Consider the following 72,089-nt stretch of genomic DNA (forward strand, 5'->3'; position numbering starts at 1 on the left):
ATATATTATATTTCTTATTATATTAAACCTGTAGAGTTGTAGAACCGAACCGGTTTCCACTGAGTCAGTTCTTGATTTATCATAAAACTAGATCAATTTGATCTGTGAATACCTCTTTTAGGTTGTGTCTGATTTATGAATTTAGACACAAATTTAAAAAGAAAAATAAAAAAAGTAAGTAAAATATAAGTACATTTCACTTATGTTGCACAAATCTTTTTTATTTTCTTTTTTAAATCTCTCTTTAAATTTATGAACCAAACCAGCCTTACTTTTCGGTAAGGTATTCTGGTTGAGAAAGGGCTCAGGCTCGTCAAGAGGAAATGGATGACTAATTGGGCGCATCGGAAGTGGGCTACCTAATTTGTCACTGATATGAAGGGGTCCTATTGGGCTACCTAATATATATCTAGTTACTAAGAAAAGGCCCATTCTATCTTTGATTTTGCTGCATACCTATTTGTCAGCCCATATGCTTTGTGCCTGGTCCTGATCCAGGCTCAGAGTGACTGCACAGAACATAGCCCAAAACCATCTAGTATGCTATTTCCAACCATATACGATCAATTTTTAAACAAAGTGATTCTATTTAGGGTTGGGCCGGAGGCTGTTGTCATGGTCCGTGAGGTTCATTACGGAAATTATTTTAATAATTTAAATTATTTATTTTGTCAAGTCATGTGTGTTTATCACCCATAAAAAAAAAAGAACTTAATTCGATATTTGTAATCTATTCATTTTATTGTATTTATCTTCAAAAAATAACCTGTCAGTATGTTTTTAAAAATAAATCATGTATTTTTTTTTGTTACAAATGCCATAAATGAATGGGCAACCAATATAGGATCAATCTTATTTGTTTATTTATTTATGAATTATAAATAAACTGTACGGTTCCAAATAAAACCCTCCAACCCATACGATGGATTGGAGAGAAGCCACATCCTTCTATTTATACTCTTAAAATCCTCTTCACACTCACTTTGTGGGAACACAAATATGTAGATGTGAGAGAGGTGGGTATGAAGAGAAATTCAATAGGTGTAAGCAGCACCCTTTGAAATGAATCTAAGCTCATCCAAAAATTACATTTTTTTGTTTCTATTCACCAGCTTGATCTCTTATTTGATTGTCAAGTTCAATTTCCTTATGAATTCTTTAACTATTTGTTCTATATCAAAGTGGGTGATAAACAAGTTTAATATCATTAAAATTTGATATATTAACTTTTTTTTTTTGGATTACTATTACTTAAATATTACCCAAAATTCACTGGAAATTTATTGTGGTTTGGCTCCAAGAATCAACCCGAACAATTGTGTGGGGAGCACAATCCACCAACTACTCGAGACAACCCTTATGGTGTGTTTGGTTGAGGGATTTGGAGAGGGATTTGGAAAGAAAAATGAAAAAGGTAGGTGAAATGTGAATAAAATATGTATATATGTCACATAGTTTCACACACATTTTCCCTTTCCCTTTCTAAATCCCTCCTCAAATCCTTCAACCAAACACAACATTAGAGTTAGATTGAAATATTTTGAATACGAGCAACGGTAGTAGGCATTTTACCTATCTAAATATTATTATAAAGTATATATTTTATTTTGCCTATCAACTGTTTTATGTTTTTACTCCAACCATGCTCTTTATTTTAGCTATTTATCCAAACACTATTAATTTTATAGAATGCCACGTCAACAACAAAGATGGAGGGAAATGATCCTAATGATTGAATACATTTTGCCTAGCGTTGAAGGCTAGCTACATGTAGCTAGTGAATATGAGTTGAGCCAAAATGCCTAATCATATGCCTAGTGCATTGGAATTGAAAAAAGTGAATCACACTAGGCATTTATGCCTAGTGCATTGGAGATGCTCTTAAATACAACCAAAAGCCGATAGAAAAGGCACACACACAATATATATATATATATATATATATTGGAAAGAAGAATAAAATATAAAATTGCAATGCAATGTTTTTAAATAAATTAATAACATGGTCTACTAGGAACACATTGCAGAGGGCCTGCATCAGAGGTTAAAATGGGAACAAAGGATCCTTGAGCAGCGGTAAACAGCTGAGACGCGGAGTAAAGAGGGGCACAGCTTCCATATCCAGATGGAACAAAATAAGCTCCATTCTCAAATACATCCTTTGAAGACCTCCATTTCCAATTCTTCCATCCTCCATTGGTCTCTCTCTTTGTAACCTATTATTAAACAACAAATCAACCGATACTAATTAATCACACAACAATATAAAAGCTAAAACTTTGAAAAGTAACAAATTAAGTTGAGTTGAATTGTACCTCTTTAGCATAAGGATCATTTGAAGCTACAAAATAGTTTCCTTCACTTAATATAGTCGGATCAGAGCTCCCCCCAATTGCATACGTTAGATATTCATCGTACCTATTGTTAGCGACATGCGCATAGCCATACCTGACCCTGTAAAAAAAAAAAAAAAAAATTTAATAAATTTTTTTAATACATTAGTTGTTGGAAACTAATTAGAGCAGAGAGAGCAAAGGTAGGAGGAGGAGTTGTGACACCTTGGCATCCTTTGAACAAGACCAGGGCCAAAGTGGTTAAAAACTACTGTGATTTTCATGATTCTGTCCGCACTGTAGCCGTCTTTATGTCCAAGCAACATCACCTGGAAGGAAGTTCAACCTAGTTAGAAAAACTCTTCTCTAGCCTGCTTTACCCAAGGATATTTCACTTACTTACTTATAAAGACATACATGAACATAATTCTTTTTCTACAAAGATTAATTTATCTGTTCATTTATTTATTTATTTATTTATTATTGCAATGCCAAATGTGTAGGGTGATTACATTGATCAATTATCAATGAAGGTATTATTGCATTCAGTGATCATGGAGGGAAATGTTGTGTGTTGTGTTCTTACTTTGTCATGTTGGGTGAAGTAGTTGTTAGAGACAGTAACAGCAGTAGAGGCATGAATGATATCAACAAGTCCATCTGTGCAACGAGCAAGATAACAGTGATCAATCCATATATTTGAAGACGCAAACACGCTAATCGCATCTCCATCCGATCCCAACCTATGACCAACGTGCTCAGCCGTGCTTCGAACCAGCCCAGGCTTCCCTGGTTTACAATCATGAATGCTAATCCCATGTATAATCACATGGCTCACACCTTCCACCGTAATACATGGTCCATTCGCTATCTCAACTTTCACACCTCTCCCATCAATGGTCTTGAAATTGTTAACCATAAGCTCATTCTTTAGAGTGAGAAACATGTCCCTTTCGAAAACTATCCAAAGTGGCTCTGATTGGATCACACCATATCGAAGCGTGCCTTGTTTTGGATTCACGGGGTCATCAGAGGGGTCGGTGACAACATAGGTTGTACCGTACTTCCCTCCCATGGCCCCGTTGCCAAAACCTATTGCACAGTCGGCTAAGGCTTGTCTGTCCCAAGCCCAATTAGGGTTCGATCGCCAACAAGAGTCTATGGTGTTCATGAGTTTCTTGTGTGGATATGGAAATCTTGGGAGATAGGTTAGTGTGGTTTCGTTGGGCTTGTGGTCTAGTTTGTGTGCTTGCAAGGTTGAAACACAAAAAAATAGAAGCAATGAGCGGAATAGGAAAGAGGTTGGGTATGCCATGGTTGGTTAGGTTGAGTTGAGGTGTGATGTTGGGAAATATTGAAGGGAAACACATAAATAGGAGATGACAAGGTGGTGCCCATGTTGGAGGACCTAAATCTGATTAAGTTAGTTGTTTGTTGAGAATTTTGGACATACACCTAAACGTGTTTGCACGAGCTATAAGTTTTTTTGTTTTTTTTTTCCTTCACAAGCTTTGACTTTTTGGAATCTTGATGTTGTCTCTAAAATTTGAGCATAGGGTTTAGGCAGGGTTTTGATTCACTTAATAATCATAGAATAATGATATACTACACAATAAAAAAAATAAAAAAAATAAACATAAAAATTGAACAAAATATTGTTAAAATAAAAAATTACTAAAATAACTGTTAATTGTAAAAATGTTACACTAATATTGTTCTAATAATTTTTTTTTAAGAGTACATTTTTTTTTTTTTTTGTTTTCTTTTCTAAAATGATGTGTTAATAGCATTTTTATAATTAAGTATCATCTGAACGAGTATTTTGTTTCCAATCGAAATATAAGCCCACAATGCAGCCAAATCATTTTGTTCAAGTTTTATTGATTATTTCATCTATTTATATAACACTACTCGGATTATATCATGCTAGGTACTTGAATGGTTTGTTAGCTTGTAGGTGTATTTTGTTAGCTTAGCTTTAGGGAGATCACGTAATCGGGGGTGGATTTTATTTGGGTGTGGATCTCTGAATCTGTATTTGTTCAACCATTAATATATTAATTCTTGGGTAATTAATACCAATCATTGTGTTTGATTTTAAGTTTCTGAATTCAGTTTCCTAAAAATTAAGTTTGGTAAGTCTTTCAAATTATAATTTCACAAATTGATTTGAGTGTGATGTTTGTTTTGAACTTTCAAATTATAATTCTACACCCATTTCTCAAAACTCAATTCAAAACATAATCATTATTTTTCAAAACTCATAACCAAACACATAATTCAAAACTCTTTTAAAAACTCAATTCAAATTAATTTTTTAATTTTTTAAATATTTAAATATTTTAAAAATATTTTAATTTTGTTAAGATTTTAAATATTTTAATATTTAAATATGTTACAATTTTTTTAATTTTTTTAATTTTTTAAATATTTTATTTTTTAAATATTACGATTTTAATTTTTTTAATTTTAAAATATTTTATAAAAATAAATTCAAACTCTATTTTATAAAAATATTTTTAAATATTTTAATTTTTTTGTTATGTATTTGGTTACAATTTGAGTGTAGAGTTGTGAAAGTAGTATGGAGTTTCGAATTATGTGTTTGGTTATGAGTTTTAAAAATAATTTCTTAATTGAGTTTTGTTTTATGTGTTTGGTTACGATTTGAGTGTAGAGTTGTTTTTAAATTTAAAATATATTTTATTTTTTTATTTTAAATATTTTATTTTATTTTATAGGAATATTTTTAATGTTTTAATTTTCATAAAAATATCTTAATATTTTAATTTTCGGAATATTTTTAATATTTTATTTTTCAGAATATTTTTAATATTTTAATTTTCTAAATAATTTTAAAATATTTTTAATATTTTTAATGTTTATATAGGCCTAAAAAATAAATTGATAGAAAAATTAATTGACATAGAAGTTATTTGAAAAAAATAAGTATTTGAAAAAAAAATTATTCAAAAAAATTACCTAAAAACAATTAATTAAAAAAAATCATTTTTTTTATTTGAGTATTTTAAAAATAGTTTGGTTATGACTGTTGATAAAAAATATGATTATTGAGTTATGAGTTGTGTGTTTGATTATCAATTATAGGTTGAATTAAGTTTTGAAAACTATTTTGAAAACTCATCACCAAACAAATTCTCTTATTTCACATGTCACATCAAACTTTTAAAACTCAATTCCACATACAATTCAAAACTCTATTAAAAAATCATAAACAAACAAATTTTCTACACTCAAATCATAATTCTACAACTCACAAACTCAAAATACAACTCATACTCTCAAATCATATTTACAAAACTCTACCAAACGCAACCTTATTTTTTGTTTTTTCGTGTTTTTTTTTTATATTTTTAGTGAATATTTTTAAAATTTTAAGCAATTTTTTTACATTTTTAGATGCATCTTACTTAGATGTATCTAATAATAAAATATTTGTGAAAAAATATTTTAAAGAATTAATAAATACATAAAAATAAAAATAAAATGTACTGAATTTTTGTATTTTTCTTTTTATATTTTTTGGTATTTAGTGATTTTTTAAAAGATTTTTTTCACAAATATTATATTTTTTAAGTATATTTATGTTACGTGTGTCTAAAAATTAAAAAAAATTGCTTAATATATTAAAAAGATTCATTGAAAAAAAAAATACAGAAAATAAAAAAATAGAATTTCTGAAAAGTGTTTTCTGGAAACCAAAACCAAACAAGTTAAATGATTCTTGAAGTTTTTCATTGGGTAAATTACGACATTAGTCCTTATACTTTGGTTCTTATATTATTTTGATCTTTATAATTTCAATTGACGTAATTTTGACTCTAAATTTTTTATTTTATTTTAATTTGGTTCAATTGATTAAAACTCTTAGAATTCTTTATATAAAAAAAAATACACATATAGCTGGCATGTGTTATATTTTTAAGAACAAAATTATAAAGTTACTCAATTCGGTGAGTTAATCTCAACTAATTCAGTGATTATTTTCAGTCAAAAACACTAATGACATTATTAATTGAATCAAATTGACACTAAATCTAAAATTAAGGGTCAAAATTGAGTGAATTGAAAATGTAAGGATCAAAATAATACAAGAAACAAAATGTAGAGACCACTGGTATAATTTTTCCATTCATTTGTACAAATTTAATGCCTGTAATTGATGATGCCTATAATTCTAATTGTGACACACTACAAAAAATCAAGGTTTTAGAGACCAAAATTTAGGGACCAAATATTTTTTTGTTGTGAAAAGTATCATTATTATATTTTTAGCAACGAAAATTGGATATTAGTGATAAATAATTATCCGTTTGAAACCGATTTTTTTGTCTAAAAAAATAAACTCTTTTAAGACCAAATTATTTTGTCCCTAAAAGTGTATTTATTAGTAATATTTTCAAAAATTTGTTGCTAAAAACCTTATGTTTTACTTTTTGGGATGACCCTTTAGCGACTATCCTCACGACGATAGAAATTGGTCCTTAAATGTCTTTTATAATTTTTCACTTTTAGAAACAAAAAAAAATTAAATCTCTAAAACTCATATATGTTATAGTGACATTTATCCTTTGCTTCTGATTTTTGTATTTAATAAATGCAATTGATGAATGGAACTAATTTCTTGGTTTTCATTGAGATCCCTGCAAGTGAACAGCAGAATTGGCTCCTGAATTAATCAGTCTAAGGAATGGTCATTTTCTTCCATCCCGTTCTACATCCGCATCCCCCGTTTTGCCCTGCCTCGCACGAAGTTTTCCTGCCCTGATTAAGAAGTGAGGTGGGGATGGGTTTGCTTTCCTTGCCTCGTTTCACCCAAATCCTGCCTCGATTATATTTATTACATATACATATACACACACACATATATATATATATATATATATATATATGTTACCAAGATGACTCACACACTACAAGAAAAAACACATTTGACGATTAAATTTTTAGTCGCCAAAAGTCAATTTTTAGTCGCCAAAAAGCAAGTCTTTAGCGACTAAAATTTGGTCGCCAATAGTCAATTATATTTTTTAAATTATACATTTGGCGACTAAATTTTTAGTCGCCAATAGTCAATTATATTTTTTTAAATTATACATTTACCGACTAAAAATATAGTTGCCAATACTTAAGGAATCGGCGACCAAACAGATTTAGTTGCCAAAAGCTCAGTCCAAAAAAAAAAAAAAAAAAATTACACCTTGCACTTGTGGAGATTCGAACCATTAACCTCCCACACTATAAACTTTATACAACACACTCCTTCCACTACGCCTCCATAACATCATATGATTATATATACAACATATATTATTTATATAGCACTTAGATCCGTATTAATATAAAAGTATATATATAAACATAATTATTTTTTATTGAACATAATTTATGTAAAAATAAATTTTTTAGTAGAAAAAAAAGGAGACCACTTTTGGCGATGTAGACACCCCATTTTTGACCGACGTTAAGATTCAGACGTCATCGATTGAGCGCTTGGTGATGGTGCATGTTGTGCTCGTTCTGAGGTTTTGGAGTTTCGGCTAAGAGCCTTACTCCCAAACCTCGGGACCCTTTTGTGCTTTGCCTCGGTTTACGAACCAAGTCTTGTTTTCTCTTCTCGAAAGGAGGGAGCGGTCTCGTAGACCATCTATCAGTGGTCGCAGGCTACGTTTCGTGGTCGTAGGCCACTGTTCCCGTTTGGAGACCAGTTTTCGATTTTTGGAGCCATCGGTCGTGCGCCTCGGTTCGGGACAACTTAACTTTCTTTGTTTGCTCCGGTTTTTGGCACACACCTTGTTTCCTCTCTCTAGAGGGACACTGTGGCCCGGGAGACCACCTTCGTGGTCGCTTGCCACTTTCAATGCTTAACAGTCAGTTTTCGGGGCACCCGGCTACGTGTTTTGGCCCCCGAACCCTGATTTTGCATCCGTCTTGGTTTATTTTTGGCATGGACCCTATTTTCATTGTTTGGAAGGTAGTACAAGGGTGGGAGACCACCTTTTCTTCTTGGAGACCACTTTTCCCCGCTGGCCGATTTTTCTTGTCAGGTAGCTGGTCTCCTTGACTTTTGAGCCACAATTGCTGGTCTCTCACCACACCACTAGCTTGCATTGAGTGTGGAGACCACCCTAGGAGATGGCCGACCACCATTCACTCACTTGACCCTTTTGTACTGGTTGGCCGACCAAGGGAAGTGGTCGGCTGACCACTTGAACTGGTCGGCCTGCCTCCCTCAGCTCTGTTTCTGTGAGTTGTTGCCAGCTGTGCCAGCTGGAAGGCACAGAATAGATCCTCCATACACGTGTATGGAGGATCTTCAAACTTGTTTTTTAGCTTCTTGAGAAGCTAAGGGCTTGTATCTCTATAAGAGAGACCCTCTCTTTCATTTGTAAAGGTTCAATTTTGTTTGAAGGCATACAACATATCTCTCCTTATGTCTCTTCATTTTAGGGTTCAAAAGGGTCTAGTTCTTGCCCCTTTACACACCATCTCCTAGCCTAACCCCTCCAAAACCAACCTAAGCTTCTTGGAGGCCTTTTTCAGAGGTTGAGGAGCTACATTTTTGGTCCAGAAGCTGCTGGAGTTGCTGAGCTACAAGGGTAACACCCTATTCCCTCTTTTGGTCTTTATTTTGCTTCATCTTTTAGCTATACTTGCAAGCATATTTGGGCTTTGTCATAAACTGAAAAAAGTCTTATTTTGAGGTCCTTAACATGTTTTTTTAAGACCATTTTTATGTTGGGGGTCATCTACCCCCTTTGCATGCTTCATTTCATCTTATTTTGAGCCATGCTTTAGGGCCTTTGCATTGACCTTTGTTTGGTCTCTTAGCCACTGAAATCCAGTGGATTTTTAGTGGCTAGCATGCTATTTTGAGCACCAAAATCAGAGAGGGGTGACCCTCTCACCCCTTGTCTTGTTTACTAGCATATTTGGCCTAACAAAGGAGCCCTTATTTGCATGCTTTCAAGACATGTTTCAGGCCATTTTTAGTGGGTTTTAGGACCTACATAGGCTCTGTCCAGAGCCCTTTTTTCCATTTTGGGTGTCCATCTTGCATGCGCAGAACAACGCTCTTTATAGCCTATCAAAGGAGCCTATCATTCTTGCATGAATAGACCATGTTTTAGTGGTTTTTTGGGCTTTATTTGGCATATCATACCTCTGGCTTTTGCTAGTTTGGTTACCTCTTGATTGCCTCACATGCTTGTAGTGCAAATCCTTTTTACTAGCTTACATTGCATGCTATTTTAGCCTTTGATTCTAGCACTTTTTGGCCATGGTTTAAACTGATTTTGTACATGTTTTGGACTGCCTTAGCTCTGTTTTTATGCCTCATAGTCGAATGATGCTTGCCATACATGGTTGTAGTTCAATACCCTTGCCTAGCTTTGAGTTTTGGAGCCCATTGCATGCTTATGTTGAGGTGTTTCCATGTTTCGGGACCATTGTGCATCATATTTCAGAGCTTACATGCATGCCATATTCCCATGTTTTTCACTCTTTAATTGCGTTTGAGAGTCGTGCTTGTATGCCTCGTTTTTGGACCATTACATGAGCTTCATTTCCATGCCTTTCGAGCCACCATTTTAGTCCATTTTCCCACTGTCTTGGACCTACCTATGATCTGTTTGGAGCTGGTTTGGCCATTTGTGCATTGCTTTGTGTACCTCTAGTGTAATGCGCTTCACTAGTTTCGGTATTCGGGCCATCCAGCATGCATTGTGTGAGGTGTGTGCATGATTCGGGACCATCTTGCATGTCATTTCAGAGCTGAAAAATGTATGATTGTATGCCATATTTCATCCCTTGCCATGCTTTGGTAGAGTGGCATTTGATGCCTTAAGTTCGGTCCCTTGCATTGGGCATGTTTGCATGAGTGCTCTTGCCTTTAATTTCATCATGTTTGGCCACTGATTTGAGTGTGGCTGAGGCCCATTCATTTTAGTTTAAGTCCATCTTGCATTGTGTATGCCATATAGTCCATGTTGTTGCATGATTGACCATTGCATTGTGTATGTCTCGATCATTTCATTGTTAGTCTGCATGTGTGCATTGCGTATGCCATATAGTTTTCATGTGCATTGAGTATGCCATTGATTATTTCATAGCATTGTGTATGCTAGTAGCATGTTTGCATATCATCATTTGCATGCTTACATCATTTAGTGGCATTATGTTTAGGTTGCATGTTAGAATTGCATTCATGCATGCCATGTGTATTGCATTGTGTTTGGAGTAGGGTTTAGTCCAGGCACGAGAAACGAGGGACGTTTCGTACTCCAAGTGACGAAACGTGTCTCGATTCTCGATCGCCGACACTCTGGATTACCCATGATGGAGTTTAGGCCTTGTTATGTTTATATGTGCATTCATTTTACATCGAGTCGTGCAATCCGACTCCTCGGCCATCATGCATCGAGATGCGTGATTGGTGGCACGAGGATCGAGGACTACACTCGCTAGAGCTTATGCAATGACGGGGAGAGTGGTCGTGCACACATATGTTGAAAATACTTTGCCATGCCCCTTTCTTGCTCTCTGTTACAGCAAACCGGAAACCAGCAGCAAAAACTGGTCAGTAATATCCCTACAACATGGCGGAGTTTCAGCCTTCTGGAGTTTTGAACAATGTTCTGGGATTAGTTGCAAATAGAGGCAAATCGGGGCATTGCAATGGATTTTCTGGCAAGGCGACTCGAGCATGCATGCATTCCTTGTCATTTAAGACCGAGTTGAGGCAGTCCATTTCATATGTTTTGCATGCTAGCTTATTTATTCTAGTTAATTTGTTAATTAATTAGGGTTGCGTAATAATTAACTGTAATTCGTTATTCATTCGGTTGTGTATTATTTATTCGGACTCTCCGAGGAGGGCAATGTTGTAATAAGTGTGCGTGTGTGTGATGTATGTCTTCCAACCCCACGTCTTTCTCCATTTTATTTACCAGCTTATGATGGTTAGTTTTAGGGCATGTTTAAATTAGCATCCTTATGCTCGTATGTTTGCATCCATTCATCTGTTTTGCATGCACCAGCCTCGGCGCATCATGCTAACTGCATTGTATTTCAATTCCAAGTTGAATACATGTTTCGATTGTTGCATCTCATATGCCATCTTAGAATAGCCGAGCCTATCGTAGTTGCATTTTTGCATGTGTTGCATTAGGCATTCTTAGTATAGTTAGGATTCATGCATGTTTTCTAATTAGCTTCTTTCTTTGGCTTGGAGTACTCGGTAAGTGTTTATGCTTTAGCATCCTTGCATGCGTGTGAGTGACTGCCATGATAGCATGCTTGCCATGAGGCTATGTGCTTATGTGATATAACTGCCTGAATGTCTGTGGGTGAAGGTTGGGTTGCTTGAGTTGGAATAATTCGTCAAAACCTGTGTTTTAGCCTACTTGCGAGTAGCAAACTTCAATCCATTTTCAAAACAAACGGATATGCGATGCTTTGTTTCAACTTAGGCAATCTAGTCTATACTTGTATGCTGTGCGCATCACGTAGCAATTCTAGGCTAATAAATCGGAATAAGAGCACATAATGTTTTCAAAACTTGATATCATGGTTAGTAGAGGCCGATCTTTGATCGGGCGAGCATGAGTGCTCACGAAGTGATCTTCTCCAATCGTACCCAAGTTCCCGAGCCGAGACAACTTTGGTGATGACGGACACGTGGCCTTAGGCACGAGTCAAGGTTTCCTAAATTCTCCCAAAATAAAATATTTAAGTGGCGACTCTGTATCTGGCAAAGCAGTCCATGTTTGGCACTTCTTTCTAAAAAGAAATCAGTTTTGCAAAATGATTTGCCGGATTTAGACTCTTTGGTGATTTATCAGTCTTGCATTGCACTTTGCGAGATCAGATTAAGAACCGTGACATTTGAGTCCGAACTGTAGTAAGCCCAAATGAACAAAACGGGATTCCCTCCCGGGACGTTCGGGGACATCTACAGCGACTAAAAATAATTTTAGTCGCCAATTCTATACTTTTGGCTACTAATTTTTTTTTAGTAGTTAAAAAAAAATTTCCCGCGCTAAAAATATCACTTTTGGCGACTAAACTTTTTTTTAGTCGCCAAAAAGCCTCACTTTCGGCTACTAAACATGTTTTTAATCGCTGAATGCTTCACTTTTGGCTACTAATTTTTTTAGTCACCAAAGGGCCTTACTTTTGGCTACTAAAATTTTTTTAGTCGGCAAAAGCCTTGCTTTTGGCGACGAAACAGATTTTTAGTCGCCGAATGCCTCACTTTTGGCTATTAAATTTTTTTTAGTTGCCAAAAGGCCTTACTTTTAGCTACTAAAATTTTTTTAGTCGCTAAAAGCCATATATCGGCGACCAAACAGATTTTTAGTAGCCAAAACCTATACTTTTGGCTACTAAATTTTTTTAGTCGCCAAAAATCTTTACTTTTGGCTATTAATGCATTTTTAGTCGCCAAATGCTATACTTTCAACGACGAAATGTGATTTTTTAGTCGCCAATAGTGCTTTTTGTTGTAGTGACACTACAACAAAATACACCTTTGACGACCAAAATTGACGACTAAAAAAAATTTAGTTGCCAAAAGTTGTGGAATTGGCGTCCAAAAATTTTTCTAGTCAGCAAAAGTATAATATTTAGCTACTAATTTTTTTTAGTCGGGGTGTATTGATTATTGGTGACTAAAAAAAAAATTTAGTCACTAAAAATACCAGAATTGGCGACAAAAAAAATATTTTAGTCGTCGTATATTGAGTTTTGGCTACTAAAACCATTTAGTCGCCGAATATAAAATAAAAAAATTATTTTTTATCTTTGGCAATCAAAAGTTTGGTCGCTAAAAACATATTTTCAGCGACAAAAAAATATTTTAGTCACCGTATATTGAGTTTTGGCTACTAAAACCATTTGGTCGCCGAATAGAAAATAAAAAATTATTTTTTATCTTTGGAAAACTTATTTTCAGCGACAAAAAAAAATTTTAGTCGCGAAAAAACTAAAATATTTGATGGGAGACATTTCAAATTTTGGAGGGATTTATAAAATTAATTGGCGACTGAAAATATTTAGTCGCTAATGGTGTAATATATATATATATATATATTTGGTTTCCAAACCACAAACCAGCGCCTCTCTCTGTCTCTCTCTCCGTTATTCCTCTGCCTTCCCTCTCTCAACGCAACTCCACCAGTCGCACCTCTGCCGCTTCCTCTCGTGGTCGTAGGCAACCAGAGCACCAATTCACCTAGATTTGCCTTATTTTCTCTCTCTAAAATCTCTTTATATTCATATATCTATCTATCCATCAAAGGCGAGACCGACGACGCGCCGAAGATTGTGACAGCGATGAATCAAGAGAAGGCGAGCAGTTGTTATCAGCGCATGTTTAGTGCCTTCGAATCACTACATCGGTGGATCAGTTACAGAGGATCGATGCGCAGCTCGTGCAATCGCAGCATGTGGTGGCCAAGTATTCGGGTCTTGGAAATGGTAATCAGCCTCTAGATGATAAGGACCTTGGTCAATTCATTGTGAGGCTCTTCACTTGGTTCATACTTGTATGTATATCTGTATAATTTCTCTTTATGTATATGATTATATATAGGCTTTGTTCAAATTTGATTTTTTTGTTATTGCAATATGATATGATTTGTCAAATTAGAACAATAGTTTGATGTTTGGTTTATCAACCCTGTGCTGTGCACAACTTCTTCTAATTATTTGTTGCTTCAAATTTTCAATGATTATAATACATGCTTAACAACTGTTTGTTGAAAAACTTTGCCCAATAATGAACCATAATTGAATCATAGATTTTGTTCCACTTTTTTTTTGGACGGGTTTATTATTATCATCAGAAACTATAATTTTTGTATAGAAACAGAGACAAGGAAAGGGGATTTATTTTCTTGCCTACTATCAGTTTGATAAAATGTCTCAATGAAGAGTATGAAAGGGGATTTATTTTTGTACAAAAACATAGATTGTGTTTGCAATTGGATAATAAAGTGTATGAATGAATATATAAGAATGCTTGAGATCAAAGTTTACTTTTATATTGATGGTAATGTGTTTTATATTGAAAAAAGAATTAGCAACTACAGGGACTTATACAATATGATTTGATATTTAATTCACATTGCCCCGATGGTGTTGTAAGGAATAGTGTAATAGAGACTCTCTGGTGTATGCAGCTTTCTTGAGTAATACTTCAGCATTTATTTATTTATATGGTGTGCGAACAATGCAAAGATAGAGATTTATAACCATTTGTAATTTGATAGCACAGAGTATGGTTATATGACTAGGATCTACAACTTTTGTTTTTGATCACTTATGCATATAGAAGAATACTTGTGGGCATTGGGGTGCAAATTTCCTATGGTTAATTAGGTTGCAAGTGAATAGATTTGTAGGTAGTGACATGTTTGAGAATGCTTGGAATTTGTGAGAGGAGGTTTGTGAATTTTTAATTGAACAACTGAAATTTGTTTATGCATGAAGTGAATTGCAGGGAGCTTCTAAGTACACCCCTTAGATATATTATGCACCGAAGTGAATTGCAGGGAGCTTCTAAATGCATTGAAATTATTAATTTCGCCCCATAAATTATGATTCATTTTCCCTCAATTGCTTTCAATATCTTCATTTTTGTGGTGTGGGTGTTGTTTAAAAAAAAAAAAAAAAAAATTATTGGGGATTTTTTGAGGTCGGGAAAACTCGATCCCCGTTAGGGGGCGGGGGTGATGGGTTCCCCGCTGGGGATTAGGGGTAAGAACGCGGACTTTTATGCCTTCGGGGATCGGGGACGGGGAGTGTAATCCCTGGCCCCGCCCTGTTGCCATTGCTATAGCCAGGCATGAGATTCAATTTGGAGATTGTATAAATTTTCAACAAAACAGAAACATTAAAATGATCTTGATGGGATTATATGCAGAGCATAATATATCTAAATTATTAATTTTAATTTTACAATTATTATAATTTGCAAAGTATAATATATTTAAATTATTAATTTTATAATTGTTATAATTTGAAATGTCAATTTTATTGAATAAGTACTAATGGTTAATTTATTTATTTTTTTATAGATTTCTTTTGCGTGGGCTATTGTGGATGTGTACGAAGAGCATTTGTTCTGTATATGGAAGACAATTATTTTGGAACAATCCTCTGTTTTGAAAATCTAGTGTTTTTGTATGTAATATTTAATTTAGATGGATTATACTTGGTTTGTACGGATTTATATGATATTTGGAATATGATGTTACAAGTTAAAGTTTTTGAATAGTTAATAATGAAATGGGTATTATTGATAATGGATTTAGATTATAATTGATGGATGCATTATTCTGTATACGTACAGGTTACAAGTTGCATTGATAATGAAATGCATATAATTTAGAAATTAATAAAAAATATTCAATTTGTGCATTTTAAAAAATTAATAAATAGAGCTTAAGCTTTTGGCAACTAAACATTTAGTAGCCAAAAAATAAAAAAGGAACTTATTGGCGACTAAACAGTTAGTAGCCAAAAAAGAAATGAAAGTTTTTGACAACTAAAAAATTGGTAGCCAAAAAGGAGTCACTTTTTTAGCGACTAAAAAATTGGTAGCTAAAAAACTGAAGATGGAAAATATTTTATTTTGGGCGACTAAATTTTTAGTCGCCAATTTGTGACTTTCGACAACTAAAAAGAAATTAGTCTCCAATACCTTTCCCGACAATCATCTCGCCACAAAGCTGGCGACCAAAAAATTTGGTCGGCAAAAATCTTCGACGACTAAAAAATGACTTTTAGCCACTAAAAATTTAGTCGCCAAAGCTATAATTTGTTGTAGTGTCAGCTGCTGATGTGTCATGCTGAGCGGGCTGCTAAGATATTCAAAGATTGCTGAAATAAAGTTGCTAGAGTATTTTTTAATAAGTCAAAATGTTTGAAAGCTTCAAAGTAGTTGTTGCTAGAAAATAGGGAACTAGAAGATAAACTCATGCATTCATAGGCTTGTAATGCTATTTCTTAGCAATTTGTTATGCATTTCTGTTATATTTCTCATGTATATAAAACACTTTTCAGTCAATAAAACACTTTTCAGTCAATAAAATAAATATGTCATTTTGGTAGCTCATTTATGTTCTTATATGTTTTTAATTTGTTACTGTTCTTGTGCAAAATAACAACATATTAGTATCAGAGTTCTTTTCTTAAGGGGCTTGTATGAGAAATCCTGAGAGTGATCTTCACCAAAACACCAAAATACATAAACACCTAACCTTTCTAAGCATTTCCTCAAATGCTTTCTCTTCAATAATACCACCAGTTTTCACTAATGAGAATTATCAAACATAGGCAGTAAGGATGACTGCTTATTTGCAAGTAGTTGATCTTTGGAAGGCAGGTAAAGCTGATTATGAAATTGTTCCATTGTCTGACAATCCCACTATACAAGAAATCAAGATTCACAAGGAGAGAACAACTACAAAATTGAAAGCCAAGTCCTACCTCCGTTCAGCAGTTTCTAAGGCTATTTTCACCAAGATCGTGACTTTGGAGTCAGCCAAAAACATCTGGGACTATCTCAGAACTGAGTCTCAACGCAATGACAAATCAAGGAGCATGCAAGTGATGAACGTAAGGAGGGAATTTGAGATACAAAGGATGAAGGAACCGGAGACCATAAAACAGTACTTTAACAGGCTGCTGAGCATAGTAAACAATGTAAGATAGCTTGGAGAAGACTTGTTTGATCAAAGGGTTGTTGAAAAAAATCCTAGTAACCATACCTGAAAGGTTTGAGTCCAAAATCTCCTCTCTTGAGAAATCTAAAGACTTAACAAGTGGCAAAATTTTTGAATGCTTCATAGGCACAGGAGCAGAGACAACTGATTGGGCAAGAAGAGTTTGTGGAGGGAGCTTTGCAGGCCAAGCTACAAATCCAGGATAGGAGCAAAGGCAAGAAAAAGAAGGACAACAAAGACAACTCAAGCAAATGTAATGCTAGAGCTAGAGATAACAACATTAAAGGAGGAACTTACCCTCAATGCCATCATTGCAAAAAGACAAATCATCCTCAATCTAAAAGTTGGTGAAGGCTTGACATCAACTACAGAAAGTGCAACAACCAATTACGCCACATAGAGAAGGTTTGTAGAAGTAAACAACAGCAAGATGGCGAAGCTAAAATGGTACCTGTTTGGTGCCTCTTGTTATGCAAACAAAAGCTCTAATGAACATTTGTTAGTTGATAGTGGCTGCACAAACAATATGACCTATGACAAAGAGCTCTTTAGAGAGCTAGATAGAACTAAAATTTCCAAAGTCAGGTTGAAAATTGTGAGTTCATTGAAGTAAGAGGCAAAGGGACAGTAGCAATTGAAAGTGTTTTAGATACAAAATTAATTACTGATGTTTTATATGTGCCTAAAATTGATCAAAATTTGCTAAGTGTTGGTCAACTACTGGAGAAAGGCTATAAACTATTGTTTGAAGACAAAAAGTGTATGATTAGAGATGCAGATCGCCACGAGGTGTGTACAATATAAATGAAAGGCAAGTGCTTCTCTCTGGATCCAATGAAGGAGGAGCAGACAATATATCAAGTCTCTATGAATACAAGAGAAATTTGGCACAAGAGATTGGGCCATTTTCAGTAGCACTCATACATATGCAGAAAAATCAGTTGGTACGAGGGTTAGCTCCACTAGAAGAGCATCTACTTGGTTGTAAGGCTTGTCAATATGGAAAAAAAAGTAGATTGCCATTTCCTAAAAAGGCCTGGAGGGCTTCACAGAAGCTGTAACTAATACATACTTATCTTGGAGGGCCTCAACGAACTCCATCATTAACAAGAATGTGTTGGATTTCTTCTTAAGATTTAAATCTGAGGTTGCAACTGTGTTATAGAAATTCAAAGCTTGGGTGAAAAACTAGAGTGGCTGCAAGATGCAAGTATTAAGATTAGATAATGGCAAGGAATACACCTTAGAACAGTTCATTTTTTTTTTTTTTTTTTGTGAAGAAGCTGGAATCGAGCACTAAGCTAACAGCTCCATACGCTCTAGAATAAAATGGAGCGAGTGAGAGAAAGAATAGAACACTCATGGAGATGACCAGATGTCTACTACATGAAAAAGGGCTGCTAAAAAAAATTTTAGGTAGAGGCTGCAAATACTGTTTTTTTTTTTTTTAACTTCCAATAAGGGCTTTGAAAGAAAAAAACACACCATTTGAGGCTTGGTATGGATACATACCTTCATTACATAACTTCAAAGTATTTGGTTGTCTGTGTTTTTCATATGTGCCTTAGGTGAAAAGAGACAAGCTTGATAAAAAAGCAGAATCCTATGTCTTTATTGGTTACAACAACATCTCTAAAGCTTACAAAGTTTTCTAACCTCAAACAGGGAAAATTCTGATAAATAGAGATGTTACTTTCATAGAGAATGAGTAGTGGAATTGGGATGATGGAGAAAAAGATCAAAATTAGAAGATTTGTAACCTTTTGAAGACAATGTTGATGACCCACCAGTCAGGGGAACAAGACTGCTTTTCTGATATTTATCAAAGAATGTTGCTGTAATGGAGCCTGCAGGATTTGAAGAAGTTGAAAAAGATTAGAAATGGATGGAAGCTATGACAGAGAAGATGAGAATGATAGAAAAGAATCACACTTGGGAGCTTATGGAAAAACCTCAAAATAAGAAGATTATAGGAGTCAAATGGGTGTTTAGAACCAAGTTAAATGTAGACGGATCAACTAGCAAGCATAAAATAAGGCTAGTGGTAAAGGGTTATGCTCAAATCTACGATGTTGATTTCTCTAAGACCTTTGCACTTGCGGCAAGGTTAGATATAATTAGGTTACTGCTAGCAATTGCAGCACAAAAAGGCTGGAAGGTGTATCAGCTAGATGTTAAATCAGCTTTTTTGAATAGTTTTTTTGCAGGAGGAAATATATGTAGAGCAGCTAGAGGGATTTGTTATGCAGGGGCATGAGGATAAGGTGTATTTACTAAAAAAAGACATTGTACGGTCTTAAACAGGCACCAAGGACCTGGTACAGTAGAATAGATAACTACTTATTAAGCCTAGGCTTTGTAAAAAGCCTGAGTGAATTTACTTTGTACATAAAGGAGGCTTCTGACTTAATTGTTGTGTCTGTTTGTGTTGATGATTTGCTTATAACAAGGAGCAATGACGAGCTTATAAGAAAAGATGCTTAAGGTGTTTGAGATGATAGATTTGGCCTTGATGTCCTATTTTTTGGGAATGGAAGTAAAGCGAAGGCAGCATGAAGTCTTTATCTACTAACAAAAGCATGCAAAGGAGATCCTCAAAAAAATTTACATGGAAGACTGTAAAGCTACATCAACTTTTATGAACCAGAAAGAAATATTTAGTAAGGATGATTGAGCTGATAAGGTTGATGAAGGTTTGTACAGGAGTTTGATTGGTTGCTTAATTTATCTTACAGCAACCCAACCTGATATAATACATGTTGTGAGTTTGTTTTTGAGATTTATGCATTGTGCAAGCGAGGTGCATTTCAAGCTGGAACGAGGATTCTGAGGTATATCAGAGGCACTATCAATTATGGCATAATGTTCACTCATTGTTCAGATTTTAAGTTTCATGGCTTCTCTGATGGTGATTGGGGAGGTTCTATTGATGATATGAGAAGTACACTGGTTTTTGTTTTAGTTTTGGATCATGCATGTTCTCCAAGCGTTCATGGAAGCAAGAGATTAATGCACAAAGTACTACTGAAGCTAAATATGTGCCTGCTACAGTAGCCGTAAACCAAGCTCTGTGGTTTAGGAACATGTTAACAAATCTGCATATGGAATAGGAGGAGTCCACACAAATCTTAGTTGATAACCAAGTTGCTATATTTATATCTAACAATCCATTTTTTCATGGGAAAACAAAGCATTTTAAGATTGTACTTTCCTTTCCTAGGGAAGTACATAACGAAGGAAAAGTACGGTTGCTCCATTGCAAAATAGAAAATCAAGTTGTTGATATTTTGACAAAAACACTTTCTAAAGTCAAGTTTGAATTCCTAAGAGAAAAATTAGGAATGAGCAGATCCAAGGAGGAGTGTTGAGAAGATGATTCAGTAGTTGCTGATGTGTTATGTAGAGTAGGCTGCTAAGATATTCAAATATTGCTGAAATGAAGTTGCAGGAGTATTTTTGAATAAGTCAAAATGTTTGAAAGCTTCAAAGTGGTTGTTGCAATAAAATAGAGAACTAGAAGATAAACTCCTGTATTCATGGGCTTGTAACGCTATTGCTTATCAATTTGTTAAGCATTTTTGTTATATTTCTCATGTATATAAAGCACTTTCTAATTAATAAAATAAACCGGTCATTTTGGCAGCTCATTTATGTTCTTATATGTTTCTAATTTGTTTTGTGCAAAATAATAACAATATAATATATATATATATAATTTATTTATTTTTCATTATAATAAAGTTAAAATACTAAAATATTATACTTGATATTAATTTTTATTCATCTATTTTCTATATTATGTAATATAATTCTCATTAAGTATAAATTATTGTTTGTAATATACTATATTATTTATAATTTTTATTAATATTTGGGGTACTTACGTGTAAGTTCTGATAAGTGAACTTATTATTTAATGGGTCTTATGAAAAAAAATTGACATAAAAAAAGTCACTAATTGTAAGTTTTAGCGATAATTTATAAAAATTATGACAAAAAGTCACTAATTGTCAATTTTTAACGACATATAAAAAATTGTCAAAATTTTTTTTTTTAATAATAATTTTACCAAGACTTATTTTCAATAAGACTTGATGGGAATTAAGTCCAACTATTAGGACCTATTGATAATCTACCCTTAATATTTTCATTTTTTAACTTACAAAATTAACTCGCCTCCCACCCCGCCCCTATCACCCCTAATTTGCCTCGCCCCAATATGATGCAGGACGGGGACATATTTTTACAAACTCGCTCTAAATCCGACCCATGACCATCCCTAAACCTAATAGACCAAAAAAACCAAGTTATAAAAAAATAAAATTGATGACACCGTCCCATTTTCCGCTAATTCAAAACTTTTATTCATTGCTCAATATGATATATGACAGTTTTTTATTATTTATTTATTTATTTATTTATTGTAAATTTGTTTAGTCATGTTCTTTCTCAACTTATATATTTTTTAATTATATTTCTTTTAAAAAATCTATAATGAATAATAAATAGTATTTCACAAGTGTAATGAAAATAATATTTTTAATTCTACTTTTAAATACATGTTCCACAAGTGTTTTGTCATTTTCTTTTGAATACATTCTCGATACTCTCAAAATGTACTTTTTCAATACATTTATAAAATAACCGACTGCATCTCAATAGCCTAATTGAACACAAACAGCATTCCAATTTTTTTTTAACAATTTAAATTTCTACGCTTTCAAAAAATCAGTGACAAGTTTATTTTATCTTTCTTTTCTTTTTATTATTCTTTTCAATAATAGTATAATACATTATTTATAAAACATTGAATTATGGTGAGCGAAACTTTATTCTTTATTTAGTAGAAGAATCACAATAGCCAAAGCCCTTGATAGAGCAATCAAGTGTAATACATGTTTCATAAAGCAATATACCCTAAACCCTAAACATTAATCATTATTTGGCACATGTATTAGAAGAATAACAATAGCCAAACCCCTTGATAGAGAAATCAATTGCCTTTATTTTCAAACATAATCTTGAATTCTACTTAACCAAATCACAAACATTCTTATTATGACTGCATAGTACTATTTGTTTGCTTTTGATAGGAGCAAAACAAACAAGTATAACTCTAAGAATAACTGCACAACCCATAAACACATGAGCCTCCATTGTTGCACTTCTTGTTGCATCGGCCACAATGCTTCTTATCGACAGATGGGTTCACACACTCTCCTTGGCAGCACATCTCTGAGTACACACACTTCTTCCCACACTTTCCACAGTTAAGTTTATCTGTCATCACATTAACACATTGTTTACCACAACAATCAGGGCCAGGACTACCCTCAGCTGCACAGACTCTAGGGTACTTGTTACATGTCGCCAAAGGAGCACGAGGACTATGGGAAAGAACACGATGATAAGTCCCTCGAAATGGCTCATTGCTTGCACTAGTTGGTGCTACAAGGGTGACAATAATGGTTATGGCTATCACTAGTAGCAAGATGAAAGAAACCCTTGGCAGCGCCATAATAGTGCAAGCTAGGGTTTATGTATGTGTTTGCGTGTTTATGTTTGTGTGGAGAGGGAGAGAAGGAGAGAGGTAGATGATGGATGGGAAGAAAGGGAAGATGATAAGGTATTTATAGAGAAAACTTGCATGAAATATTTGTGATGCATTGTTAATGGTAGTCCTTATCAATGGCTGCAAAGCTCTCCATGCAATTCAAGTGTATGGAAGTTAGGCTCCATATATAAGAATTTTCCACAGCACATGTGATGTGAAAAATGAGGAAGATGAAAATGGACCACAAATTTGTGGTTTACATGTACATGTGCAGTGATGGATTTTTGTAAGTGCACAATTAGTAGAATGAATAGTTGAAACTTCCCTATAAGAATTGATGGATTTTAGTTTGGGTTGTCATTGATTGTGTATCTTCTATGATTTAAGGAAAACAAGTTAAAGTTTTTCAATTAGATTAAATAGTATGAGTCCAAATAAACTTTGTTATCCATTAAGTATTTTCTTATATGAGACTATGGTATGGAAGTGTAGAGCTTTGTCTTGGATTCCTTGATTGAGGCTCAATAATTGTTTTGTTGTTTTAGGCCCATCTCCTCTCCTATTATAACTTTATTTTAATTGAAGTTTTATATAGGACAAATTACTCCAATAATCCTTGTAGTTTAGTATTTGTATCATCTTGGTTTTTGTAATTTTAATTGACTCAATTTTAATATTGAATTTATGATTTTGTCTCAATTTAATCCAATTGAATACAACTATTAACATTTTTAATGAAAAATGTGTATATAAAAGGCATTTGTCATAATTTTATGGGCAAAATTATAAGTTGGTACAACTCAGTGAGTTTACCTTAATTAATTCAGTGATCAATTTTTTGTCAAAAACATTAACAATATTATCTATAGGACCAAAAATTTAAAATAAATGGTCCAAATTAAGCCAATTAAAAGTGTAAGAATTAAAATGATATAAGAGATAAAATGTAGAAAATATTGGTGTAATTTTATCCTTCTGTGTATATATATATATATATATGTGTGTGTGTGTGTGTGTGTGTGATTGCAAGATCTGTCTCATTAAAAGACAAAGTAAAAAAAAATAGAGAAGGAAGGGTAATTGTCTGTGCCATGGTTTTTTTAACTCTCTTGGAAACCAAAATATGTGGAATCAAATGGAAAGTATTTAAATTTATTTTTTAATTATTTAACCATGCTTATATGATATTTTAATTTCTAGTATGTAGATTATATAATTTTACAATAAATACTTGTCCCATTTTACCCTTTTATCATTCAAGTTAATTGATTTTTAAATTGAACACTTCCAAAATTTTGCCAAACATCATACTCGTCTTGGGTGGTCTTGGGGGCAGGTCAAGTCCGAACCCAAGCCTATTTCGTTGATCTTTCTATTACCTCTTTGCAAGGGATGAAAAATTAAGTTTTTTTTTTTTAAATAAAAAAATTGTTATTTTCGTATGACTTACCCCGAGTAGAATAGATTTTCTGTACTAACATTTTTCCGAAAAATCAAACTTTATGAAAATATGCTCCCCCTTTGCGAAAGTCATAATAGTTTAACAAAAATGTTAGGGGCATAAAGTTGAAATACTGAAAGTACCCATAGGAAGTATATTGTGACTAGAATTTGTTTATGTATTAGCCCATGTCATATTGAAAATTAATTTGTTATACAATACATTTTTTATGTTTGATTTCTGTACATCTAGCATTTTTGATAGGTTAAATTTCTTTTTTTTTTTTTGGTGCAAAGTTCATCAGTACGTCTTCATGTATTGCATTTACTCTAATTAACGACCAAATAGGCCATTGAACTTGTCTGCTTGCCTTATTGGTTTATCATGTTTCATCCTTTAACATTAACAAAAGAGATTGGATTCTGCCTAGCCGGAGAGGTCTTGTTGGGCTTGTCTCGTGGTCTAATTTGTAGATCTATTCATTTTGTAAGTTTTATTGAGTAAAGTATCTATGCAAAAAAAATCAAGTTATTGGTATTGGCCCTGTTTGGTAGAACTGTGAGAAAATGCTTATAGCTTATACCTTAACAGCTTATACCTTATAACTATGAACATAAGCTGATTTCTAATTTATAAATTAAGCATCTCCTACTCCACTCAAAAAATAAGCTGATTTCTGACTTACAAAAAGCTATAAGTTGCATTGTTAAACTAAACCAAACACATCAAAATAGCTTAAATTAAGTTGAAAGTTAAAATAAGCAGCTTTTAAGCTGCACCAAACAGACACATTAATAGCTATATGATTAGATTACATTAGTCTTAAAAAAAATAAGATAAAAAAAGATAACAAGTATAATTTTGATAATATACCATTTATATTTGTTAGGACAAATGTTATTCACTTCTGTGAGTACTCGCTATTTGGCGTGAGCTATATAAGCCACCATTTTTTTTTTTCAAAATTATGTTCATTATTTTTAATTTTTTGGTCCATCTTGTGTAGATACACTACAAAAAATTAAAGTTTTGGAGACTAAAATTTAGGGATAAAATTATTTTTTAGAGACTAAATATTTTTGTTGCGAAAAGTGTCATTATTATATTTTTAGCAACGAAAATTCGACATTAGTGATGAATTATTATCTTTTTGGGACAAAATTTTTTGTCTCAAAAAATAAATTATTTTGAGACCAAATTATTTTGTTCTAAAAGTGTATTTGTTAGTGACATTTTCAAAATTTTGTTGCTAAAAGCCCTATTTTTGATTTTTCAGGACGACCTTTTAGCAACTATCTTCACGACGATAGAAATTGGTCCCTAAATGTCTTTTGCAACAAAACTTCACTTTTAGAGACCAAAAAATTTAATTTCTAAAATTCTTATATGTTGTAGTGATAAATTTAAAATAATAATAATAATAATAATAATAATAATAATAATAATAATAATAATAATTTGAAAATTTCTTTAAAAAAATTAAAAGCCAAAATAAGCAAAAAAAAGATCCACTATTGTAAGCTTATTTTTGTCTACTTTTGAACTTTTTTAAGAATTTTTTTTTTAAAAAAATTAAATTTTCAATTCGTCTTGTTAAACTAAATTTAGAAATCTAAAACTTTTTGAAAAATAATAATAAAAAATCAATAAAGACCAAAAAAAGTAAAAAAAAAAAAAAACCACCAAATAAGCAAATCCCAAACACCGTATTGATTTTTTTTTTAATAAATGATTTATTCAACAAACTCTATCACTTGAATGATTTAGATTACTAAGATAAGACCTGAAATGGGCCCACTAAATTAGATCCCTGGCTGGATATAATCCATTCCCTGCCTGAACTCAATTAACAGAAAATGAAAGTGAAAGGAAAAGGAAAATAAAATAGTTTGGAAAATATAAGTCCCACTATAATTTTTTTCTTGAAGGGAAACACTTTTCCCTCAAATACTTTCTTGTAGAATGTACACGATTATGTATCGTGAGAAAGTTTAAATTGTTTTATATATAATTTTTCTTATAAATTGAACAGTTAACAGAAAAGTATTTATTATTATTTTTTCTTTACTTTTCTTTTAATTCAATTTTTTTTCAAGAAACATTTTCTTGCATAATTTTCTTAAAACAACATCAGAGCAGATCAATCGTATAATATGCTAGTCTTACTCTCTAAGCTTAGCTAATCAAATCAAAGCCCTGCTTTTGCATTGTATAATTCTATACATACTAACTTTCTTATTCAAAGTACAAGAGATTAAATATTATTGGCTGTAAAAAAAAATAATCATGCTTAAACATCTAATAATATATGAACACGTAACTTTTTTAATAAAATTTTTAGTCCATGTAACATTACTAGGGTTACAAACGAGCCGACCCAAACCGAGTTTTAATATGTTTGGGCTTATTTATTAATATTTTAACGAGTTCAAATTCAAGTTTGAGCTCGAGCTCAATAAAAATTTAATGAACCAAATTCGTACCGAATTAGCTTAGGCTTGAGTTGGAGCTTGTTCACGAACCTTAACGAGTCCAAAAAAATAAATAAATTATAAATTCATACTTGCGAATGAAATTAAAGTTACAATTAAAATTTTGATTATACAATTATATATACAATATATATAAACATATTAAAAACAAAGTCAATATTTTACCAAAATAGTATTATCTACCACCACTATTATATAAATGTATTATCTATAGTTAGCTATTATTTACATTTATATTTTTTGAATATATAAAAAACATAGTTATCTTATTTTTTATACATATTTTTATATTATTTAATATATAAATAATAAATGTTAAACTAGTTAGCTAATGAGTCGAGTTTTAATCTGTTTGGACTTGTTTTATTAAAATTTTAATGAGCCCGAATTGAAACGTAAAAAAAAATTTAACAAACCAAATTCAAACGAGTTACCAAGCTAAACTCAAATTTATTTACGAACAATTCTATTCATTTTCAACCTTAAACATTACTAGTTTTGAATTGCATTGTCTAACAAACTGTTCAACTCATAGCAAGGGTGTTTCAAAATATCTACACGTATATTCTGAATTCAGTTAGGGAAGCACTATCACAATGAATTGCCATTATTAACAGCCTTGTGTTTAGGAGTGTTCAGAATTGCGTTCACGTCTCTGTTGCTTTTTGACTTTGCTTTTGGGTTGGGTTGGGTTGGGTTGGGTTAATAGGCATGTGGTTGGCTTGCCTAGGGTTTGGCTAATTTCCACCAATACTAATATTACTGAAAAATCTGGTTGATTCTTCTATTGAAAAATTGGACCCCACTTGTTGCCCCCCTTAATTCATTTGATCAAGTTTTCATGATTTTTGACAAACTTAATGGACCTTGGTGATCCATTTTCTAATCTATCTATCTGTGTATTATATAAGAGAGCGGAGTTTCTAACTCACACGTCTCGTGAAAATTTTAATATAAAATTTTATTCTTAATTTTTTAATTTTTTGATTTAAAAAAAAAAATTACTCCCGCCCACTATTCAATTTCAACATTTTCAAAATTTGAAAATTATAAACCCTACCACCACGGCATTCAATTTCAGTCTTTTTGACTTCTCCCCATACCACCTCACATTATATTTTTTTTACAATCTTCACTTATTTTTTCTACTGAAAGGACAAACCAAGATAGAGAGAAAGTTTGAGAGAGAGAGAGAGAGAGAGTTGGATAGAATATGGAAAAAAAAAAAAAAAAAAAGACTGACACATCCACATTCACAATTTTCACTCTAACACAATCTTTCAAAGCCTCTAGGTAATCTTTTCATTTATTTTTCAATGATTCTTTTTTTATTATTATTATTTATTATGAACAAAAATGTGATTGTGATTTTTTACACTCCATTTTGATCACAAGGTGATTGTATTTTTAAACTGATTGGGGTTTTTTAACTTACGCACTACAAGAAAATACACCTTTGGCGACTAAATTTTAGTCGCCAAATGTCAAAATTTCACTTTTCCCGACAAAAAAGTTTAGTCGCCCGTGTTGTCGCCAATAAATGGTCGCGAATGCCTTTGGCGACTAAAACACTGTTAGTCGCCAATATATATGTCTTCAGCGACTAAATATTTCGTCGCCAATAGTCAATTTCTGTATTGGAAATTATACCTTTGCCGACTAAACTTTTAGTCGCCAATAGTTCATTTTTATTTTATTATTAATACCTTTGGCGACCATTCACTTTAGTCGCTGAAAGTATTTTCAGAAAAAAAAAAATTTCGCCTCCGTTGCTCCCAACAGGTTTCGAACTTGCGACGTCCCTTTGCACACGCCAAACCCTTTGCACAAGGGCACTCCCTCCACTATGCCAGTACATCATCACATGATCATATATGCAATATATATTATTTATATACTATATTAACCGCAATTAATACAAAATAATATTGATAAATATAATTTTTTTAATTCAATATAATTTTTGTCAAAAAATAAATTATTTAATAAAAAAAAATTAGGCGACTTTTGGCGACTAAAACCATTTTTTAGTCGCTAATTGTATTATTTTGGGCTACTAATTATTTATTTGTCGCTAAAAAAACAAGTTCTCCATTAAAAATCAGCACTTTTGGCGACTAAACAGAAATTTCGTTGCCAAAACCACTACTTTCGGCGACTAAAATGGATTTTCGTCGGCAAAACCTCCACTTTCAGCGACTAAATTGCTTTTAGTCGGCAAAACTGCTATAATCAGCGACTAAACCTGTTTTTAGTCGCCAAAACCCTACCTTTTCGCTACTAAATTATTTTAGTCGCTAAAAACCGTGACTTTTGGCTACTAAACAAACTTTAGTCGCTGAAAACCGTATATTAGGCGACAAAACTTCCTTTTAGTCGCTAAAAACACGCTGTTCGGCGACTAAACCCTTTTAGTCGCTAAAAACCTGCTTTTCGGCGACTAATTCCATTTTAGTCGCCATTTCATGCACTTTCAGCGACGAATTTTTTTTTTTTAGTCGCCGTTTGTGTTTTTTGTTGTAGTGACGGTGTTCTTTAAAAAAAATGATTGTGTTTCTTAAATATTAATTAAAAAAATTTGTAATTAGGTTTTTAACTCACTGTATTTGTGATTGTGTTTTTTAACTATCAGTTGACTTGGGTTTTTAACTCATTGTATTTTTAACTCTCTTTATTTGTGATTGTATTTTTTAACTATCAACTGACTTCATTACTTTTCTTTTTCTTCTGAGCAAAAATGTGATTGTGTTTTTTTACACGTTTTGATTACATAGTGATTTTATTTTTTTAACTGATTGTGTTTTTTTACTCTCCATTTTGATCACATGATGAGAACAAAATTTATTTCGGTTGTGGCAATCTCTGTGTTTTTTGAAAAAATAACTAGATTATATTCATTAGATTCACATAAAGTACCCACTATTGATGATGATTATATTGTGTTTTGTTTAGCAAAAAAATAAATTATAATTTGCTTTTTTAACTCATTGTGTTTTTTGAAAAAAAAAAATTTGATTGTGTTTTTTAACTATCAAATGACTTAATTTGTGATTAATTTTTTAATTCACTATTTTTTTTGAAGAAAAACAAATGATTGAATGATTGTGTTTTTTAACTACTAATTGACTTCATTGCTTTTTGTTATTATTATTTATTATGAGTAAAAATGTGATTGTGTTTTTTTACACTCCGTTTGAATCACAAGGTGATTTTATTTTTTAACTGATAGTGTTTTTTTACACTCCATTTTGATCACATGATGAGAACAAAAATTTATTTAGATTGTGACAATCTTTGTGTTTTTTGAAAAAAAAAAAAAATTTGGATTATATTCATTATATTTTTTAATTATCAATTGATTTCATTACTTTCTTTTTATTATGAGCAAAAATTCACTTATTTTTTCTACTCGAAAGACAAACTAAGATAAGGACAAACCAAGATAGAGATAAAATTTGAGAGAGAGAGAGAATTTGGTGAAAAAGGCTACATCTCCACCGTCACAATTTTTACTTCAACACAATCTTTATAATCTTCTATTCAAAACTTGTAAGTAATCTTTTAACTTATTTTTTAATGATTCTTTTGTTTTCATTTATTTTTTTATTATGAGCAAAAATATTATTGTGGCTTTTACACTAAAAAAATGTTAGAGGTTCCAAATTTTTTACTAAATAAATGATCAAATGTCTCACATGGGTGTGGAGTCCACAAAATTGCGGACCCCACACCCATGTGAGACATTTGGTCATTTGTTTGGTAGAAAATTTGGTGTCCTTAGCATTACCCTTTTACCCTTCGTTTTGCTGATACATTGATTGTATTTTTAAATTGATTGTGTTTTTTTACACTCTATTTTAATCATACGGTGAGGAAAAAAATTGTAATTGGGTTTTTCAACTTACGGTGTTTTTTGAAAAAAAATTATTTATTTTTTTAAATATCGTTTAAAAAAATTGTAATTAATTTGTGATTAAGTTTTTAACTCACTGTGTTTTTTGAAAAAAAAAATGATAAATGTTTTTTAACTATCAACTAACTTCATTGCTTTTCATTTTATTATGAGCAAAAATGTGATTCTATTTTTTTCATTCCGTTTTGATCACACGGGGATTTTTTTTTAATTGATTATATTTTTTTACACTCCATTTCGATCATACGATGATAAAAAAAATTTGTTTAGGTTGCGAAAATCTATGTATTTTTTAAGGAAAAAAAGAAAAGAAAAAAGAGAGATTGCATTCATTAGGTTCATATAAAGTATCCACTATTAATGATGATTAGATTGTATTTTGTCTAGCAAAAAAAAAAAAATTGTAATTAGGTTTTTTAAGTCACTATGTTTTTTGAAAAAAACAAAATAATTGTGCTTTTTAACTATCAATTGACTTAATTTGTAAATGGGAATGATTGTATTATCTAACTATCAATTGACTTAATTTGTGATTGGGTTTTAACTTTCTGTGTTTTTTAAATAAAAAAAAATTGATTATATTTTTTAACTACCAATTGACTTGATTTCTCCCTTTTTTTTAAAATATTTTTTTAATATTATTATGAGCAAAAATGTGATTGTATTTTTTTACACTCCATTTTCATCACACGATAATTTTATTTTTTAACTGCTTGTGTTTTTCCACACTCCATTTCGATCACATGATGAGAAAAAAAAATTGTTTAGGTTGTGAAAATCTGTGTTTTTTGAAAAAAAAATGAAGGATTACGTTCATTAGGTTCACATAAAGTATCCACTACTGATGATGATTAGATTGTATTTTGTCTAGCCAAAAAAAAAAAAAAAAAAAAAATTGTAATTCAGTTTTTTAACTCACTATGTCTTTTGAAAAAAAAATGATAATTGTGCTTTTTAACTATCAATTGATTTAATTTGTGATTAAGTTTTTAATTCATTGTGTTTTTTAAAAAATTAATTGTGTTTTTTAAATACTAATTGACTTGATTGCTTCTTCTTCTTCTTTTTTTATTTTTATTTTTATGAGCAAAAATGTGATTTTTTTTTACACTCCGTTTTCATCACACGGTAATTTTATTTTTTAACTAATTGTGTTTTTTTACACTCCATTTTGATCACATGATGACAAAAAAAAAAAAAATTTGGATTGTGACAATCTCTGTGTTTTTTGAAAAAAAAAAAAAATAGATTGCATTCAATAATTTCACATAAAGTATCCACTATTTACGATGATTAGATTGCATTTTGTCTAGCAAAAATGATTTGAAATTGAGTTTTTTAACTCACTCTGATTTTATTTTATTTAAATGATTGTATTTTTTAACTACCAATTGACTTCATATATATATATATATATACATTTATATTTATAATTATGAGCAAAAATGTGATTGTATTTTTTTACACTTTGTTTTCATCACACGGTATTTTATTTTTTAACTGATTGTGTTTTTGTAACGCCCTCAAAATAAACCCATTATATATATCATTGACATGCAATATTTAAAGAAAACAATTCATTAATTCATTCATTAGAGTATTACTAAATAAAGTATTACATGGAACATCAAATTAAATGCCCTACGGGCTAACATCTTTCCAAGCCAACACTTGGATACAAAAATATGAGTTCTAACTCAAATACAAGTAAAACCCTAGGCTTGAATGTTTACATGTACTATCAATAAAAAAAAACAATTAACTTGTCTTCAAAATCCAAAAGCCAAATCCTCCCAAGCTAAGTCCTTGGTGGTAGCTTATCACCTGAACCTGAAAATGATGTTCCCATAAAGGGTGAGCCACAGCCCAGTAGAAAAATACTAAACCAAATATAAGCATTGAATAAAGCAATAGCATCCAATAGATGGTTAACCGAGATAATCAATTACATCATTATACAGTCTCATGACACCAATGTCTATGACACGTTTCACTTTTGACTATTATCAATATGGCTCAAAACCTGGCCAAACTTACAACAGTGAACTATATATATTATATTCACATTACTTCCAATATCAATCAAACAAATGAGACTCAGGCTCATATCAAAACACTTCATACTTCCCGTTTGATACACATTTTAGTGTTGTGTCAATGACATGTAAAAACACTTCAATATAATAAGCACACATAATAGTGATGCTAATGGAGTCCATTCTCTATCTCCTCCCAAACAAAATCCGGTTTAGAGGTCCATCCCCTATCTTCCCCTAAACCGTGGAGTACATCCCCTATCTTCTCTCAAACAATATGCATATGCAATGCTCAATCAATACATGTATTTTCTGTATTAATTCAATAGTCTAAATTTATGACTTAAACAAATTGATTAGTTTCAATTTTCCCTAATCCACATGCAATGTCTACAACAAATACGACCATCCTCCACCGATAGCCCAAAACAGTTATTTCTAGACTAGAAATAAATATATCAACATTTAAATAGGCGAGTGATTTTAAGTTATCCAACTACACCATTTAATCAATGAATTCCTCAATTTCATGAATTAAACCAAATTCCCCAATTTCCTTAAATTAATTATACAAATTAATTTATTAATACAACTAGGGTTTTTCCCAAAATTATTAAAGTATCCCCAACATATCAAAATACCAAAACTTAGAACAAAACTTATAAGATGGAGTAGGAAATCCCTACCTCGAAGAAAATAACCCGAATGGAGAAGACGGAGATGAAGACCCAAATTCCAATGTGCTCCAAACCACCAAACGTTCAGATTAAATGGAAACCCTCGACTCACTCTATCTTTTTAACAAAGAATTTAGGGTAAAAATACACTCTAAGTAGATCAAACCTAAGAGAGAAGGTGTGTAGGGAGAGGGAGAAGACGGTTCTAGGGTTTTAGAATCAAAAGGGAGATGAAAAATGACCCAGAAAGTCGGGTCTCGGATTTATGTAGTCGACTCCCCGCTCGAGCGTGAAAATCCCCGCTCGAGCGTCAGACACAGACTCACGCTCGATCGTGAAAAGAGCCGCTCGAGCGTCGATTGCACACTTCCAGAAGTTTTGCAGGCGATGGTACCCGCTCGAGCGCCAAACTCTCCGCTCGAGCGGAGGGACTGCAGAGTAAAGTACTGGGAGATGGAAAAACACGCTCGAGCGTCAAAACTCCCGCTCGAGCGTATAAGCAACAACGAAGAGCCCGCGCGAGCGTTAAAACTTCCGCTCGAGCGTGAAGGCCAAAATCTGGGCATCACCTTTTGGTTTCAAAGTGCAACCAACCTGTTTGAAACCTGCCCATCACAACCTAAGACTCTAATACAAAGAGTAAAGGCTAGAAGTGATAATGATACAAAAACAAGTCCACGAAACCAAGTCCAGAATACAGTATACAAAGGAAGGAAAAAACTGGGATCGCTATAACCTCCCCCCCTTAAAAGAATTTCGTTCCCGAAATTAAGCATAAGTTTTTGAATTTTTTTTTTTTTTTTTATACGACAATTCAATAGTAAACAACTTGACCCAATACTGGTCATTTCATCTCTTTTCAAGAGGCATTTCACATTATACATAACAACTTGCATTATCAACATGTATTTTCTTTCAAATTCAACAGTTTTCAATATATATAATTTTCATTTCCATATCATATTCAATCTTATGATATAACTCCAATTCTACAACACATTCAACATATACAGTGTTACACTAACCCTCCATTATGAGGCAAGTTTCGAAATACTTCCATTAACCAAAACATAACTATGTTTCACAACTTAAGTTATATTTAATACACTTAAGGTGCAATATTACAACAAAATAAGCAACATATGCTCAAGCATCTACAAATAGATCTGGATATTTCTCTCGGACCTCCAACTCGCATTCTCATGTGGCTTCCTCCACCCCGTGATGTTTCCACAAAACTTTTACCAAAGGGATGGTCTTGCCTCGCAAAAATTGATCCCGTCTATCCAAGACCCGGACCGGTCTCTCCTCATACGAGACATCCTCATCTACCTCTAAGTCGGTCCAATCCAATACGTGCGATGGATCCGGCTCATACTTCCGGAGCATACTCACATGAAACACGTTATGTACTCCAGATAACTACGGCGGCAAGGCTAAACGATAAGCAGCCTCGCCAATCCTCTCAAGGATCTCAAAAGGGCCAATAAATCGAGGGGACAACTTCCCGCTCTTCCCGAACCTCATCAATCCCCGCCTAGGTGATATCTTTAGAAAGACATGATCACCCACCTCAAACGCCAAAGGTCTCCTCCTACGGTCGGCATAAGATTTCTGACGACTCTGGGCTGTAATAAGCCTCCTACGGATAAGCTCAACTTTCTCCGTCGTTTCCCTTACCAATTCCGGACCTAGCAAAGGTGCGTCGCCCACCTCGGCCCAGCAAACTGGAGACCTACACGGTCGGCCGTACAAGGCCTCAAATGGTGCCATACCGATACTAGACTGGAAACTGTTGTTGTAAGCAAACTCCACTAATGGCAAGTGCCTCTCCCACGACCCGCTAAAGTCAAGAACACAACCCCGAAGCATATCCTCAAGGATCTGAATAGTACGCTCGGATTGCCCATCAGTCTGAGGATGATAAGCTGTGCTAAAGGTCAACTTAGTGCCTAAGGCACTCTGCAAGCTCTACCACAATCTGGCAGTAAAACGAGGGTCCCTATCGGAGACGATTGTCACCGGAATTCCGTGCAACCTCACTATGTCCCGAATATACAAGTCGCCAAGATGATCTACTGAATCTCTAACGCGCATAGGAATGAAGTGCGCTGACTTAGTCAACCGGTCTATAACTACCCAAATAGCATCACTACCCCGCTGAGTCCTCGGAAGACCTACAACGAAGTCCATAGTGACATGCTCCCACTTCCACTCGACAATAGGCAAAGGTTGCAACAAACCCGCTGGCCTCTGATGCTCGGCCTTCACTTGCTGGCAAGTAAGGCACTTCGATACAAAAACAGCCACATCTCTCTTCATACCCCGCCACCAAAACTGGCGACCCAAATCCCGATACATCTTAGTGCCTCCCGGATGCACCGCAATGCGTGAATGATGAAACTCTCGGAGTACCTCCTCTCGACAAGACTCCGGCACAAATAGACGGTCTCGGTATCTCACACTGAGGTCAGGATACACCATCAAACCCTTATCAACCTTCCCACCGGAAATCTTTTCACGGAGGGATTCTACTTCAAGGTCACCTCCTTGAGCCTCTAACACTCGAGTCACAAGTGTAGGCTGTGCAACAACAGAAAACAAGGCCGCAGCCTCAACGGATTCACTCAAAAGCAAATCAAACTCCCCAAGTGCACCCAACATCTTCCACTCCCGAATGACTATACTAGCTATGTCACCAACAGGTTTCCTGCTAAGGGCGTCGGCCACCACATTGGCCTTTCCCAGATGATAATGCAACTCGAAGTCATAATCCTCAATGAACTCCATCCACCTCCTCTGCCTCAAGTTCAAGTCTTTTTGTGTGAACAGATATGTTAGACTCTTATGATCCGAGAATATCTCGAACCTCTCACCATAAAGATAATGCCTCCAAATCTTCAAGGCAAATATCACAGCTGCTAACTCTAAATCATGTGTAGGGTAATTCTTCTCGTGAATTTTCAACTGACGTGAGCCATAGGCAACTACTTTCCCTTCTTGCATCAACACACAACCCAGACCCTCTCGTGAGGCGTCACAATAGACTGCATAACCCAACCATCTCTCCGGAATAATCAAGACTGGAGCAGTGGTCAGTCTAACTTTCAACTCCTGGAACGACTTTTCACAAGTCTCACTCCATACAAACTTGACTCCCTTCCGAGTCAAACTAGTCAAAGGTGAAGCTAACCTGGAGAAATCCTTCACAAACCGGCGATAATACCCAGCTAACCCCAGAAAACTGCGGATCTCAAACACACTCTTAGGCTGTGCCCAATCTTGCACTGCCTCAGTCTTGGATGTATCAACAGACACTCCTTCCCCAGAAACTACATGGCCTAAGAACTTGACCTCTTCTAGCCAGAACTCACACTTCCCAAACTTAGCATAAAGCTTATGGGCTCTAAGTAACTCAAGCACCACTCTCAAGTGTTCCTTGTGCTTCTCCTTAGAAGGTGAATAGATAAGGATGTCGTCCACGAAGACGACTACGAAACGATCTAAAAATTCCCGGAATATCCGGTTCATCAAATCCATAAAAACTGCCGGTGCATTGGTGAGCCCAAATGGCATCACCAAAAACTCATAGTGACCATACCGCGTACGGAATGCCGTCTTCGGAATATCCTCCTCCCTAACTCTTAACTGATGATAACCCGATCTCAAGTCTATCTTTGAGAAACAACGGGAACCCTTCAACTGATCGAACAGATCATCTATACGAGGCATAGGGTACTTATTCTTAACCGTAGCCCGATTCAATTTCCGGTAATCTATACAAAGTCTCAAAGCACCACCTTTCTTTTTAACAAAGGGGGCCGGTGCTCCCCATGGTGAAACACTAGGACGTATAAAGCCCTTATCTAGCAACTCCTGGAGTTGGATCTTCAACTCAACTAACTCGGCTGGGGCAAAACGATAAGGTGACATAGAAATCGGCGCCGTGCCGGGCACTAAGTCAATAGAGAACTCAATCTCTCTGTGAGGTGGCAAACCAACAAGGTCCTCGGGAAAGACATCCGAGTACTCATAAACCACCCGTGGCAACACAATCTGGGTCTCATCACACTCACTACTCAAACAGCTAGCAAGTAAACCACTAAGCTCACTCCGCCCTCGCGAATCATACCCTGGTGGCAAAATACTACCAACCCGGTCCCCCAGAAAATGAAAACATTCCCCGCTCACGGTACAACAAGTGACCCTCTGACGGTAGCAATCAATAACTGCCCGGTATGACGATAACCAGTCCATACCCAAAATAACATCGAAGCCCTTTATGGGCATAACCACAAAAGGAAACGGAAGCCTATGATAGTCGACCTCTATATCACAACCCCTAACACCTTGTTTCAAGATCAACTCACCCCCAAGAGGTGACACTACACAAATAGGAGATGCTAACTGTGCTAACTCCAACTCCAAAACAGATGCAAATGCAGCAGACACAAAGGAATGAGATGCACCCGTATCAATCAAAACACTAGCAACCGAGTTGCAAAACAAGAAGGTACCTCTCACAACTGATGGTGCCGGCACAAGATCCTGCGCGGTAACAGCGTACACGCGCCCAGACGACCTCTGATCAACCTGCTCACCCTTAGGAGCATAAGATTGCTGCACCGACTGGGACGATGAAGCCCCCTGATTGGCCCTCGAGGCCTGACCCGACTGAGCTGGCTGCTGACCTTGAATCTGCTTCAAACCAGATGCACTAGATGTGCCACCCAACTGTGGGCAATACCTCTTCATATGCCCTGGCTGACCACAGTGATAACACGAGAGTGGTTAGCCTCTACCCTGACTCTGGCTCTGAGATCGAGCCGAAGATGTGTAGACACCCCATTTTTGACCGTCCTCAAGACTTGGACGTCACCGCTTGGAACACTCGGTGATTATCCATGTTTGTGTTCGTTTGGAGTTCCCGGAAGTCTCGGCTCGCGCGCCCTGCCTCAGGATCTCCGAACTTGACCGTTTAATGTCTGGTTTCACACCAAACACTTGTGTTTTGCCTTGGAAGGGCAGGGAATGCCTTGTGAGGCATCCCCACACACCACTGGCAGTGGCTAGAGGCCACCGACTGGTCTTTTGCTTCCATCGGCACTATTTGTTGCCGGTCGACACATTTTATTGCCGGTCGGCATAGTTTGTTGCCGGTCGGCACTCTTTTTTGTCGAAATAACATTTTTGGGCAGCCGACCACTGTTCATCTACTTTATGGAGATATTTTGTGCCAGCTGTGATAGCTGGCACCAACTCTGCCTCCCTCCATACACGTGTATAGAGGGATCTCCCTCTAAGCAAGCTTGTTGTATAAGCTTTGCAAGAGGGAGTCTTATAAGAGGAAGGGCTTTCCTCTTTGATCTAGGTTAGAGACTTAGAAGCAAAAACCAGAGCTTAGAGATATAGATACATTCTATCTCTATATCTCCCTCTCTCTCCTCCTTTGTGTGTGTTTCCTTGGCCTAAAAGTGGATTTTACCTTACTTTTGCACCATTACACACACTATTACACCTTGCTCCGAGATTGAGGGACTTGGGGGGTTGATTCTTGAGTTTTTGGACTGATTTTGATCAAAAGAAGAGGGCTAGACCATTTGTTCTTCAAAGGTTCTTCAAGGGTGAGCATCTTGCTTTATTTTTCCCAAACTTACAATAGTTTTTTACCTATCTTGCTTGCTGATTTAGCTTTTGTGCATAACATGAAAAAGGCTTGTATTCTCATGCTTTAGAACTTTCATTAAGGTTGTTTTGTGGTTTGAGTGCAAACTCACCTTTTTAGGCTTTATTTGGCCTCTTTTGTTCTTTTGAGAGGCCTTGTTTGCTTGAGTGTGTTGGTCTTTTCACCACTAAAAACCAGTTGATTTTCAGTGATAAAGAAGGTGGTTTGAAGTCTTGCATAGGGGAGGGACACCCCTCTCCCTTCATTGTCTTGTTTCCTTACATTTTGGCCTAAAACGGTAGCATGTACGTTTGATCATCTTGAGCCTTATTTCAGAAGTTTTTTTGGATGTTTTAGGTCATATGTAACCTCTGTTTTTGGCCGGATTTGTGCCTCCTTATATGCTTGTAGTACTTGCTTTGCATTGCTCCATTTAGCTTGGAAGTGCACCTCATGATTAGGCCATGATTCTTACATGTGTTGGCTTAGTTTTATGAAGTTGTTTAGCATTGTTTTCTCATGCTTAAAGTCTGCTGGTTATCAATTTGGTCATGTTTGACATGTTTGTTAGGGTTGCTTTGCATTTTGGTTTGAAAGCTTTGAGCATGTTGACCCCTAGCATGCATAGTTGTGATCATTCTCATGATTTGGCATCATTTAGGACCACATTTCAGTCCAAGAATCATGTTTGTATGTGTGCATGTATGATCTCTTTTATGCCTTGAGGGTGTGCCCTCTTATGCCTAGAAATGAGTCTTGGTGGTAGCATTTCATGGGAGGCATTTTAGCTGCCATATTAGGAGGCTTTGGAGTCCCATTTTGCATGTAAAAATTCTGTCTTTACTTGTTTTAGTCATGCCATGAGTGGTCATGTTGGTGGGAGTGAAATGTCTCCCCTTTGTGCCTTAACCTTAGGACCATTACCTTGTTTGTTAGCATGACTATTTGTCCACCTTTTATACACCTTTCGGCCACTGTTTGGGGTAGATCAAGGTCTGTCCCTTTATGGTTCAAGGTCCCATTGCATGCTTGTTTCATGTTTGTTGCATGGTTGCTTCATTAAGCCTTGTAGTATATTAATCCCATTGTCAAATTGGTCCATGTTTGCACCACATTTGCACCTTGTATGCTTAGCATTGCATATTTGTCATGATAGTTGCATAACATTTGCTATGTCTTGCATAATTGGTATCATGTTGCATTTGAGCCATGTTTGCATAACATGCATTGCATTACTTGGTTTGGGGTGTCAAACCCAGTGTGACAATCAAGGAACATTCATACTACAAGTGATGTAATGTGCCTTGATTCTCGGTCACCGAGGCCTTTGACTCCGACTTGATAAGGCTTTGGTTCTCATTTTGTTTGTTGCATGCATCCTTACATCAAGTGGCAAATTTGATCCCTTGGGCTATCATGCACCATTGATGGCTCGAGGATCGAAGGTCATGCTTCCTTGAGTTCAAAGCATGATAGGAAGCATGACCATGCTCACATGTGCCTGAAAACCCCATGCCATGCACTGTCTGTTTTCTGTTTGCTGTCAAAACTGTCTTCTGCAGGAAGTTTCTGCTGACCGGCAATCTTTGAATGGCCGGTAAATCAAAATAATGCCGATGGAAATCCTGGACTGCCGGTGGGAATTCTGCCTGGCCGGTGGTGCTCTGCAACATGCAAGGAACCTGTTCTGGAGTTTTGGCGATTTTCAGAGAGACAGGGCAGTACAAGCAGAGGTGGCAGGGGTACGGTACGGGTTTTTCGGGCGAGCCGAGTTCCGAGCATGCATCATTTGCGCCTCCCGAGGTAGAGGCCGCGGCCACCCTCTTCTTTCTTTTGCATCCTTTCTTTTAATTAATTAGAAATTCTGTAATAATTTTATTTGCTTATTATTTGGGACTGTAATATTTATTTGTACCCTCCGAGTGAGGGCAATTATGTAATAAGTGTGCGTGAGTGTGTGTATGTCTTCCAACCTCACGTCTTTCTTTCCTTTTATTTACCTGCTTATGATGGTAGATTAGGGCACGTTTAATTTAGCATACCTTATGCTATGCATGCGTGCATTCATGCATTTGTACTGCATGCATTAGGCTCGGTACATCACGCTAACCGCATTTGTACTTCAATTTACAAATCGAATATGTGATAATTGATCGCATTACATATGCCATGCTTAGGTTAACCGAGCCTATCTAAATTGCATCCTGTATGTGTTGCATTAGGCAATTTAACATGAACTAGGACACGCACGTTTTGCTAACTAGTTTACTGTTTTGGCACGGAGTACGATGTAAGTATTTATGCTTTAGCATCTCGCATGTGTGTGAATGTTAACATGACAGCATGTTTACCATGTGGCTAGATGCTTATGTGATAAACTGTTTTGATGCCTGTGGGTGAAGGTTGGATTGTTTGAGTTGGAAAAACTTGTTGAAATCCGCATTTTAGCCTACTTGCGAGTAGCAAAACCAAAACATTTTCCAAAACAAACGGATATGCAATGCTTATTTCCAAATTAGGCAATCTAGTCTATACTTGTTTGCTGTGCGCATAACATAGTAATTCTAGGCTAATAAATGGAATAAGAACACGTAATGTTTTCAAAATCAGATATCATGGTTAGTAGAAGCCGGTCTTCGGACCGGGCGAAAGGGGGTGCTCATAGCTGACCTTCCCCGATCGTACCCAAGCTCCCGAGCCGAGACAACTCCGGTGATGACGGACATGTGGCCTTCGGCACCGAGTCAGGGTTTCCTAAATTTCCCCATTTTAAAAATATTTAGGTGGCGACTCTGTATCTGGCAAAACAGTCCATGTTTGGCATTACTTTTTTTAAAAAAATCTGTTTCTCAAAACGATTTGCCAGATTTGGACTCTTTAGTTCAGATTAAGAACCGCGACAATAAAATCGCGAGTCCGAACTGTAGTAGCATAAGGCCCCCCTCCGCGGGTGCGTCTACAAGATGATGCTGCTCTCTGCACTCCTCCCCTCTGAGGACAAACTGGAGACTTGTGGCCCAGCTGGCCACACTTGAAACAGGTAATGTCTCCCTGACTGCCTTTCCCCGAACTAGCACTCGGCACAGGAAAAGTCGATCTAGAAAAGCTACACTGAGACTGCTGAGGATTAAAACCCTTCTGTCTCCTACCATCACTCTGACCATCCTGACTTCTCTTGGAGCCTTTCTGTCCTTCCTCCTCATCCTGCATCATGATTTCCATGTGGGCTGCAGCATCAACCATACGCCCATAATCCCGGATCATAGTTCCCCCAACTCGCAGCTTGAGGCCACGCCTCAACTTCTTCTCAAACTCGATACAACGGCGTTCCTCAGACGCCACCAACTCAGGTGCAAACCTGGACAAGCTAGTAAATGCAGCCTCAAACTCGGCCACTGAAGAACTCGATTGCTTAAGCTGGCAGAACTGGTCTCTCAGCTTCTCCCTAATTGCTGGAGATAAGAACCTCTCCTGGAAAGCATTCACAAAAGCCTCCCATGTACCTCCTATACGACCCTTAGTGAACTTCCACCACTGACCCGCATCCCCCTTCAGCTGGAAAGATGCCAAGGTCACTTTCAACCCCTCGTCTTCGATGCCAAGCATCTCAAACGTCTTCGTTGTCTGTTCGAGCCATTCATCTGCCTTAAGCGGCTCTTTAGGATCACCCACAAATTCATCCGGGTTGGACCGGAAAAGCTCCCTCTTCAGAAAGGAAGGTCCTGCATCCGCAACAACAACTCGAGCTTGATTCTCAGCTCTGAGAATGCCTACTGACTCCCTGAATGCCCCTGCTATTTCTCGGGCTAAAGCGCCCATAGCCTGCTGGCCTACTGGCTCGGCCATATTGGCCTGGCCAACTCCCTCCTGTACTGTCGGAATCTCCTCTGGCACAGGCACCTCCTGCCTACCCGGCCTACCACGCCTACCGCGTCCTCGTCCTCGTCCTGACATCCTAATAAAGGAAACAAAGACGTTAGCACATTAATAAATGTGCTGAAGCTAAACACTCGCGTCCTAATACATTGGACAACAATAATTCATTCCACATAAGTACATAATCACATAAGCACCTACGAACTTCATTCCCGGATGATGATAGTTCCGAAGCGTTACTATAGTTCCGGTTGGAAGCAGCATTGATCAAGTGCCCTTCCAACAAGACTACTAGAAACTCAAGGGTCCAATCAACATCCTAGGAACTACATTCCATACCCACATAGTCACATAAACATGTTATCACGTAAGCATATAACATTACACTAAGTCTCTATCAAACGAGACGAACCCATTGTGATACTAATCACTTCCCACGTACCCAAAATATTCAAACCCGGTACGCTCTGATACCAAGTTGTAACGCCCTCAAAATAAACCCATTATATATATCATTGACATGCAATATTTAAAGAAAACAATTCATTAATTCATTCATTAGAGTATTACTAAATAAAGCATTACATGTAACATCAAATTAAATGCCCTACGGGCTAACATCTTTCCAAGCCAACACCTGGACACAAAAATATGAGTTCTAACTCAAATACAAGTAAAGCCCTAGGCTTGAATGTTTACATGTACTATCAATAAAAAAAAACAATTAACTAGTCTTCAAAATCCAAAAGCCAAATCCTCCCAAGCTAAGTCCTTGGTGGTAGCTTATCACCTGAACCTGAAAATGATGTTCCCATAAAGGGTGAGCCACAGCCCAGTAGAAAAATACTAAACCAAATATAAGCATTGAATAAAGCAATAGCATCCAATAGATGGTTAACCGAGATAATCAATTACATCATTATACAGTCTCATGACACTAATGTCTATGACACGTTTCACTTTTGACTATTATCAATATGGCTCAGAACCTGGCCAAACTTACAACAGTGAACTATATATATTATATTCACATTACTTCCAATATCAATCAAACAAATGAGACTCAGGCTCATATCAAAACATTTCATACTTCCCGTTTGATACACATTTTAGTGCTGTATCAATGACATGTAAAAACACTTCAATATAATAAGCACACATAATAGTGATGCTAATGGAGTCCATCCCCTATCTCCTCCCAAACAAAATCCGGTTTAGAGGTCCATCCCCTATCTTCCCCTAAACCGTGGAGTACATCTCCTATCTCCTCCCAAACAATATGCATATGCAATGCTCAATCAATACATGTATTTTCTGTATTAATTCAATAGTCTAAATTTATGACTTAAACAAATTGATTAGTTTCAATTTTCCCTAATCCACATGCAATGTCTACAAAAAATACGACCATCCTCCACCGATAGCCCAAAACAGTTATTTCTAGACTGGAAATAAATATATCAACATTTAAATAGGCGAGTGATTTTAAGTTATCCAACTACACCATTTAATCAATGAATTCCTCAATTTCATGAATTAAACCAAATTCCCCAATTTCCTTAAATTAATTATACAAATTAATTTATTAATACAACTAGGGTTTTTCCCAAAATTATTAAAGTATCCCCAACATATCAAAATACCAAAACTTAGAACAAAACTTATAAGATGGAGTAGGAAATCCCTACCTCGAAGAAAATAACCCGAATGGAGAAGACGGAGATGAAGACCCAAATTCCAATGTGCTCCAAACCACCAAACGTTCAGATTAAATGGAAGCCCTCGACTCACTCTATCTTTTTAACAAAGAACTTAGGATAGAAATACACTCTAAGTAGATCAAACCTAAGAGAGAAGGTGTGTAGGGAGAGGGAGAAGACGGTTCTAGGGTTTTAGAATCAAAAGGGAGATGAAAAATGACCTAGAAAGTCGGGTCTCGGATTTATGTAGTCGACTCCCCGCTCGAGCGTGAAAATCCTCGCTCGAGCGTCAGACACAGACTCACGCTCAATCGTGAAAAGAGCCGCTCGAGCGTCGATTGCACACTTCCAGAAGTTTTGCAGGCGATGGTACCCGCTCGAGCGCCAAACTCTCCGCTCGAGCGGAGGGACTGCAGAGTAAAGTACTGGGAGATGGAAAAACACGCTCGAGCGTCAAAACTCCCGCTCGAGCGTATAAGCAACAACGAAGAGCCCGCTCGAGCGTTAAAACTTCCGCTCGAGCGTGAAGGCCAAAATCTGGGCATCACCTTTTGGTTTCAAAGTGCAACCAACCTGTTTGAAACCTGCCCATCACAACCTAAGACTCTAATACAAAGAGTAAAGGCTAGAAGTGATAATGATACAAAAACAAGTCCACGAAACCAAGTCCAAAATACAGTATACAAAGGAAGGAAAAAACCGGGATCGCTATAGTTTTTTTATACTCTATTTTGATCACATGATAAGAAAAAAATTTGTTTGGGTTGTGACAATCCCTGTGTTTTTTTTTTTTATAAAAAAAAATAAAAATAAAAATTGACTGTATTTATTTGGTTCACATAAAGTACCCACTATTGATGAAATGCCAATATTTTCTTTCAAAATTATATATATTTTTTGTTAACAATTTAAACATATGTTTGACATAACCATAAATAGTTTTTTTTTTGAAATCCGATCTTGTGTATAGCATGGATGATATTATAATATATTATATAAGCAAAAGAGAGTTTTCGTGAGAAACATTGTGGGAGTTTTAAAATCTCATAATAAATTTGTAGATTCATTGAATTAAAAAATAAATTTAAAAGGTATAATTTATAGTTTTTAAAAGGAAAGATAAAAAAATATTTCATATTTTTCCAACCTATTCCTCTCACATTGATTTTTATTTCCTTTAAAAAAAATTAAAAATTACTTCTTACTATATTACCATATTACTCATACCATATATAACTACTCTCAAATCTTTAAAATTCATGATAAAATTTAAGAACCTTCAAAATATTTTTGATTTAATTACACACGTTTAATTTATTTCATATACTTTTTTTTTTTTTTTTTGGAGTTGTGTACACTCAGAGGTACTAATATTTATGTCTAAATTATAATTTTTTTAATATATGTAATGGGTGTGAAAAGAAATTAAGTAGTATGATTATAAGAACCCTTCCATATTAGCATCATTCATTGATTTTGTTTTTTTTTTAAAAAAAAAAAAATTATATCTCATCAATTTAATTATTTAGTTAATGGATTTTCACACTACTAAAAGACAATATTTTTAGTGTTTTTTATAATGGTAACTTCATTTCAAAAATAATTAATTATTTTTAAAATATTAAAACATTTTCCGTGAAAAATTTTATTAAATAAATATTTCATAAATTTTAAATTAAAAATTATGATTTGTTTTGATAATTGGAGTTAAGGTTTCTCCAATTTTTGTTTTTTTCCATTGAGTCATGAGGTGATTTAAGGTTGATTCGAGTACTTGGAACCTCTAGAGCTTCTACGCTTGAAGAAATACCAGGAGGCTCATTTGTTGCATGTGGGGGTAATATCCTCAGTGTTTTCATTCACTGATGGAATTTCTTCTATATGTTTTCAACCCCAATTGTTTGGTTGCTTTCATGGGTAAAGTCATACATGGGAATAGAAGTATACTCTCCAATTCGTTCATCCAATGACGGGGCATTTTCTATTTTTTCAATCCCAACCTGTGTGTTATTTTCATTTGTGCGTTTAGGATCATTGGTTGGGATTCCTTCAACTTGGGTTTCTGTACCTGTGACGGAAAGTAAGAGTTTAGTAGGAAAGAAATAAAATTGAGTTCCAAGACATTGAGTAGCTTTGGTAAGTTGAATTTTGAGATGGGCTTACCAGGTTGGTTTGAAATTTAGATGTAGGGGCTCACTCAATTGATCGTTGAATGGTGATGAAGTGTCACACTGAGGTCTGGTGGGAATCTCACTGGTAGAAGTTGGATTGTCATGTGAAGATGAGTCAAGGTCAATCATTTCTCCTTGCATGGTGGGGGAATGTGTGGTTTGTAGGAATGGCAATGGCTCAGGGCGGGGCCGGGGACTACACTCTCTGTCTTCGATCCCAGAAGATTAAAAAAATCTCCGCCCCTGCCTCCGATTCCTGGCAGGGAAACCCATCACCCTCCCGTCCTCGTCCCTTAACGGAGATCGGATTTCTCCGACCCCGACAAATCCCTGAGCTTTTTTTTTTTTTTTTTTTTTTTTTTTTCAATTTTGTTCAACACAAGAATAACAAATCAATATATATCACTAATTATTTCAATTATATTCAATTATTTAATATATATCACAAATCAATATATATCACAAATCAACAAATCAATTTTGTTCAATTATTTCAATATCAGTATGTTTCATCATCATCAACAAATCAATACGTGTATAATTAACACAGATTAAGGCCAAGTTTGGCATACACAAAATAATCCATCTTTTTATCTTTTTTCTATCACATCACCTCTCTACTTTTCTGCACATCTTTTCATAAAAAGACAAAAAATGCACTTATTTTATATTCTTAACAATACAGATTTAAATTAAATTTGAGTAACAGATCACAGATCTAACAATCATCATCAACAATACAAATCTAACAATCATCATTAGACTAGAGAGAGAGAGAGATAACAGATCTAACAGATTTGAGTACAACTCTATTGTCTGGCATAGATCTGAGCGACGCCAGTGACTAAGCTTTATGGCGAGATCGGCGGTGGCTGTGGCGGTGGGTTCGGTGGTGGTGAGAGAGACGGACCTTCTGCGGCGACGGTGGCGGTGGCCATGAGGAATAGAGAGAGACGAAGTGGAGAGAGAGAAAGAGAACCCAAGGCGAGAAAAAGTGAGAGAAAGAGAGGGGTCGGGGCCAGCGGTGGTGGTGGTGGTGGTGTCACTGTGTCGGTGACTGTGAGAGTGAGTGAGTTGAGAGAGAGAGGAGAACGAGAGAGTTGAGAGAGAGTGAAAGAGTGAGAGAGTTGAGAACAAGAGAGTGAGAGACTTGAGAGACTTGAGAGAGAGAAGATAAGAGAGTCAGAGAGTAAGAGAGATATTTATATGATATAACTAAAACAATACAACTAAAACATAGGTATATAGAAGGTGAAGCTTCGGGGAAATTTCGGGGCGGGGCTGAGGAACCTATCCCTGTCCCCGGCCCGAAAATCATCGGGGATGTATTTTTCAATACTAGCCCCAGCCTTATGGGGAATATTTTTTTACAAAAACCCTATTTATCGAAGGGGGACGGTCCGGGTCCCCGTCGGGCCGGGTTCATATTGCCATCCCTAGTGGTTTGTGAGCTATTTGGTTCAGAAGTAGGTGAGTGACACTACAAAAAATTAAGATTTTAGAGATGAAAATTTAGGGATAATTATTTTTTAGGAATCAAATATTTTAGTTGGAAAAAGTGTCATTATTATATTTTTAACAATAAAAATTGGATATTAGTAATGAATTATTATCCTTTTGGGACCAAATTTTTTGTCTAAAAAACTAAATCAGTTTGAGACCAAATTATTTTATCCCTAAAAGTCTATTTATTAGTGACATTTTCAAATTTTGTCGCTGAAAACCTTATTTTTGACTTTTCGAGACGACATTTTAGCAATTATCCTCATGGTGATGAAAATTGGTTCCTAAATGTATTTTGTAACAAAATTTTCACTTTTAGAGACCAAAACATTTGATCTCTAAAACTCTTATATGTTGTAGTGTGATGATGGTCTGAAGAGGTAATTAAATTTATGGGTTTAGTTGTCCTGGGTAAATGAATTTCATTGGAAAGGCTCCAACAGTCATATCTCTAAGATTGATCTTGGGGGAGTGGATCAGGATTGTTGTTTGGAGTGGATTGGTTCAAAATTAGATCACTTGGCTCAGAAGAATGATGGTGCTATGTACTTGAAGGAGTTTGAAAAGTCTCTTAACGAGTAGGGTTGTGACTTTCTTTATCTTCAACATCAGTTTAAATAAGAATTCTACTCATTTTTCTTTGTAAAGGATAAGATTTAAGATGAGTGTAGACATCCCATTTTTTATTAGCCTTGAGACTTGGGTGCTCCCGTTTAAGTTCCCAATGATGAAAACGAGAGGTGTTAATCTTTGCGAGTTCCACAACAGAAGTTCTACGGATCGAGCCTTAAACCCTCCAAACGACCTATTTTAGACCAAATGTTTTTCGACCAAAATGGAAATCTCTTTTAAAATGAATTTTAGTGGTGCAACTCCAAATGAACGGAGTGAGGAATATAGTGGAAACCAATGGGAAGGATGGAATCCTTTGAAATACATGTTTTTCCTTTCAATTTAGACTAATTTGCTTTTGTTGATCTAACAATGTGCTCATTGTTTGGCCAGACACCAAATGATGGCCGACCACAAAACACTCGGCCGATCATCGGGAAACTCGGCCGGTTCAATGTTTTGGGTATGAGCATTTTTGGGGATTTCAGTATTTTTTGCTTACCTACCACAATCTTAGATATTTGTGGCCTAAGCTCTAAAGCTCGCCAGCTCTTTTCAAAAGGTTAGAAAAAAAAAATGGCCCAAGGATAGACAAGCTTGAGAACCCTTCTCCCTTCTTCATCTCCCACCTACCACCTTCAACCTTAACACCTATTCCTCCATTAAAACTTGATCCTAAGCTTTGGACAAAGAACTTTGGACATTAAACCTAAAAGCTCTTGAGAGATCTTAAAAGGAGTTTGTGAATAAAAAGGCTCATCCTCTCGAAGAGGGTTTTGGCCCATCCATCTCCTCTTCAAGTGATCTATGTCAATAAAGGAAGTGGGAGGTGTGAGAAACCCCCATAATGCCTTCCTTTGGTCTTTGTCCTAAGATCCTACACTGATTTAATCCCTAACCGAAAAGGAAATTCAGCTGGCTCATTTCTACTTCGGTTTGCTCACCTAGTGTCTGGTAGGTCATTTTCCCAAAGAATAGAACAGACAGTTCTTGAGGAATGCTCCCTTGAGCAGTTCTGGTGCCCCTAGATTGTTTCTTTTCTTTTGTTTAGTATGATTTGTTAGATTCAATAATAACTAGGCTAAATCGATTCATTATTGTAATAATCTCTCTCTCTCTCTCTCCTCCCTTTTCTCATTTGAATTGTTGTAATAATCTTCCAACCCCACGCCTTTTTAACCCTTTTATTTATCTATTTTCAGTATTACATCATGTTTTCTTTATCATGCCTGTATATAGCATCCACCTTTTCATGTATTGGGACCCAAATCATTTGCATTAATATGATATGTTATCTTTAAAAATGAATATGTGCATAAATCCATATATCTGGGTGGTATTCACGCAATATCTTAGCATCTGGACTCCTAGGTACATGTTCTGTGCGTATTGCATTAGAAACTTGCATATAGGATCACGCATATATGTACATATTTGTATATATCATGATTTGACTTGGAGTACTAGATGAGCATTTTGAGCTTTAGCATATTACATGTACGTGTTCTTTACCATATCTGTTGATATAACATGAGGCTAAGTACTTAAGTGAGATATCTGTTTGAATGCTAGTGGATGGAGGTTTTATTTATTTTGTAGTATAGATGATACTTATACTGCAGATTTTATCTAAGAAAAATTTTAAAAATGCATGAAGTTAGAGCATAACCAAAATTCACGACACAATCTATATTTGAATGTCTCAGATAGTAATGATAGCATAATTAATAATCAGAATATGGATTTACATTGATTATAAAAACCACATTATGACTTAGTAGAGGCTGATCTTTGATCGGGTGAGTGGGGTGCTCAATTAATGACATTCCCCTTTGTAGGGAAGTGGTTTCGAAATACTCTTTGGATCCTAGGAGACGCTAGTGATCCTCAACTAGTCACCTAAAAAGAAATAAACACTCCGGTCGGGGGTGTCGGAATTAGCACTCCGACGGACAAGTTAGTTCAGACGCTCAGGATAGCCTATTTACCAGTTTTGTGAAGTGATTCTTACATACCTTTCTATAACCGTTGTTCCTGTATTTATACTTGTTCTTCTTGATCCTCGGGGCCAGGGCCTACTTTTTAATCATTGTCTTTTCCTTTATTCGGCCCTAAGTACTTATACTTTATTCGGCAGATATATTCTATTCGGCTCCCCGCTCTCGTAGGATATAGCCGATTAATATCAGTCTTCCAAAGATACACACCATCTGATCTTTCCATTATTCGGCCCCCACAATTGCCCCCCGAACTCCCCATTGACGGAAGTTAATCAGCGTGTTCGGTCTTGAATTGGAAAGGTTAAAATAGGTCAGGCGGCTTCGCGTACCCCAATATAGATGTCAGGATGCGCACACCTTTTCGTTCATCATTACGCTTTCTCGCCTCAACCTTGCGTCTCGCATTTTTTGTGATTTGAAATTTCAGTCCTTTCGAATGCACAGTTCATCGAGTATTCGAGACTCTTGGACCGCCAGCAGATATCCCTTCTCTGACTCGCATTCTCTGCAACTCTTTTTCGTCTATCCTCGTCTCCCTTGTTCCTCGTAAGTCTTCTTCTCTTTTCTTTGCAATCTTACTTTTTGTTTATCGCTTTCATTTTGGTGAACCCTTTATTCCCCGTGAAAATGGCCAAACACTTGAAAGACCTCCTTTCTGAGGGTCGTGTCTCCGGATTTCGGCGACACTTTTCCATCCCCGACGATGTTCATCTATCTCTAGTGATGGACAACAGTCTGGATATGGAGAGAGAGGATCAAAATTCAATCGTCTTTCCTCTCCTATCCGTTGCAGAGGGCGGGGTTCGCTTTCCCCTACATCCGTTCCTTAGGGCCGTCCTCCGCTATTGGGGTCTGATTCCTTCTCAGCCCAACGTGAACTTTTTTCGGATCGTAATGGGGATCGTAGAGTTGAACCGGCACCTCAGGATCGACCTTGGGGTTCCGGCCATTCGGCACTGCTATGCTTTAGCCAAATCCTCTGGTCGGCTTGGGCGGTACTTTCTTAGGGCCAAGGATACTGACCATCATTTGGTAACCACGCTCGCCAGTTCTGGCAAGCGTGTGGATGACGTAATGGTCAATATCTGAGGGAATTGGGAATTTGGCGAAGGCGAGGATCGCCTAGACCCTATTCCCAGACGGAGGGGTGAACCAGGTTGCCGTATGCCTCCTTGTGTTTTACTGAACTTTTTCTTTTACTCGGTTTTCCCCCTGTGTCTAACCGCTTGCCTTTGCAGGCAGTAATTTGAAGAAGATTCTGATTTCTGCCGACGACGCGGTCCTTTCGCAGGTTGCGACTGCACTCGGATACTTCGGCCTTCCGAACTTACAGAAGCAAGGGAGAGCAGCCCACATACTTCTTCGATACGAGCCTACTTACACTACTTTTTCGGCCGCCGACAATATTCCACTTCCATCCGGCGATCGACAGCTTGCGGCTCTTATTTTCCCTAGCTTCAAGAGTCTCAGACAAGTTGGCCTCGAGGCCTCTAACTCGGGCAAGACGTCGAGCCGGTGGTAGAGGTAGTCGCCAAACCAGACAAAGAGTTCGCTGAGGAGGCCGAAGAGGTTGGCGAGGCCCTAAACTCGGCGTTTAAGGCAGCCACACGTAGTCAGCCTACCTCGCCGTCCACTTCGGGTCGGGCCGAGTTTTCTTTTGGAGATATTTTTGGAGGTTTAGGAGATTTACCCGGCGATTTTTTTGAAGGTATGGCTGGGGAAAGCCTCACGCAAATGGCTCGAAAGAAAAATACCGAGCGTATGGTCGCCCGGAAAAAGGCCGAGGCCGCCCGTTCTGGACCTGCCTTGGTTGAGTCTTCCGAACCCGTTATTGAAGAGTCGGCTAAGATTGTTGAGGCCAAAAAAGCGAAAGAGGTCGAACAACCGGTCATTGATGAACGGTTGATTCCGGAAGAGCGAGGCAAGAAGCATAGCGCCAAGGGAGAGGCTGGTTCAGAAGATAGTCTTGCCGACAAAAGGCCTCGCTTAGAAGAATCGGACGTGGTTGTTCCTTTTATTGTTCAGCCAAAGATTAGAAACACGTCGATTCCTTCTGATGCATCCATCATTATCGACCCGGCGGTAGCCTTGAGCCTGGCAACGTCAGTTTCCCTACTAGCTGATAAGGCGTCCTTTCATGCCGTGCCGGATTTGGGGGCCATAGCCCTATCTGCGCAGTCGACCCTTTTGGTAGGTGAACTTTGACTTGTTTTAATTTTGGTTGCCTATGGCATCTAACGATCACAACTCGTTTTGTAGACGGTCGACTGGATCGTCGACTTGGGCTGCCGCCTACACGACGCCCTTGAGAGGATTGACCGTTTGCAGTCGGAAGTGGTCGATCAAAAGAGCAGGGCTGAGTTTGAGATGATGAGGGCCGCTATGGAGGCTGCGCGAGCCGAATCCGAAGCGGAAAGGGCTTGGGCTGCCGATCAGCACCTTTCTGAAGTCGAAGATAGGGCGAACGTGAGCAAAGAATCGCTTAGGCTAGCCGAGGAGGCACTTACCAGGATGGAGATTGAGTTGGCAGAGTTGAAGGCGGCCAAGGAAAAGGCAGAATCTGAGGCTTCTGCTGCATTCGAAGCAGGAAAAGGTGCCGCCTTCAAAGAATATGTAGATGAAGTCCCCAGGTTTGAGAATCTGGGGTTCAAACACGGGTGGCTCAAGGCCCTTGGTGCCGCTGGGGTTACATTGGCCTTGCCAATTCCTTATGAGCAGGTGGACGTTGAGCCACTTGAGTCTGACCCCGAGGATTGATCTAGGAGTTAGTCAAATTTTATGAAATACTTTCCCTTTTAATGTATGTTTTTATTTTTAGGACTTTTGTTGGTTCCGAGTAGTTTTCATGTATAAATTGGCTATTGTCTGCGCTCAGTTTATTAATGAAAATTATTTTCTTGTGTCACTACTAATGCGCAGTTTGTGATGTTATGTTGGTGTAGAATGTTTGCCTTTCACTACTTTAGTTAGAATGACTACTCTGTTGACCTTTCTATGATTGAATATCATGATTAATCTGCCCTTGCCCCAGGCGGTGCATGATCATTCTGAAGTCGATTCGTGAGCCGGCTGGGGCACTTAAGCTGAATGTATTGATAAATCTATCACGCCCTTGCCACAGGCGGGGCATGATCATTCTGAAGTCGATTCGTGAGCCGACTGGGGCACATAAGCTGAATAGATTGATTAATCTATCACGCCTTTGCCCCAGGCTGGGCATGATCATTTTGAAGTCGATTTGTGAGCCGGCTGGGGCACTTAAGCCGAATGTATTGATAAATCTATCACGCCGTTGCCACAGGTGGGGCATGATCATTCTGAAGTCGATTCGTGAGCCGGCTAGGGCACATAAGCTGAATAGATTGATTAATCTATCCTGCCCTTGCTCCAGGCTGGGCATGATCATTCTGAAGTTGATTCATGAGCTGGCTGGTGCACATAAGCCGAATAGATTGATTAATCTATCACGCCCTTGCCCCAGGCGGGCATGATCATTCTGAAGTCGATTCGTGAGTTGACTGGGGCACATAAGCCAAATAGATTGATTAATCTATCACGCCCTTGCCCCAAGCGGGCATGATCATTCGGGCGCCGGCGGGTCTATCCAGTCGGCGTTGGGTGATTAAGGTTTTCACAATTAATGAAATTGCCTCGAGGGTGCTGCCTCTGTGAAAGATAAATGATTATGGGTACAACTTTTATGAATACAGTAAACAACTGACTCCAACTTTTGAAGGAATTGTGTGAATGTCGAACAGACTTTTCTTTAACAGCGGAGGGGAAGCGAAGACGCTAGCTGAGCTGGGTGGAGACATGCATCGAGGTGGTGACCCTTCGCCCACCGGGGGTAGGAGTTCCAGGGATCGAGAGAGGCGTCAGTCTCCCCGATGTCGGAGCAGGTCGCCCAGACGGGACAAGCAGTCGCAGGGCAGGTCTTCTCAACCTCGAGTTGAGAAGGGATCTAACTCGAATCCGTGCCCATTAAGCTTTGCAGTGTTTGTGGGGAATAGACCCATGACAGAGGCGGATTCGATCGTGTAGGACCCGAATGTAGTGGTCGAGTTTGCTCGACAAATTTTTCCTCCTGAGGTTTAGCAATCGATGGTAGGTTGTTAGGACTACGACGTATTTCGCGAAGGCATTCACGGGGCAGTGAAGGGGCTTTACACTGCCTATGAAATCGACATGCGGTTGCGCGCTGCCTGCTGAGAGATGGAAAAGAAAGAGGAACGTATTCGAAGTTTGGAGGCTCACGCGGAGGCGGCTGAGCGCAAGTTAAGGAAGACCAAGGCGGCCCAGGTACAAACCGCCAGGCATGGAAACCTAATTGTGGAAGAAAGGGTTACCAGTCGGCTCATCAGTTCCGCGCTTGCCGATCATAAGACGGCGAGTATGTTCGCACTGGAGAACGTGAAGGGGAGGGCCTATGAGAAAGGCTTTCATGACGGCCGAAAAGTTGGAATCGAAAAGACAAAGGAAAAACTTGCCGAAGAAGTTTGTCGATGTGAAAATCATGGATTTAGGCACGCTTAGATCATGGCATCTCAAGTCGTAGAAGCTCTTCGAGCATCGGGCATTGATTCGGCATCGCCATTCTACCATAGTAAACATTTTCCGTTTTCTTCTTTTAAGGTCGAGAAGAGTGAGGATGAGGGTGACGCCGTATAAGTGTACTTGTTGTAAGGTTGAAACGCAGATCGCGTTGAAAACTATGTAATATATTGCCTGTTTTATCAAATAAAAAACGTTCTATTATAAATATTTTGTTGCAGTTTGTATTTGGTATGTATGCGTTTCGTTTCTGTATATGTTTGAATGGATGTATAAACGTTGATCGGTAAGGTCGACCCATACGTGATAGCCGTTTATCCCTGAATGAGGCTATTGTAACTTGAGGAAGCCAAAAGCCAGTGGGTAAGGTGGCTGCGGCAAATTCAACTTGGCTGGGGGCCTATATTTTCGGACGGTGCACGTGCTTCAAAAATTCGTTTGGATAACTACGCCGTGGCGAATGTCAACCGACGTTTTTCTCGAGGAGTTTAGAGTTAGTGAAATAGCCTCAGGATTGGGGCCTCGAGATCGCTGCCAGTATTGAAAATAAAAGGAGTGGGCGCTTCGCGCAGATAAACAATCACTCATGTGTGGTGGAATAAGTGGGGATGTTAGTTAGAGAGACTGGAGTTTAGCCGATCTTGGTGTTGCCATGGAGCGCGGCAGAGGACCCATCCGTATGGGAAGTAGGGCGTCCAAACGTTGACATGAATCTTTGAGTTGTCGAAGCAGATCACCCCGAAAAGAAAGGCAACGACCGTCAGGTTTTTATCTTTCCTTGTCCTGGATCTTTGCCTTGACATTGTCAATGGTATCAGTAGAGGACTTGGGCACAGTTGGCTCAAGGCATTGTAAACCGCGGAGGACTTCCGGGTGACGGGAGGTGATTCGGCACAGCCGCTTTACTAATGCGTCTTCTCCTTTTTTTAGCTTTTAAGTTTGGAGATGGGTATTGTAATGCTCAAATGCAAGTTGAGTTTATGTAACAACTGTGTGATTAAATAAAAATTGTAACGCTCAAATGCGGGTTGCGTTTATGTAACAACTGCTTGATTGAACAAAAAGCTTTATTTTGAACATTTGCGTCTTATTCTGAATTTTTTTATATGCTTAGTTAAGCACTTTATTTGCGATGTTGGCGAGTTTTCTTTTGTTCGTGCCAAAGGTTGCTTCAAATCTGGAGACTTAGTTTGGCCAATCGTGATATCCACGAAGGGCACTCCGAATCCGGAGTCTTAGTCGGCCCTAAGGTGTCATGCACCGAAGGGGGGGCTCCGAATCCGGAGACTTTGATCGGCCCTAAGGTGTTATGCACCAAAGGGGGGCTCCGAATCCGGAGACTAAGTCGGCCCTAAGGTGTCATGTACCAAAGGGGGCTCCGAATCCGGAGACTTTGTTCGGCCCTAAGGTGTCATGCACCAAAGGGGGCTCTGAATCCAGAGACTTTGTTTGGCCAATCGTGATATCCACGAAGGGTGCTCCGAATCCGGAGACTTTGTCGCCCCTAAGGTGTCATGCACCAAAGTGGGCTCCGAATCCGGAGACTTAGTCGGCCCTAAGGTGTCATGCACCAAAGGGGGCTCCGAATCCGGAGACTTTGTTTGACCATAAGGTGTCATGCACCAAAGGAGGCTCCGAATCCGGAGACTTTGTTTGGCTAATTGTGATATCCACGAAGGGCGCTCTGAATCCGGAGACTTAGTCGGCCCTAAGGTGTCATGCACCAAATGGGGCTCTGAATCTGGAGACTTAGTCGGCCCTAAGGTGTCATGCACCAAAGGGGGCTCCGAATCCGGAGACTTTAATCGGCTCTAAGGTGTCATGCACCAAAAGGGGCTCCGAATCCGGGGACTTTGTTTGGCCAATCATGATATCCACGAAGGGCGCTCTGAATCCGGAGACTTAGTCGGCCCTAAGGTGTCATGCACCAAAGGGGGCTCCGAATCCGAAGACTTTGTTTGGCCAATCGTGATATCCACGAAGGGCGCTCCGAATCTGGAGACTTTGTCGGCCCTAGGGTGTCATGCACCAAAGGGGGCTCCGAATCCGGAGACTTTGTTTGACCATAAGGTGTCATGCACCAAAGGGGGTTCCGAATCCGGAGACTTTGTTTGACCATAAGGTGTCATGCACCAAAGTGGGCTCCGAATCCGGAGACTTTGTTTGGCCAATTTTGATATCCACGAAGGGCGCTCTGAATCCGGAGACTTAGTCGGCCCTAAGTTGTCATGCACCAAACGGGGCTCTGAATCCGGAGACTTAGTCGGCCCTAAGGTGTCATGCACCAAAGGGGGCTCCGAATCCGTAGACTTTAATCGACCCTAAGGTTTCATGCACCAAAGGGGGCTCCAAATCCGGAGACTTTAATCGGCCCTAAGTTGTCATGCACCAAAGGGGGCTTCGAATCCGGAGACTTTGTTTGGCCAATCGTGAAATCCACGAAGGGCGCTCCGAATCCGGAGACTTAGTCGGCTCTAAGGTGTCATGCACCAAAGGGGGCTCCGAATCTAGAGACTTTGTTTGGCCAATCGTGATATCCCCGAAGGGCATTCCGAATCCGGAGACTTAGTCGGCCCTAAGGTGTCATGCACCAAAGGGGGCTTCGAATCCGGAGACTTTAATCGGCCCTAAGGTGTCATGCACCAAAGTGGGTTCCGAATCCGGAGATTTTGTTTGGCCAATCGTGATATCCACGAAGGGCACTCTGAATCCGGAGACTTAGTTGGCCTTAAGGTGTCATGCACCAAAGGGGGGCGCTCCGAATCCGGAGACTTTGTTTGGCCAATCACGATATCCACGAAGGGTGCTCCGAATCCGGAGACTTTGTTTGGCCAATCGTGATATCCACGAAGGACTCTCCAAATCCGGAGACTTAGTCGGCCCTAAGGTGTCATGCACCAAAGGGGGCTCCGAATCCAGAGACTTTGAGAGATGAATGGAGCCACGAAGAAAAATGGTTTACATTGTAGAAGTGATGCATATACAAGTATCAAAGCCCATAGATCGGGTCAGTGACAGGGTTTTCATTAAGTCTCTGCTTGTGCCGATTGGGGGGAGCCACGGATTTCTTCAATGCCATGGGCTGTCAGGAAGCACACAAGCTGATGATAAGTGCTTGGAACAGCCTTCATCATATGTATCCAGGTTTGCCCCATGATGACATTATACGGCGAGGGGAGCTTTACGACCAGGAATTCTACTTCGACCGTTCTGGAACCCGCTCGAATAGGTAGTATGATCTTCCCTAATGGATATTCGGGATTCATACTAAAGCCGAACAATGGGTAAGGCGACGGAGACAGATCTGACTTGTTGAGGCCGAGTTTGATGAGAGTTTGGTAGTACATAACCTCTGAAGTACTCCCCGGGTCTATGAGAATGCGTTCGATGGTGAACCGATTTATGCGTAATTTCATGACCAATAGATCGATGTGGGAAGCTGTTGTGCCGTTAAGATCGAAGTCATTGTAAGTAATTGTCGGAGCTTCTTTGGGCCATTCAGTCGGAATACGTTGCTTTTGGGGGATTGGATGTGATTGAATTGTGTGCACGGCTGGGGGTTCAGGCAGGCTGTAGATCATATGGATCACGCCAAGTGGAGGTTAGTCCTGCCTCAAGGCCAGTGCCGTGGTTGGCTTTCCCTTTCTCACGTACTGTTGCAGTCGGTCGTCTTGCACCAGTTCTTCTAGGTGATCTTTTAATGCGTAACAACTCTCCGTTTCGTGGCCGTGATCTTTATGATATTCGCACTGCCTATCCCTTCTTCGCATGTCGGGCGGCCCCACCATCTTTGACGGCCATTTGAAGAATGGAAGGTGTTGGACTTTGGTCATTATTGCAGCGATCGGTTCTGACAACTCTGTGTACTTCTTGTCGGCATGTCTCGAATGCCTGCTGTCGACTTGCAGTTGTTCATTCGTCCGGTGGGAGCATTGATCGCTTGATCGACGAGTATCCCTCATTTTGTCTCGTTTAGCGCGTTACCGAGGCTCTGGGCTAAAAGGTGGCGCGGAACTTATTGGTTGAGCAATTTCAAAGGGGGTCGTTTTGTTGGACATTTGGCCGGCTTTTATTCTCAAGGCATCGTCTTCCACCTTGCAATACTCTTCAACTTTCTTCATCAACGCCTAGACTGTTTTGGGGGGTCTTTTGGTCAAGGAACTGTGAAGGGGACTGTCAAGATGTAGTCCTATTTTGAAGGCGGTGATGGCCATGGAGTCATTGCAAGCGTCATCAACGAGTTTGAAGCACTCACAATAGCACGCTGAATACGCTCTGAGCGTTTCTCCTGACTGAATCTGCATAACCCAGAAAGAGTCAGCTTGTTTTGGCTGCACCTCGTTGGTGATGAACCTGGCCCTGAAGGATTTCTGTAATTGATGGAAGCTTTTGATAGAAGCCGGCTCCAACTTGTAATACCACCTGACAGCTAACGGCCCCAGGCTGCTAGGGAATATTCGGCACATGAGGGCTTCGTTGTCTGCATGCAATGTCATGGCCTGCTCATAGTGACGGTTATGATCAGTGGGGTCTGATTTTCCATCATAAAGAGTGAATGACGGAGCTTTGAACTTCTTAGGTAGGGTCGCCCTTGCAATCAGTCGGACAAAAGGATCGTGCTAGTCCTCTTCGTCTGAACTACTCCTCCTACACTTGTTCCTTGTATGTGGACTCTTTTCGGAGGAGCTGGAAGTTTCGGATCGTCCCTTGTTGTTGAGCTCCGTGGTTAATGAGTTGGAGTCGCTATCGGTATCCTTTGGTCAGGCTCGAGGTCGTTGTCCACCGGCCCTCAGAGGTCGTTCGGGATCTTGGCGCATGGCTTCTCTCGATTTTGCGACTTCGAGGGACAAATCTTGACGGAGACGTTCGTTTTCAGCGATCATGTTCTCCAGCCTTTGTTCATTCTGCTTTGCTTGTTCGATGATCGCTTGCATTGTCTCTTGCACTGAGGTCGTTGGTGAGTCGAAGTTCAAGGCGCATCTTGCAGCGATGGTTTCTTTTCCGAGCATATTTGCTGGAGTGAGGTCATCTCCCTATGCGGTCTCGTCAATGGCTACCGGAGGATCTTCAGTCACGCCTACCATGGATGTATTTGAGTATTCCCATAGACGGCACTAATTGTGGGGAAGTGGTTTGAAAATACTCTTCAGATCCTGGGAGACGTTAGTGATCCTCAACTAGTCACCTGAAAAGAAATAAACACTCTGGTCGGGGGTGCCGGATTTAGCACTCCGACAGACAAGTTAGTTCAGACGCTCAGGATAGCCTATTTACCAGTTTTGTGAAGTGATTCTTACATACCTTTCTATAACCGTTGTTCCTATATTTATACCTGTTCTTCTTGATCCTCGGGGCCAGGGCCTACTTTTTAATCATTGTCCTTTCCTTTATTTGGCCATAAGTACTTATACTTTATTCGGCACATATATTCTATTCGGCTCCCCGCTCTCGTAGGATATAGCCGATTAATATCAGTCTTCCAAAGATACACACCATCTGATCTTTCCATTATTCGGCCCCCATACCCTCTCATACCTATGTTCTCGAGTCGAGACACTTTGGTTATGAAGCACGGTGGCCTTTGGTACGAGTCACGGGTTTCCTAATTTCTCTAAAAGATTAGATGGTGACTTTGAAATCTGGTAATGAAGTCAATTTCTGGCAATATTTTGCAATAAAAATGGATTTTCTATAAAAGTTGTCGGATTTGGACTTTTTTTTTTTTTTGACATCGCAATAATTATATCAAATCAGAAATTGGGAGTATGAACTGTTGGGTGAGCTTGGTAATCCCAAAAAGCATTCCATAGTTTCTAGTGACTTTGTTGGGGAAATTAAGAGAACATGACTCAAACTTCATAATGTGAATTTTATCTTCATATGCATATTCATTGCATTTCATACATGGTGCGCTTAAAGTCACTGTATTTGTTATCTAACATCCCAGACGACTTGCCAGACGTGGGCTTTATTATGATGGAAATACAAGTCTCGTATCTAGACTGCCAATGTACCGTTTGATCCTCTCTTCATTTGGATGTTGGGTAGGGTAGGTATATCAGGTGTCTTGCCGAGATACCCCTTTTGACCCGACTGACCTAGATCATATACTTAACTTTAGCAACTTCCACAAAATAGGACAGGATGCTCTCCCATGTCTAAGATGAAGTGATACTAATTGTTTGAATAGTAAAACCCTAGTTCATCTCTCAACTAGGACAGGGTATCCCAAGCCCCCATAAGGGTGTTTTGGTTCACCTTATTTGTTGTATGCTATATATATTAAGCTGAATCGCTGTCGGATTCATGTTTGCTAAATGTGTTGAGTCAAATTGCTGTCAAATTTTCACCTAATATATGTTATTTTCTTTTGCTAGGTAGTTGGTTCATCATAGCTTTAGAAAACTCTAACACCCTTAAAACCCTGTGGACTCGTGCTAGTAGACTCTGCAAAATCACAGATCTTGTTCAAGGTCAGCCAATGTTAGTGTCACTTCAATCAGTATCCAAAAGAAGGGTCAGACAGACACAGGTGGTTCAGAGCCTGTCACATCCCCGATCTCCTTTGTGGATTTTACGTTAGTCACCCCTCAGATCTCCTCTATTCGGTACCCCAGTAAGCCATTCCCCAATTCCTTTAATGGCTTAGAATCTCCCAGATATTACAAAAACGATTGCCAACCTTCAACAGTCCATGGATGCTATTAACCATACAGTAGCTACTCAGGGTGATACCATTGCTGGAATGAAACAAACAGCCGAAGCAACTGCTGCCCATCCATAGCTAATTAACCATCCAGGTCTGGACTTACCTCCATCCATTGAGAATTTCCTAGATTTTGGTCAACTAAAAGAACTGGCCTAAGCTATTGCTGCTAAAGCCCAAGTACATCTAGTTGAGGAACTCTTTCCCCTTGACATTACTGAGTTTGATCTAGCCATGCTGAAGTAGCCAAGTTAGAGAAATTGTTCAAAAAATCCCAAAGGATCAATTTCATTCTTGATATAGAGGATGGATACATGGAAGTAGCTACAAAATTACTGAAAACATTCAAGATGCTACATATTGACCTGTTTGACCGATCAGGGGACCCTATGGTACATATCCGTTTATTCTCAGATGTTTTGAAACCTATGGGTCTAACCCGCTCCCAGAAGTTGTCTCTGTTTGAAAGGACTTTGTCGGGAATTGTTGCAACTTGGTATGTTAAACTGGAGGATAAGGTGAAACGAAATTGGAAGGAATTGGCTAAGACATTCATTGCTCAGTACTCTTATAACACACAGATTGAGGTGACTACCTGAGATTTGGAAACCACACATCAAGAGCCAAATGAAAGCGTCGTTGAATTCATAGCAAGATGGAAAAAAAAGGTAACCATGATGACTAACAAGCCCTCAGAGAAGGACCAGATTCAGATAGTGGTAAGGAACCTTCATAGCAAGATGTTACAAAAGATTATAGTTCTCCTACTTTTTACCTTCAAAGATTTGCATGAGATAGAGGTTCAGATTGAGGATGCTATGAAACAAGGGATCATCGTAGATGAGAAAAAAACCTGTAAGAAAGACTTTTATTCGTGGTTCTAATGTTATTAGTAATAATAACACAGCCACAAAACCTTTGGAAGTTAGTACTGTCACCACCTCCACATAAACAGCAAATCCCTTCGCTGATACCACTCCACAATCTCGTAATCAGAATTGTTTCCCGAACCGTGATTTTCACTTGCTCTATATGACTCCAACCTGAGCCCTGAAAACATTGGTGGAAAAGGCCGTATCAAACTACCCGATCCTCAGTCTCTTCTTAACTCGCTTCCACCTAGGAATGATGCATCAAAGTATTGTGTTTTTCACTAACAACAAGGACATGAAACCGACCGTTGCATTCGTCTCCGCCATAAGATCAAGGATCTCATAGACCGCAAAATTATAGCTCTCCCACAACCACAAAGGCCAAATGTCACTACTAACTCTTTGCCTACCTATGATCGAGTTCCATCACCTTCATGTCTTAACCTTATCCATACACTCTTCTCTGCCTTTGACTCCAGTAGATACATCATTCATTCCTACTTACCTAAACCTTAAGTCCACATTCTGGAGAGTGTCAATTTGTGCATGATGGATGCAACTCAACCTTGGTTGGAACCCAAAAATCCTATGGTGGCAACGAAGGCACCAGTGATTGAAATTAAGGATTTGTCAGGATATGACCTTAACAGATATATTGTACCGATTGATCATCCAAAACCAAAGGTTGCTTTACCTAATGCATTCTCGATTAATGTCATCAGGGAAGATGTACTCAAACAAGGGCTAGATGAGTTGGCTAATCTAGAAGAAGACTTGGACAATTTCTATTTCTTCGGAGAATGGGGCCTAGGAGATGTACAAATTAAATGGTGAAACCTGAACAATTTGGCCAGTGTCCATGGATGGACAAGTAGTGAGGAAGATTTGGAGGTAGATGGAAGCAATGATGAAACAAGGGAAATAACACAAGCCGCTAAAAAAGCAAAGGGAAAGGAAAAACAAAGTGAAAGCAGTGAAACTGGAGAAAACAATAAGCTAAAAGAGCCTGAAACGGAGGAGACTATAAAAGAAATGCTAGGATGATAAGTTAAAAGGGTAGTCCCCAAATTTGAGAACACTGGGCCAACTGGTCCCATAGGTGAAGAAGAAAAACAAAAAGCTAATCAAGCATTGACACATTTGAGAATGAGGGAGTTCTTTGCAGAAATTTGGTCAACATCACCTTACTAGCCAAAAAGAGATGATTGCAATGTAGGGATGATACATGTTGAGTTGGATGATTGCCTATCTATAAATGAAGGGGAATGGTGGGAAGACAATGATCTACATTTCGCTCACACTGATGAAGGTTGGGGAAACAATGCATTAGACGATACCTGGTATTCTGAAGAGATTGATCATCTAACTATGAGTGGACGTTTCTTTAAGCCCTCACACCTAGATCAAGGCAAGCAGTTAGGAAAGGATGTGGAGAAAAGAAAAGAAAAGGAAAAATAAGAAAGGAATATCTGATCCTTAAGCAGTTAAAGAAAATCTAAGCCAATATCTCAATCTAGGGATCGCTAATGGCATCACGAGAACACTGACAGGCCATGCTCACAACATTAAGCAAAGCCAAGTCGTCCATTGATACTGCACTAGACCAGTTAGTGTCATTGATCACGCCAACTGGGCTTATTCCATCTATGACTTTCTTAGATAAAGTGCTCCATCTAGAAGGAATAGAGCACAATAAGCCCTTATATGTGTCTTTGGAATACTGGAAAAAATAGGTCCCTGTTGTTCTACTTGACACTAGGTCAACATAAATGTGTGTCCTTTGTGCACTACTTACACAATAGGGTTGAAGCCGGCAGACGTTGTACCAACAAATTAGCTTATCCGGGCGTATGACAACATTAGCCGGGGGGTTATGGGCATCGTTAAAATACAGATTCTTGTGGGACCATCTGAGCACGAAACTGAGTTCCATTTCATGGATATGCTGGTGACTTTTAATTTGCTATTGGGTAGGCCTTGGTTACATTAAATAAAAGTTATCTCCTCCACAATGCATTAACTAGTCAAATACCTACATGCTAGGGGGATCGCCACTATCTTTGGAAATTCATCCATCCAACCATCCTCTATCTGAGGTTTTAACCCCAGTATTGGATATAGATCATGGGGAATAAGACGTTTTTCTTTCTGGATTCGCTTTAGTTAAGGCTCAAATAGTCTAAACTATCATGGCGGATAAAGATGGGATGCACCTATGTGCTCAGTCCATCTACTTCATGAGTAAGTTAGGACATATCTCGAGGATAGGACTTGGAAGAAATGGAAGGAAAGCTATTACTATAACAAGGGACGTTACCCATAATCCTCATTCCTTTGGGTTAGGGTACAAACCCATGAAAGATGATTGGAATAAGAAGGGAATAAAGTGAGAGAAAGGGCTAAAGCTAAGAGAGCTGGAAAGCAATATGAATTCACGCACAAACCAATACAGGGAACCTTGAATGGTCATTTTGTCAAAGAAGGAGATGATTTCCCCTTTTGTGATTTTCCTAAACCATGGGTGAACCCCGAGACAAAGAAGTGTTTCCCCAAATTTGAGGTTTTCTTAGACCACCACCTGTTTGAAAATGAGAACGAGAAAGTAGACTTTGGAAGTGGAATGGACCGAGACAGAAGCAACTGTCTAGGCAAAATGAAAGGAGACAAAGTGGAGTTGACACTGGCTGATTGTGAAGCTGGCACCGAGTTACAGGGTTTTGATGATGTTAGTATTTTTGTGATCAGGGAAGGATCATTTGCGGATTGCAGTGATCTTATCTTGGATGCATCTAAGGCACCTCGTTTGACTAGGCAACTCGAGAAGGGTTGTATCGCGGAGTCTAAATTTGATAGCAAGTCTGAGTCTGATTCCTCCGAGTTTGTAGAGTCGAAGTCAGACTCGATTCCTTCTAATAGTTCTGAGTTGGGTGGTTCTAAGGTTGATGATCTGGATGCCATTGTTTTGTCTCGGTCGTCTTTTTTATTTTCTTTTGAGTCCACTGTATCTGCTGAGTCAGACTTGATGAATGAGAATCATATGGATTGTGCTTACTTTTTTGTGCCCTTAATTTATTGCATTGACTAAGATTTTCAACATTTTAATGAAATTGAAGAGGAAGAAATTCCTCGGGTTTTGAAAGTTTTGATTAATTAGGAGAATGAGAGGCATGAAAAAGCCTTGATGGATGAGTTTGTTCTGATTAATGTGGGTACTGAGTAGGATCCTCACTTGGTCCAGATTGGTTCCACGCTGTCTTTAGAGGAATACGAGCAATTAGTCCGTTTATTAAAAGAATTTAAAGATATTTTTGTATGGTCCTACGAAGACATGCCTGGAATCAATCCCGAGATTGTCCAACATAGGATCTCACTTGATCCCTAGGCCAAACTTGTCAAGCAAAAACTTTGCAGAATTTGGCCAGATTGAAGATTAAGAAGGAGGTTACTAAGCAGATCAATGTAGGTTTTTTATTGTGTTTGAATATTCGGCGTGGTTAGAAAATATTGTACCGGTTCCAAAGAAAGATGGCAAAATTCGAGTTTATGTTGATTTTAGAGATTTGAATAAGGCTAGCCCCAAAGAATTTTCTCACTGTCGCACATTGATGAATTGGTAGACTTCACTGCAGGTCATATCTTGTTTTCGTTCAAGGATGGATTTTCAGGGTATAATTAGATCTCCATGGCATCTAAGGACAGAGAGAAGATGGCATTCACCACTCAATAGGGGACTTATTACTATCAGGTTATGCTATTTGGGTTGAAAAATGCTAGATCTACTTACCAAAGAGCAGCAACCACTATATTGCGTGAGATGATTCATAAGGAGGTTGAAGTGTACGTGGATGATATGATTGTCAAGTCCAAGGAAAGAGAAGGTCATTATAAAGCATTGAGAAGATTCTTTGAAAGAATTCGAGAGTACAAGTTAACGCTGAACTCGAAAAATGTACTTTCGAGGTGACTGCAGGGAAGATGTTGGGGTTCCTAATCACATAATGTGGAATCGAGGTTAACCCGTCTAAAATCAAGCCCATCATGGAAATGCCCCACCAATGACTAAAAATGAGGTGCTAAGCTTTCTAGGGAAAGTGCAATTCATAAGCAGGTTTATTTCTAAATTAGTCTCCACTTGTGAACCACTCTTTGGCTTGCTGAAGAAAGGGAAGAAGTTCCAATAGGATGACTGATGCAATTACGCTTTTGACCAAATCAAACAATATCTATAGAATTCACCCGTGCTATCACATCTTGAGCTAAGGAAATCATTGATCTTGTACCTATCAGTAATTGAGTCTACTATGGGCTGCATGTTAGCGCAAAAACTAGAAGAGAATGTGGAGAAGGCCATATACTATTGAGCAAGAAGATGTTGGAATATGAAATCTGTTATACTCATCTGGAAAAGTCCTGGCTAGCCTTGGTATGGGCCACCAGAAAGTTAAGGCACTACTTGTTAGCGTAATCGGTAATCTTGGTTTCAAGGTTAGATCCCATCAAATATCTCTTTAAGAAACCAGAGCTTACAGGTATGTTAGCTCGATGTTGTTTTTTTCTTTCTGAGTTCAATCTTCGATATGTTACTCACAAGTCTATCAAAAGGAGAGTTGTAACAGTGTTCTTGGCAAATCACCTGATTGATGGAGGAAGAGAATAAGAGTACGAATTCCTAGATGAGGAGATTCTGCAGTTAGAAGAAAATACTTAAAAGTTGTATGTTGACGGAGCTGCCAATCAATATGGATATGGGATAGGAGTGTTGTTTATAGCACCCGATAACTCCGGCGTGCCTTTAGCCTTCAAACTCCAATTTAGAGTATCCAACAATCAGGCAGAGCACGAGGCATGCATAGCTGGACTAGAAGCTACTCTGGAACTAGGGTCAATAAGATTGGATGTGATTAGAGATTCAAACCTGGTTGTGTCCCAAGCCAATGGAGCTTGGAAAGTGAAGGAAGAGAAGATGAAAGTCTATCATCAGATTGTGTCCCAAGCCAATGGAGATTGGAAAGTGAAGGAAGAGAAGATGAAAGTCTATCATCAGACTCTAGATACGTTGATCCCGAGGGTCAAACAATTGATGTTTACACACTTGGTGAAGAAGAACAATAGATTCGTTGATGCTTTAACAACCTTAGCCTCGATGGTAAATATACCGATTAAGGTAAGGATGCATCCAATTATCATAGAGTAGAGGTACACAGCAACATATGAGATGATTGTTGTGACAGAAGAAACCCAAGATGGGGGTCATTGCTACTTTGACATTTGGAACTTTCTAGAAAAAGAGGTATACCCACAAGGGGCGAATGCTAAGGACAAAAAGGGGATACAACGTCTGGCCACTCAATTCATCATCTATGGAGATAAGTTATATAGAAGGGGTCATCTGGGACTGCATAAGTTATGTGTAGAGGAAGACAAAACAAAGTGCATCATGGAAACTGTCTATGAAGGAGAATGTGGGGCTCATATGAACGGTATAATGCTAGCAAGAAAAATCCCCAAACAAGGATATTAATGGTTGACTATGGAGAATGATTGTGTCAGCTTTTTTTCGGTGATGCCACAAGTGTCAAATTTACACCAATTACATGAACATCCAGCCATCAAAGTTATACAACATGACCTCGCCTGGCGTTTTTCAATTTGGGGAATTGATGTCATTGGGGCAATAACACCAAAAGGGTCGAATGGACACGAGTTTATCCTGGTAGCAATCGATTAATTTACTAAGTGAGTAAAAGCACAATACTACTCACTGTTGAAGACGTCACACATGGCCAAGTTTATCAGGAACAACATCATCTGTAGGTATGGGGTTCCAAAAGAAATCATGTCGGACAATGGTTCGCACTTCAAGGGAGAAGTGATTAAACTGCTCAAGAAATACAATGTGGCATCTCATAAGTCATCAACCTATAGGCCATAAACCAATGGAGTCATTGAAGCCGCAAACAAAAATGTCAAGAACATCTTATGGAAGATGGTGGAAACATATAAGGATTGGTTAAATAAGCTACCCTTCACGTTGTGGGGTTACAAGACCTCGATCCAGACATCTACTAGGGCAACACCTTATTCTCTGGTCTATGGGATGGAGGCAGTGCTCACGGTTGAGGTAGAGGTACCTTCACTAAGGATTACGGCTAAATGTTAGATAACAAAGGCTGATTGGCAATAGAATCGCTTTGAAGAGCTAATGTCATTTGATAAGAGAAGGTTGAAAGCGCTATACCATGTATAGGGGTATCAACACAGGATTGCTAAAGCATTCGACAAGAAGGTCAAGTCTAGGAATTTAAATGAGAGAGATCTAGTGTTGAAGGACAACCGATCTCCGATTTATGATCCTAGAGGCAAGTTCAAGCCCAATTGGACAAGTCCTTACATCAAGTAAATTTGGTCAGAAGAAGCGGTTATTCTGATAGATTTGGATGGATTAGAGTTTTCACAATCGATCAATATGGACAAGTTGAAGAAGTATTATACCTGAGAGGCTCGCTAGGCTAAAAACTTGAAAGGGCGGCCCAAGCAAAAGTTGGAGCAGTGAAAATGAAAATAAATAAAGTGGAGCTCGCAAGGTTAAAAATCTGAAAGGGTGGTTTTGGTAAAAATTAGATTGCGAAATAAGAGAGTAAATGCTCGAGTGAACCCTAACCAAGAACTAGATAAGGCCTAATTCCCATTCCTGAGATACATAGGCAACTTCATTCTGAAGTTCAGCTCCAACCGTTTTCAACTTGGTTGTCTTGTCCATGATTGATCGAATCATTTTACTCCGATTCAAATCCAGTTATCTAGGCCTGTTTTTCTGTGGTAAACGAGGTTGCAAGGCAAAACCGATTTGTAACACAATGGTGGAAGACATGCAGAGAGTCTTGTCCAAAGAATTGATTTAAGGTTGTGCAACTTCAAGGGTTGATTTTAGGTAGGTTAGGTAGTGGTTGTTTGCGAAAATGTGTTTGGTTTTGTTTTAAAAAAGTTGACTAATTTTCTCAAAATATCTTTTGTCAAAATGAACCTTTCATCAAGCTTGAGAGGAAGCTTTTCAATACTCATAATCTTTCTTACATATTTTCAAACCATATTAATTAAAGCATTTTACATCATGAAAGCTAAGGTCAAAGCAATAAACTAGGGTCAAGTCAAGTCTATGACCCTTTCCATGCATCAGCATCAAAATGTTCCGCCACCAAGGAGGCACCTATATGTGATTCCTCCTCAAGCCAAAACATGCACTTACTAGAAAGGATGTAACTGAAAACACCGGCGGGAGTTGAGAACTCTCTCATCCTCTAGGTAGTTGCATATCGAGGAAGCTGTCTAGCTGTAGACACCCCATTTTTGACCGCCCTTACGACTTGGACGTCATCACTTACACACCCGATGATGAGTCTATATGATTGTCACATGCTGGAAGTCCTCAACGGAATGCCATAGCTTTGAGCTCTTCAAACTCTACACACATGTTGCCTCATTTTTGGACCAAACCCAGTGTTATTCAGGCCTGCAACCTCTGGTGGCCTGTCGGCCACCTCTTTGGGCTACCGGCCATCACTTTTGGTTAATGGCCACTGATGTGGCCTGTCGACCACTAGTGATGGCCGGCTGGCTACCAATGTCTTTTGCAGATATTTTGTGATAGTTGTGCCAGTTGTTTGCACAAATGCTTGCATCTACTCCCACATGTATGGTTGGATGTTTATAAGGGAAATTCAAGTTTTCTATATATAGAGGACCTCCCTTTTTGCTCTTAAGGTTAGAAAAATTTTAGAGCAAAATTTTTACTCTTTCTCTACAATTCTCTCTCTCTCTTACAAAATTCTTAATCTTTGCTTACATATCCTTCACCTTTGCCTATACACCCTTAACCAAACCTCTTCATCTTTGAGCTGAGGTATCTTAGAGCTTTGTTTGAGCTCTTGAGGGTGTGTTTGCCTTGGTTTATTGCTTAGAATTAGTTCTCCTCTTCAAGAGGTATAAGGCTTTGCCTTTTTTTTGTTGTATCTATTATTTTTTTGTTGTTTTCTAACTGTTTTTGGGCTATAAAAACTCTGTATTTTTGGGCTGAAGCTTGGGTTTTAAGGCCAATAAAGGTTGAGGGGTGGCTCAACCTTCTTTACACCTTGCTCTCAAGGCCTTTACCTTTGTGTTTCCTACCTTTGCACTATCTTTTTTGAGCTTTTAAACACTGATTTTTAGAGCTATTTCAGTGGCTAAAATCATGTTTTGATGTCCAAAATTGGAGGGGTTAGCCTTCCCTCCTTATGTTTTGCTTACTAGCCTAGCATGCTCCATGTTTTAGTATATTATTCTAGCTATTTTTGTCTTAATTCTAACATGTTTTAGGACTATTTTTAGACTATTTTAGGACTGTCTTCAAGTGTTTGCTACATTTGAGCTTTGTTTTGCATGCTTATAGTGTAATTGTCCTCATAAGTTTGGTGTTTTAGGCCTTAGACATCACCTTATTTGAGTTGATTACATTTATTTATGGTTTTCCATACTTGTGATCACTCTTAATCACCTCTGCAACCTCCCTCCTTTCTTGGCTTTTTTTTTCTTCTTTGAAAGTTGTTTCAAATAACTTGTTTGTTTAAGTATGAGATTGAGATGTCATGCTTAATGGTTTAATCCCTTTGGGGTTCATTACCAACAGTATGATGTCTCTTTCATGCCTAAAACAACACTTGGTTTGAGCCTTCTTTCGATTAGAGGACTTAAACTCACCATTGGACTCAATGAATTAAAGAATGCTTGGTAATTAAAATGGGACTAAAATGGTGCAAGATAATAATTGGTTTTGTGTTCAATCAGACGTTAATTGAACACATGGAAGCTTGAGGCAATTCATACTCATTAGTGATGAAATGGTTCAAGTTTCCAAGGTCACCACTTCCCTTAATCAATTCATGAAAGGGAGGAGGTTTGAGTCTTGTTTTGTTGCATTTATTGAACTTGCACATTTTGATTCATAAGCCATCATGCAATGAAATTGCTTGAGTTAGTGGTTTATGAACCAAGTTTTGTCCCTCCTTTGAGCTATTTGATGATAAGGAGGGGTGAGTTGCGCAGACCACCCTTGAGAATACGCTGAGCATGCTTTGTTTGTTCTCTATTGCAGTAAGATGAACCTTACAACAATGGCCGGTAGGCCACCTTTGGTGGCCGGCCGGCCACTAATGCAAAATCCAGCAGTGTGTTTTTTGAGTAGAACAGAGCTATTTTGGAGGT

General features: G+C 37.8%; 2 protein-coding genes across 2 annotated transcripts; both read right to left on the reverse strand.

The window, feature by feature from the left end:
• Positions 1 to 1,994: 1,994 nt before the first annotated feature.
• On the reverse strand, positions 1,995 to 3,659 carry LOC114316719 (putative pectate lyase 2). The gene is made up of 4 exons (XM_028263402.2): positions 2,920 to 3,659; positions 2,559 to 2,662; positions 2,316 to 2,454; positions 1,995 to 2,216 (listed from the first exon to the last, which is right to left on the reverse strand). Exons 1-4 carry the CDS (start codon positions 3,646 to 3,648, stop codon positions 1,995 to 1,997), a joined length of 1,194 nt encoding a protein of 397 aa, XP_028119203.2. The 5' UTR covers positions 3,649 to 3,659.
• An 18,540-nt stretch (positions 3,660 to 22,199) lies between these two features.
• LOC114316728 (stigma-specific STIG1-like protein 1) lies at positions 22,200 to 22,601 on the reverse strand. Its single transcript, XM_028263413.1, has one exon. The coding sequence runs from the start codon at positions 22,599 to 22,601 to the stop codon at positions 22,200 to 22,202; it is 402 nt and encodes a 133-aa protein (XP_028119214.1).
• Between the last annotated feature and the right edge of the window lie 49,488 nt (positions 22,602 to 72,089).

Source organism: Camellia sinensis, chromosome 9, assembly GCF_055761805.1.
Source record: "Camellia sinensis isolate YWXY chromosome 9, ASM5576180v1, whole genome shotgun sequence".
Classification (NCBI taxonomy): Eukaryota; Viridiplantae; Streptophyta; class Magnoliopsida; order Ericales; family Theaceae; genus Camellia; species Camellia sinensis.

Excerpts from the sequence above, each read along its gene's own strand:
- LOC114316719 (XM_028263402.2), bottom strand. The coding sequence starts at position 3,648 with ATGGCATACCCAACCTCTTTCCTATTCCGCTCATTGCTTCTATTTTTT. Across the intron at positions 2,455-2,558 it reads CTTGTTCAAAGGATGCCAAG|GGTCAGGTATGGCTATGCGC; the intron begins GTGTCACAACTC and ends TTTTTTTTACAG. Across the intron at positions 2,217-2,315 it reads ATGATCCTTATGCTAAAGAG|GTTACAAAGAGAGAGACCAA; the intron begins GTACAATTCAAC and ends GTTTAATAATAG.
- LOC114316728 (XM_028263413.1), bottom strand. The coding sequence starts at position 22,601 with ATGGCGCTGCCAAGGGTTTCTTTCATCTTGCTACTAGTGATAGCCATA.